This window comes from Telopea speciosissima, chromosome 7 (genome assembly GCF_018873765.1).
Source record: "Telopea speciosissima isolate NSW1024214 ecotype Mountain lineage chromosome 7, Tspe_v1, whole genome shotgun sequence".
Taxonomy (NCBI): Eukaryota; Viridiplantae; Streptophyta; class Magnoliopsida; order Proteales; family Proteaceae; genus Telopea; species Telopea speciosissima.
Genome location: NC_057922.1, coordinates 52,907,702 through 52,979,790, shown reverse-complemented (window position 1 = coordinate 52,979,790; position 72,089 = coordinate 52,907,702). Strand labels below are relative to the sequence as shown.

The 72,089-nt window shown below is 39.7% G+C and overlaps 3 protein-coding genes across 4 annotated transcripts in view; all 3 read right to left on the bottom strand.

Moving 5' to 3' along the window:
* Positions 1 to 10,846, bottom strand: part of LOC122666598 (ATP-dependent DNA helicase Q-like 1) — a 16,563-nt gene extending 5,717 nt beyond the window's left edge. Inside the window, exons 1-3 of the mRNA XM_043862617.1 lie at positions 10,708 to 10,846; positions 9,618 to 10,015; positions 8,005 to 8,265 (exon numbers count right to left, since the gene is read on the bottom strand). Of these exons, the coding sequence (XP_043718552.1) occupies positions 8,005 to 8,265; positions 9,618 to 10,015; positions 10,708 to 10,822 (774 nt within the window). The 5' untranslated portion in view covers positions 10,823 to 10,846. The remainder of the gene's footprint in view (positions 1 to 8,004; positions 8,266 to 9,617; positions 10,016 to 10,707) is intronic.
* Positions 10,847 to 16,466: 5,620 nt separating this feature from the next.
* LOC122668679 lies at positions 16,467 to 16,796 on the bottom strand. Its single transcript, XM_043865215.1, has one exon. It carries the CDS (start codon positions 16,794 to 16,796, stop codon positions 16,467 to 16,469), a length of 330 nt encoding a protein of 109 aa, XP_043721150.1.
* A 6,853-nt stretch (positions 16,797 to 23,649) lies between these two features.
* On the bottom strand, positions 23,650 to 68,097 carry LOC122669456. Of its 2 annotated transcripts, none has more exons than XM_043866223.1 (11): positions 68,003 to 68,097; positions 66,014 to 66,176; positions 55,394 to 56,075; positions 55,177 to 55,261; positions 48,239 to 48,326; positions 38,015 to 38,139; positions 29,058 to 29,190; positions 28,476 to 28,612; positions 28,058 to 28,132; positions 24,133 to 24,252; positions 23,650 to 23,865 (listed from the first exon to the last, which is right to left on the bottom strand). In XM_043866223.1, exons 2-11 carry the CDS (start codon positions 66,159 to 66,161, stop codon positions 23,770 to 23,772), a joined length of 1,689 nt encoding a protein of 562 aa, XP_043722158.1. In that variant the 5' UTR covers positions 66,162 to 66,176; positions 68,003 to 68,097; the 3' UTR covers positions 23,650 to 23,769. The 2 variants fall into 2 exon arrangements, with proteins under 2 accessions (XP_043722158.1, XP_043722157.1); XM_043866222.1 differs by having other exon boundaries at positions 38,015 to 38,199; positions 68,003 to 68,095.
* Between the last annotated feature and the right edge of the window lie 3,992 nt (positions 68,098 to 72,089).

Here is a 72,089-nt window from a genome sequence, read left to right as displayed (position 1 = left end):
TCCTAAACTGATAAAACCTGCCTGCAAGAAACCAAAAACTATCCTAAATAAACTCCTAAACCAACTCGATTAGCCTCAGAAGGACTCCTCAACGCACAGCCCTTTGGTCTTCAATTTAATTTCCAATACAGCTGGCAGTTGGGCCCATAAGATCTGGAAATCATCTCCACGCAAACAGGCGTGTGGCCTGCTAATATATCTTCACGGAAACAATAGCCTAGCCTCTAATGTAGTCCTAGAATAGGAAATAATCCTACTAGGAGCCAAGTAAAAGCAAGGTTTGGTCAAGCCTGCTGTTTGGGGCTGATTAGGGCAAAATTAAGGTTTAGAATGGGAATTTGGGAATGGGGTTTATATGGTTTTATTCTGCAGGTTTAGGGGGTCATTATGATATAAAAATATCTGGATTTGAAACAGTTTTGAATTCCTGAAGAAATTAGGGTTAGGGTTTCGGGTTTTAGAATTAGGAAAAACAACAAAAACTAGGGTTTAAAGTAGGATTCAGGGGCTGGGGTTGAGGCCGAGTGTTAGAGGGATTAAGGGGAAGGTTCGGCTGCAATACGGGGAATTTCTGATGGCTGACTATGCCTAAACAGAAATTAGGGTTTCTTAGGTTTATGGTGATTAATGGGGAATTAGGGTTTAGGGTGATGGGAAGGGGCAGCAGCTTAGATCGAGTATAGGCAGGGGTGTGAGGGGGCTGTGGACTGAATCTGGTTGGATTCTGATGAGGGATGAGTGTTTAAAATAATCTAGATGATCTAGGGTTTCAGAAATTCAACTAGAAAACAAGAGGGATCAAGTGGGGGGAAAGAGGAATGGAACAGAAATTTAAATTTAGACTTACAGCAGATATCCACGGCAGCAAATCTAACACTGAAGGATAGAACCACCTTCACAAGGAAAGCCTCCCAGCCGTCACGGCGTAAAGAGTCGCAGGATTCCACCCACCCTTCCACCTTGATGTACCCACAAGGATGCAAACACTCTTGAAGAGCAAGGAGCAGCAGCAGCAATCGGCCAGCAGCAGAAAACAGTGTTTTAATTCAAATATCAATATGTGGGGGAGCCTCCCACGATCCCTTTATTTATAATAAAGGCCTAAGGCTAAATCCTATTACAACTTAAAGGCCTCTCCTTCACAAAATCGTGGAAGGGAGAGGTTTAAATCTAATTGGACTAATTTAAAACTTAAAATGTCCTAATTACCCCTACTAACTTAAAATAAAAGAATATAACTTAAAAACAACTAATTTAAAGAAGATTCCATAGCAACCAATAGGATATAAGAACCTATTAACCAATAGGAACACTTCACTTAAATTAGACCCATTGAACCAATTGGATGCAACCAATTCTAACCCGGTTCAATCGAAAAACAAGAAAATAAACTAAGTATGGAAAATATAAATCCTAACCTACGGCTCCCTAGTCAAAACCTAGGTTCAGGGTTTCTTCTTCTTCTTCTTCTTCCTTCTTGGAGCTGCATCAACTCTCCCCGTCTTGAAAGCATTCATCCCCGATGAATGGCTGGAGATCACAGAATGGTCTTCCCAATCAGGATCGAGTCTCTTGAGTTCATCTTCAGCGGTTGGCCCAAGCTTGTATGCGGACAGCAGCTCTTTGGAGGATGAAGAAGGTTGCAGTTCTGGCTGGACAGCAGCCTTTTGACATACCACATGAACACCTCGTAACTCATCATCGTCAAGATAATTAGCCACATCATACTCATCATCAGGAGGGAGTGGGTGAATGCAATTTGCGCCTTGGTCGTCGTCTTCACCTTGAACTTCTTCCTTTTCAGCCACGTTGATTGGGCTTCTTCTTATGTGGGCAATCCCTAGCAATGTGTCCTTTGTCTTGACAGTAGTAACAAGTGAAGGGATCATTTCGGCCCATAGGAGCTTTGCCCTTATCATCCACACGTGGGGGAACAGCAGGGCGAGATGTGCTGCCTATGGAGGAACCTTGTTTTGAGGTGCTATTGTTGATGTAGGCCGGCTTGGAAGTAGAACCCGGCTGTTTACTTGAAGCTAATAGCTCCTCTGCTTTCAAGGCCTTCTCAAAACAATCTCGAACGTCCACAACGTCAACCACTCCAATTGTCCTGTTGATCTCACTTGACAGACCCAACCTGAACCTGGAAAGCATTTGGATGCCCTCCTCCCTAATGCCAGTGCGAGAAGAAAGAGCATCGAATTGCCTCATGTACTCAGTTACAGTCATGGTTCCTTGGCGGAGGGAGTTGAACTTATCCTGCAACTGAGACCTGAAGTGCCTTGGTAAGTATTGCTTGCTCAGGTCATATTTCATGTCTTCCCAAGTGCGGGGTGCAGTACCATTAAAGTCCATCTCCCTTTCAGCAGTTATCCACCACTCACAGGCAGGTCTGACAAGTTTAGCACAGACTAACTTCATTTTCCCTTCTTCAGATAGATCATACCAATCGAAATAATCTATTATTGCAGCAAGCCAATCATAAAATACCTGAGGGTCAGAGTTGCCATCGAATTCTTTTAGATCAAGCTTCACTTTTTGGTTGCCTGTATAGCGCCGATTAGTACCCTGGTCTCCAGTGAAGTAGGACCTCATATACTCTTCAAAAGTAGGCTGCCGACCTCTGTCTCTGTAGCCTTGGTGGTGATCTCTGTGTTCCCGAGAAGGTTCACGGGCATATCTAGGTCTGTCCCGACGATCTCTATAATAATCTCTATCATCCCTCTCATCTCGGTCAGTCCTGAATCTGTCTCTATGACCTTTGTGTCCATCTCTGGGGCTCCCATCTCTGTCAGGCAGCCGCTGTACCACTGAGTGGAGTTGGTACTTGTCTTCTTCTATGGGTACATTGTTGTCCCCATTAAGTGTAAGTTGTCTATGCTCAATGGCTTGCAGCCTCTCAGCCATAGCTCTCTGTTCAGCTCTAACGTCTTCAAACACAGTCTTTTGGTCAGTAGTAAATTTCCAAAACATCTCTAACATGGCTGCCATAGGGTCGACTGGTTGTGGCAGTACCGGGCTGCCATGTTCGTCCATGGCTCTGATACCAAAATAATGTAGTCCTAGAATAGGAAATAATCCTACTAGGAGCCAAGTAAAAGCAAGGTCTGGTCAAGCCTGCTGTTTGGGGCTGATTAGGGCAAAATTAGGGTTTAAAATGGGAATTTGGGAATGGGGTTTATATGGCTTTATTCTGCAGGTTTAGGGGGTCATTATGATATAAAAATATCTGGATTTGAAACAGTTTTGAATTCCTGAATAAATTAGGGTTAGGGTTTCGGGTTTTAGAATTAGGAAAAACAACAAAAACTAGGGTTTAAAGTAGGATTCAGGGGCTGGGGTTGAGGCCGAGTGTTAGAGGGATTAAGGGAAAGGTTCGGCTGCAATATGGGGAATTTCTGATGGCTGAATATGCCTAAACAGAAATTAGGGTTTCTTAGGTTTATGGTGATTAATGGGGAATTAGGGTTTAGGGTGACGGGAAGGGGCAACAGCTTAGATCGAGTATAGGCAGGGGTGTGAGGGGGTTGTGGACTGAATCTGGTTGGATTCTGATGAGGGATGAGTGTTTAAAATAACCTAGATGATCTAGGGTTTCAGAAATTCAACTAGAAAACAAGAGGGATCGAATGGGGGGAAAGAGGAATGGAACAGAAATTTAAATTTAGACTTACAGCAGATATCCACGGCAGCAAATCTAACACTGAAGGATAGAACCACCTTCACAAGGAAAACCTCCCAGCCGTCACGGCGTAAGGAGTCGCAGGATTCCACCCACCCTTCCACCTTGATGTACCCACAAGGATGCAAACACTCTTGAAGAGCAAGGAGCAGTAGCAGCAATCGGCCAGCAGCAGAAAACAGTGTTTTAATTCAAATATCAATGTGTGGGGGAGCCTCCCACGATCCCTTTATTTATAATAAAGGCCTAAGGCCAAATCCTATTACAACTTAAAGGCCTCTCCTTCACAAAATCGTGGAAGGGAGAGGTTTAAATCTAATTGGACTAATTTAAAACTTAAAATGTCCTAACTACCCCTACTAACTTAAAATAAAAGAATATAACTTAAAAACAACTAATTTAAAGAAGATTCCATAGCAACCAATAGGATATAAGAACCTATTAACCAATAGGAACACTTCACTTAAATTAGACCCATTGAACCAATTGGATGCAACCAATTCTAACCCGGTTCAATCGAAAAACAAGAAAATAAACTAAGTATGGAAAATATAAATCCTAACCTACGGCTCCCTAGTCAAACCCTAGGTTCAGGGTTTCTTCTTCTTCTTCTTCTTCCTTCTTGGAGCTGCATCAACTCTCCCTGTCTTGAAAGCATTCATCCCCGATGAATGGCTGGAGATCACAGAATGGTCTTCCCAATCAGGATCGAGTCTCTTGAGTTCATCTTCAGCGGTTGGCCCAAGCTTGTATGCGGACAGCAGCTCTTTGGAGGATGAAGAAGGTTGCAGTTCTGGCTGGACAGCAGCCTTTTGACATACCACATGAACACCTCGTAACTCATCATCGTCAAGATAATTAGCCACATCATACTCATCATCAGGAGGGAGTGGGTGAATGCAATTTGCGCCTTGGTCGTCGTCTTCACCTTGAACTTCTTCCTTTTCAGCCACGTTGATTGGGCTTCTTCTTATGTGGGCAATCCCTAGCAATGTGTCCTTTGTCTTGACAGTAGTAACAAGTGAAGGGATCATTTTGGCCCATAGGAGCTTTGCCCTTATCATCCACACGTGGGGGAACAGCAGGGCGAGATGTGCTGCCTATGGAGGAACCTTGTTTTGAGGTGCTATTGTTGATGTAGGCCGGCTTGGAAGTAGAACCCGGCTGTTCACTTGAAGCTAATAGCTCCTCTGCTTTCAAGGCCTTCTCAAAACAATCTCGAACGTCCACAACGTCAACCACTCCAATTGTCCTGTTGATCTCACTGATGCACCCAACTGAACCTCGGAAAGCATTTGGATGCCCTCCTCCCTAATGCCAGTCACGAGAAGAAAGAGCATCGAATTGCCTCATGTACTCGATTCTGATCATGGTTCCTTGCGGAGGGAGTTGAACTTATCCCGCAATCGAGACCTGAAGTGCCTTGGTAAGTATTGCTTGCTCAGTGTCATATTTCATGTCTTCCCAAGTGCGGGTGCAGTACCATTAAAGTCCATCTCCCTTTCAGCAGTTATCCACCACTCACAGGTGTCGACAAGTTTAGCACAGACTAACTTCATTTTCCCTTCTTCGTATAGATCATACCAATCGAAATAATCTATTATTGCAGCAAGCCAATCATAAAATACCTGAGGGTCAGAGTTGCCATCGAATTCTTTTAGATCAAGCTTCACTTTTTGGTTGCCTGTATAGCGCCGATTAGTACCCTGGTCTCCAGTGAAGTAGGACCTCATATACTCTTCAAAAGTAGGCTGCCGACCTCTGTCTCTGTAGCCTTGGTGGTGATCTCTGTGTTCCCGAGAAGGTTCACGGGCATATCTAGGTCTGTCCCGACGATCTCTATAATAATCTCTATCATCCCTGTCATCTCGGTCAGTCCTGAATCTGTCTCTATGACCTTTGTGTCCATCTCTGGGGCTCCCATCTCTGTCAGGCAGCCGCTGTACCACTGAGTGGAGTTGGTACTTGTCTTCTTCTATGGGTACATTGTTGTCCCCATTAAGTGTAAGTTGTCTATGCTCAATGGCTTGCAGCCTCTCAGCCATAGCTCTCTGTTCAGCTCTAACGTCTTCAAACACAGTCTTTTGGTCAGTAGTAAATTTCCAAAACATCTCTAACATGGCTGCCATAGGGTCGACTGGTTGTGGCAGTACCGGGCTGCCATGTTCGTCCATGGCTCTGATACCAAAATAATGTAGTCCTAGAATAGGAAATAATCCTACTAGGAGCCAAGTAAAAGCAAGGTCTGGTCAAGCCTGCTGTTTGGGGCTGATTAGGGCAAAATTAGGGTTTAAAATGGGAATTTGGGAATGGGGTTTATATGGCTTTATTCTGCAGGTTTAGGGGGTCATTATGATATAAAAATATCTGGATTTGAAACAGTTTTGAATTCCTGAAGAAATTAGGGTTAGGGTTTCGGGTTTTAGAATTAGGAAAAACAACAAAAACTAGGGTTTAAAGTAGGATTCAGGGGCTGGGGTTGAGGCCGAGTGTTAGAGGGATTAAGGGAAAGGTTCGGCTGCAATATGGGGAATTTCTGATGGCTGAATATGCCTAAACAGAAATTAGGGTTTCTTAGGTTTATGGTGATTAATGGGGAATTAGGGTTTAGGGTGACGGGAAGGGGCAGCAGCTTACATCGAGTATAGGCAGGGGTGTGAGGGGGCTGTGGACTGAATCTGGTTGGATTCTGATGAGGGATGAGTGTTTAAAATAACCTAGATGATCTAGGGTTTCAGAAATTCAACTAGAAAACAAGAGGGATCGAATGGGGGGAAAGAGGAATGGAACAGAAATTTAAATTTAGACTTACAGCAGATATCCACGGCAGCAAATCTAACACTGAAGGATAGAACCACCTTCACAAGGAAAGCCTCCCAGCCGTCACGGCGTAAGGAGTCGCAGGATTCCACCCACCCTTCCACCTTGATGTACCCACAAGGATGCAAACACTCTTGAAGAGCAAGGAGCAGCAGCAGCAATCGGCCAGCAGCAGAAAACAGTGTTTTAATTCAAATATCAATATGTGGGGGAGCCTCCCATGATCCCTTTATTTATAATAAAGGCCTAAGGCCAAATCCTATTACAACTTAAAGGCCTCTCCTTCACAAAATCGTGGAAGGGAGAGGTTTAAATCTAATTGGACTAATTTAAAACTTAAAATGTCCTAACTACCCCTACTAACTTAAAATAAAATAATATAACTTAAAAACAACTAATTTAAAGAAGATTCCATAGCAGCCAATAGGATATAAGAACCTATTAACCAATAGGAACACTTCACTTAAATTAGACCCATTGAACCAATTGGATGCAACCAATTCTAACCCGGTTCAATCGAAAAACAAGAAAATAAACTAAGTATGGAAAATATAAATCCTAACCTACGGCTCCCTAGTCAAACCCTAGGTTCAGGGTTTCTTCTTCTTCTTCTTCTTCCTTCTTGGAGCTGCATCAGCCTCCTAATATATCTCCACGCAAGGTGGCTATGGGGCCCACCAAACTGGAAGAAAATCTCCCAAATATGTTGGTTCGATGGGCGGATGAACCTGGCCAGGTTCTTGCTGATTTCTCTCAAACTCCTCCCTACAACTCAGCTGGTCGATGTGGCAGAATAAGTGATGATATCCCAAAACTCCCTGCTGGCTCGATCTCTACTTTGGACAAAATCGATGGGCTGAATGTGGTCCAAATCATGGGCCAGGCACATGTTGAAAACCAATGGGCTTAAACAATCCATAATATGGGCCAGGTTTTGGCCTATCTTGCAGCCCCAACGATCTACATCATGAGGTGTCAGCCTCAAAGTGTTTCTGCCTATAAGGCAGGGAATGGTCCCTTCTTCTTGGTCCTCAACTTGAGGCGAGTCTCAAAGCATAAAGCTTGCAAATTTCTGGCACCAGAACACAAGCAGGGCCAAGTACCTCGGTGCTAATTATTCAGAGGTCAGGGTTTTCTTATCTATTTGTGCACCTTTGACACTTTTTATAGTTCATTGGAAAATCTAGTGTTCGTTGCACTAAAACATAACTGCAAGCATTGTGAATTGCAGAAAGACTATTAAGTCACGCGTTGAGCTTTTCTTATGACACCACCACCCACCAAAGGGGCACAGGGAGAGAAAAGAGAAAATAAAATGAAGATGCAGCATTATGCATTCTATGGGATGATCTTGCCATATAGATTGGTTCTAGATATATAAATAAAAGAAAATCAAGTCTAAGAAGAACCAGGGAGCATGCATACTTGCACTGCGATGAGACCATAGCAAGTCTAGGCGCTTGATCATTCATGGAGGAACAGTGTAAACAAAGACAGGGAACTACCTGGTAACAAAGACTTTTACCACCACCTGTGGGCATGAGAATGAAACAATCTCTCTTTGCCATAGTTGCTTTACAAGCTTGATGCTGCAAAGGTCGAAATGTTTTGTTGCCGAATATAACAACATTTGCCAATTCAAAATCATCCAGAGCCTGTAATTCTTCATAGCCTAGAATTTCATTTTCAGCCTTTGATTTGCCATGGCATGTCCTCTTGTTACAAATTTCTGAAGCTGAATCTAGCAAGATGCATCTCCTGCGATCCTTTAAATACCGCCAGGTTGGGGGTGGGGGGAGTGCCAGTAAAGGTTAAGTGATAGAAAAGCAAAACAGTACAAGTATTCAGCTCTCAAAATTAGCCTGGAAAACACCACTGTTTAAAATTGAAAAAAGAATCATCAAGCTCAGATATATTTACAGGTAATATTTATCAATCATTCAGGAGTATCATGAGGAAAGTTTTAAAGTGGGCACATTGTAGTTCTTCAGGTCAGGAGAATTACTATGTGAAACTAGGGTATACATAAAATTCACCGTAGTCCCTAAGATCGTGAAATCCTAGGGGAATTCTTGAAACTTCACAGCTCAGGAGAATTCTTTTCTTAAATTTCATGCTGGATCACTATATGCTGCATTGCAAGAATTGTTGCAATAATTATCACTATCATGGTGAATTTCGTGCATGAGTTTTTCTCTCAACCACGAGGGCTTGTTCAGGGAAGATCAATTTTTGGTAACATTCTCTTTTGCGATGATCAGTTTCATGATTATCACTTTCCCTTCTCCTCCATTTATTCATCAGAAAAATGTTTCTCAGAAAATCAATTTTGTTATAGAACTTATATCATATTTATTTGCCTCTTTTTATATATATATATATATATATATATATATATATATATATATATATATATATATATATATTGTACCATGACAACCAGCATATCTGGGCATGGCTGAGCGAAGAAAAGAACTGAACCAGATCATGGGTGGTGTTCTCCATGTGAGACAATTCCTAGAAAACATTTTCTCTTGAAATAAAAGGAGCCTTAGGGAGCATTGCAATGCATTTAAACTTCAGTGCACTGGGAATCTTCTTTGAGCTGTTAAAAAAAGGGTTGTTCTGCCGAGGGTCATTTGCCGGATTTCCAAATGTTTCTGTAGTTGAAGTTTCCTGGTTTGTCTTAGGGAGCATTGCAATTCATTTAAACTTCAGTGCACTGGGAATCTTCTTTGAGCTGTTAAAAAAAGAGTTGTTCTGCCGAGGGTCATTTGCTGGATTTCCAAATGTTTCTGTAGTTGAAGCTTCCTGGTTTGGTTAATGGTGCACAGATAGGCTGGTTAAAAGGGATGAGAGAACTCCAACAGGAAGATTCTCTTTTCCTCTACATGTTTTTTCTTACAATTAAGATGTTATAGATTTACTTGATGCCTAGATCAGCAAAACTCATAGCAGATTATCAGGATGAATATCAATACTAACCTAGCTCCTCTAATGTTATTCGATCATTGCAGACTTCAGAATTAATGTGCTAAAATAGTAGAACTGAAAGATGATGATGCATCCTCCATACTAGCATCAAAGAAGAATACCAAGTTGCAAAGTTTACACTTACAGTGGATCTCAAGGGGCATTTACTCAAGCTGTGAGAAGATGCATTGCAGCTCTTATCAAGACAAACGGATGGACCAGAACCACTGGTATGTTTGCTTGGAATTCCAAAATCTGCGTAGTCATCATCACTGGAAGATTCCACCCTCATCGCATTTTTCTGAATCAGAGGCTCAGGTGAGTCTTCACTAATAGAGATATAACTTTGCAAAGTATTCTCTTTTTCAGTTTCATAATCATCTTGAATTTCTTTACCCAATATGTTACTTAATGCTCCACATGCTTCAGATTCCATGGCTTGCAAATCATCCCAATCCTCACTGTCCTGCAAATACTCGGCCAGGGCTGCAAGATAATCATCACCACAGTGCTCAACGGTAATAAAATCTCTTCCATCTTCTCCTGCACAAGAAAAGAAAGACGGTGAAGCATAACACTGGTCTGAAAATCATTGGATTGACCCCAATAGGTACCTAGGGAAATTCATTCTCCGTGAATTCATGGCTTTGCTTTTAGTATTTGTTCATGTAAATAGTTCAAGAAATCAATTCCCTATGAGATTTTCGTTTTTTTGTTTTTTTTACTTGACCAGTCTCAATGTCTGCAACTACTAACTAGTAATCTATCATACACAAACAGGAACATCTGTCAGCGTCAAACTTAAACATGGATTCCTGTTATACACAATACCGGAAAAATTGAATTTTCATCCATTTTACGGATTCAACAATGCGTACTGGCATAATGGATGACAGCCAAATCTTAATAATGAGATGGAAAATCCAAACATGTTCACCCTTCTTATACAGACACCGTTAATGTATTGGAAATTGACATATAGTAGGGCTTATGTGGTTTTGACATGACTTGAATCCACTAAAGGGTGTGTTCGTATCAAGCAGCTGAATTCTTAAAAAAAAAAAAAAGAACTTTAAAATGGCAGAACAATCAAGTTCGGGAATTTCTGTCCTGTAGGATAAAATGTTGGTAGAGAAGATCGTAACAAACATATCGAGAGTAATTCCCGCCAATTCTTCGCAAAAACGAGATTTTAGAAGCAGATGAGGAGGGAAAAATCAGGGATTTCTGATTACCGTAAAGATGAACTAGACGATCTAAACATTTCTTGGAAGATTCTTCATCGAAGCCGAAATCAAGGGCTAGGCTAAGCAACCGAGCTCTCTCTAAGTCGAGGTTCTGATCCTCCATCGACCTCTCCCGTCCTCCTCTCTCTGTGTCAATGAGCAGAAAGCGCGAAACCCACATCCCCAAAATTTTGATTTATATTTTGCGTTTGTAAAGTAGAATGACTAAAATAATCCTTATATGTTGGGTGGGACACGCAAGAGAGCGTGTCCAGGTTAACTCCGCACATAGGGACGGGTGGGGACAGATCTCCACCTTCCATGGGTGTGGAACCCATATTCCATGGAGGGTGCAGATCTGCCCCCACTCGTACTCATATGAGGAGCTGACCTGAACCCTGCAAAGAGGCAGTGATCCATCATCAATGGATGTCAAGTGCTAAGACAGTAGACATGTGGTTTTGATTCATGAGAGTGTTATCATAGGCCACACTATTGGATAGAGTTCTTTTTCTTTTTATAACGGTATCAATCAAGCTCAATACCGACACAGTCAATCTGATACTAACTGACTAATACCTTAATCTACTAATGTGGTTGAATCAATGAGAACCGGTTAATAAGTTAATAAGAGGGATAATTTGGCTATTTCAAAGAAATAGGAAGAGAGAAAAGGAGGTAAAAGTTTACTTTTTAGAAGAGTGGCGTGGAATTTCTGACAAGGGAGTTTGAGTAAATAGAATGAAAGTTTAGGGGTGATAGAAAGTTTTCCTTTTATTATTCGAAGGTTTTAAATTGTGGGATTGGGCTTCGATCCAACTGATATCCCCAATGCTCTATCAAATATCTAGGAATGGGCCGGATTGGGCCAGCCATATCCGAATAAATATCTGAATAAAGACATCCTTTACATTTCTCCTGTATATACTAGGCTATTATTAGCCTTTGTTTTTTCGTTTTACTTGATTTAATCATGGTTGGTTATAACAAGTCTATTAACGTTGATGATGTTGCCCATATGTACAAACAAGTGGTTATCGATTTGTACTGGAGGGTTGAGGTATTTTTGGTAATAAAAAATTGGGAAAAAGAACGATGTTTGGTCGCATGACTCCTGTGCTCAGATAGACGAGCACGCAAAATTATCGCCCAGCCTTTTTGAAATAAAAAATTATATTTGTGTTGATGCCCTTACGTGCTCTCATTGGCCCCTACGCCAGTGCAGAGGGCCTACACGACCAAGTAGTGATTTCTTGCTCTTAAAAAAATTGTCTCATAATTATATTTGGGCAAACCACCAACGTGCCGCAAGCTACTTACTGTTCACAGTGTCAATCTCTTTTCCCTTTTGAAATGAGCCCTTGCCCTTAATGTATGATGTCCCATCCTACACCCCCGTTGGTGTCACCCACTATAGTTTGTCACATGTGGGCGGTGTAGCTACCCATCTTCCATTAAATAATTGTTTATACCTTTTTCTAGGAGAGAAAGAATCTCTATGGTAACAGTTCTATTTCCCTTTTTCTTGGGAAAAGAGTGTGTGAGACTAGGAAATTAGGAGGTTTAGGGATGATTAGATCAATTGTTTGTCATAATGTGGCTTTATTGACACGATCTGCTTGGCGTATGTTACTGCATCCCAATAGCATTTGGGTGATTGTTCTAAAATCTAGTTACTTTCCTTCTGGTAATATTTTTTGATAATAGTGTGATGCAAAAGCGGGGTCTTGGGTCTGGAATAGTATTGTTAGAATTCTTGTCCTTTTGAAAAAATTGGTATGTATTCGTATGGGTAATGGGAAGAATACTAACATTTGGGTTGATCCCATGGTTCCTAGTTTAGAGTCCTTCATTCCCATTCTTCTGCCCAGCATATTGATTATACAATTGTTTCTGATTTGATTTGTGGATTGCAATGGAATGTTAATCTTGTGTAGTTTATTTCCTAATTATGTAACTTCTGCTATTCTTAGACTCCCTCTGAAGATTATTGATAGTGATGATTCCCTTTTTTGCCCTTTTTCAAAATCTGGAAATTTAACTACAAAATTAATTGCTCACAAATCTAGGAATGGGTTAAGAAACACTCTCTTGTGATACTAAAAAGTATCAGGTCTTCTTTTGGAAGTTGGGAATTCATACGAAGTTTAAAACCTTTGGTTGGAGATTGTTTCAACAAGGTTATCTACCAAGGGTAGGATGTCTAAATGGTCTTCTGATTTATTGCATGTTTTTATAAGCATAAGGTTGAGTCTGATTGGTATTTGTTTCTATCTTGGCCCTTTAGTAAAAGGCATTTGGGCTAAAGAAGTGCTAGGTATCTGTACTGAATATTGGTCAAATGACTTTCTATAAGCTCTGTTTCAGCCTCTTTTTAACTCGTATTAGGCTAATTTCATTTTCCTTTTGGAATGCAAATTGTTTTGTTAGTGTTGCTTTGATTACGCTATATTTCATCTGAGATCATCAAAATCAAGTTGTGTTTCAAGACATTACTCCTAACTCATTTAAAAAAAATTCTTAATAATGGGCTCACTTAGATTAATGACTTACATATGTTTGGTCTTATATCCTCTCATTCTCCAGATTTTTGCTCTAATCTCTTGCTTTAGTCTGTTCTAAATTGTTTCCATGTCAAGAATTTACTTTCCAAGATCCCAGACAGGGAATGGGCAGTTTTTATTTGTGACTGGTGTTTTTCATCAGTCTGGTCATATTTAGGCATAATCAGGCTGTTTTTGTGGGAATGAATTTTGGTGGTGTATGCGACAGGGTGGAAGCCATTGTAAAGGGACTTTTCCAGGGTCTTCAAGGGGCAATGGCTTTAGGGATCACAACTCTAGAGGTAACGAGTAAGGGCTGACTCAGATCAAGTGATCCAGCTTTTGTCAACTTTTGAGTGTAATCGATGGCCGTAGATTTATGGGAGGCGGATTAAAATCCTCTACAGTTCGGGCATCTGGGGGTGCACTGCAGTGTGGTCCTTAGAGCTCGACATGTGGAAGAAGCTTCATCCAATGGTGCGAGCTCAATGCAAGGCAGGGTTTTTTTTTTTTCTTTTCTTTCTTCTCGAGCTTGGCATCATTGGATGTTGCATCTTCCACGTGTCGAGTTCTCAGGCCCGCACTACTGTGCACCTCCAAATTAGGGCACCGCAGAGGATTTTTTTTCAGTAGATTTATCTTACCACATGAGTTTTCATACTTATCTTCTAACTAAGATAATTGATTTCACTACACAATCATAGGAGTTAATTATAGACTAATTTTAGGTGATTGACCCTTGTAATCTTGTATAAATTGGCACACTTACATCAAATGAAAATGCACGAATTTAAATCTCATCTTCTTTGGGTTATACACTTAATATGGTACAAGTCTAAGTCGATTCTGGGTTTTCCTAAATTTCAACGATGTCTACTGGAGATTCATCTCCTCTTGCTACTCCATCTTCAACCCCATCGATCATCCCACCCCATTCACCATACTTTCTACATTCCTCTGATCCACCAGGAACTGCACTTGTCACTCCCGTCCTTGATGGGGATAACTTCCCCACATGGCATCAAGCCATGATCATGGGACTTGAAGCTAAAAATAAGCTTCACTTTCTTGATGGTTCTTTGCCCAAGCCCACTCCTACTTCTGCCAAACTCCCACATTAGATTCGTTGCAACAATATGGTGAGATCATGGATCGTTCATTCCATTGTTCCCACTATTGCTCATAGCATACTATGGATTGATTCTGCCCCAGATGCATGGCGCGATTCGCAAGATCGATTCTCTCAGAAGAATGCTCCTCAAATCTTCGAAATTCACAGATCCATTTCAACATTGAACCAGGTATCGACTCCATATCAACCTACTATACCCAAATGAAGAACCTTTGTGATGAACTTCTTTGGTATTTGACCTTGCTCGGAAAGCTCAATCTGACAGAATTCGAGGTTTTGTTTTTGAGAATGTAATGAACTTTCTAATTAGTCTTCTCTAATGTATTTTCTTTCTTTCATTAAAAAAAAAAAAACCATTTGCATTTATTAACATAAAGCAAAAGAGGTCAACTCCATTATCACATAGGAGAATAATCAATTTTGTTACCATTTGCAGAAATAAAGCTCAATCAACGGAGTTTGAACTCCATTATTACAAGGGATAACAATTTTGTTATCATTATCGTGAAATGCATATCAATAGAGGAGTTTCATCTCCATATTCACAAAAATCAACTACCATAGACAAATTGAACTGCAGGAAATCAACAACCACAGCCAAATCATGGTAGTTCCATTCCAACTACATGATTTTAGTTACCAACAGCCAGAGACAAATCTTTATAGTTCCAACGCTAATTTGCAAAAATCATCTACCACAGACAATGTGTAAGTTCCAACTCCATTATTGCTTCAATTGAAACCACTAGAGCCAAATTGAGGTGACGTATCACTAGAAGTTTATTCCACGGATGGATGACATGTGGCAAATCTTAGAATCAATTCATAAAGAAACAGGGCTCGTAATTAAATCTTGGAAGCCTTTGGAACCAAAGGTGGCTAGCCTGTTATTCTATATGATGTAAAGTCTATGTCTAACATCACCTGAATATTTTGCGTTTGTTTTCTAAATCGACAGGGTGTACAAGGTGGTTATTGAAAACCTCAGGTTAGTTAATGTTTTAGGCAAAGTGAATGGGGTGTACAAGTTCTTCTCCAAAATTGTTTAAAAATGAAAAAAAAAAAAAAAAAAAAAACCATAAAGGCCTTAAGTTTTTTTGTGTGATTTCTACGTTCTACTTATGACACCATGAACTAAACCAAATCATACAATTTAAAATGTAGTATTTTTTGAATTTTTGGCCAATTTGGATCGATATGTAAACTCCTTTCCATCATTGCTGGAAAAGCCAGATTTTTTGACTCTACTCCTCTTTTAGAAAAATCTGGTGACTCGGTCTTGTCAAACCCAGTCAAGACGAGTCACGTTTTTTAATTTTATAATATAATAAATATATATAAATGAGTAAAAAATCATAAAACTACAGAAAAATATGGGGAAAAAAATCAAGTAATCACTTATCAATGCATTTTGAGTTTATACCATTGAATAAGAGAAGGGAGTCGAGGAGTTGAGGCTTTCTTATTGTTTTAGATCATGGATTTATTATTTACTTAACTCCGTTTTTAAGTGAATTAATTTTATAATTTTTTAAAAAGACTAAACATGCCGATTTTGTCATGACTCGAGTAAAAAATACCGAGTCTTATTTGACTAGGACCATTTATGACCAATCTCATCATTTTTTACCCTGGCTTAATCTACATGATTCTTGACTAGGCTTTCAGAATTTTGACTAGACTCAGGCGATTGCCCTAGTCAAAACCCGATTTTCCAACTATGCTTCCCATATGATAAAAAATGGTTTTTTCTTTTTTGGGAATAGTCGTCCAATTTGGATCGATATGTCTGGTTATCACATCGGTGTCGGCCGTGAGCTAAATTCCTAAATCCTTGCTTCTGGTTTCATGTTAATGCACGGGCCATGCTTAATCAATTTACATTTCCCGGAGAGAAGCTACGAGAAAAGCTCATTTCATTTAAGGTTTATATTTACAGTAAAAAAAAGAAGTAATCATATGATTGGACTAGAGAAGGGTAATAATAAAAAAATCAGGTTTTCGGAAATGAAAGAAAATCAAAAAATAAAAGTTGACCCTTTTCTACTTCCCTCCTGCGCTGTCACATTCTTTCTCTTTCTCTCTCTGTCTCATTAGATACCGTGAACGATCTCGGAGCATTTGTTCTTGAGCCAACGAAAGCCTCTTCTGAAAGAAGATTTGACCTTCCCTTCGACGGTGTAGAGTTTGTATTTAGCTATTCGTTTTCTCCTCTTCATATCGGGATCGTTGAAACTCCACGACTTCTTTGACGAAGACGACGAGCTCTTACTTCCTCTGTTTATGCGCGGCGGAAGCGGTGGCGGATCTGGCGAACTCGGCCGAGACACATAGATTTGGTTGGCGCTGAAAACTTTACCGTTCACTATCTCCAGCTTCCGGTCACCACCGTAGGTTCGGAAAGACGACCGGAAATCTCCCATCACCACCGACGATCCAAGGACGACCGAGGCAGCGAGAGCCCAAACTGGGGACGAGAGACGGAGAGAGAGAGAAAGAGAGCTTAGGCTTTTAGGGTTAAACGGTTGATGAAGTTTAACTTCTTTTTATTTAGTGGTGGAGAGGGGAGAGCGGGAGAGGAGGAGATTAGCAACGTGACCTTTTCTTTCCTCTTCCTGTTGGGGAACGTGAAGATGATACAGCAGATGCTAAGATCCGTTGTTCCTTTCCCATGCTGGCCTTTTTTTTTTTTAATAAAAATTGGCAAAAGGTATCGTGTATAGCGCTGCATGGTGCACGATCGTATCTGCAACCATTGGATGAAGTAAAGGATTATGTATTGTACATGATCATGTCCATCCAACAGTTAAAAACACGACTATGCATCATACACACCTGAAACCTCTCCCCTTTTAAGGCAATATAATTATTCTAAAGATTGGTCTTGAAAGAAAATTTTAATATGTATTTCAAAATATTATTGACTTGTTTTATGAATCATCATGGTGGTTTGAGGTATTGCCGTATTGGTATCGTATCGCCTGTATCGATATGTGTCGATTTTGCAAGTCATCGATCTCGATATTGTGTCAATACCGTATCAGTGATACTGACATGGTACAAACAAGGGGGGAAAATGGTAAAAAAAAAACTCATTTTAATAGGAGAATCAAGATTTAACAAAAAAAAAAGAGGAGAATCAAGGGCAAATTTGTCTTATACAGTCGACTCATGCCAATACTGATCCAATACCGTATCAGAATCTGGGTTGATCGATACCTGTTTCAATACCAAGTACTAAAACCATGATCATCATGTGTTAAATTAGTTTTTCAATTCAATCAAGGGAAAAATAACTCTTGAACGTTACGTGATTGCGTGGCTCTTGCACATAGATATAGGAGCATACAAAAAGTACTACCTTCCCGGCTTCTCTCGTATAAAAACAAAAACTCACATTTATATTGATGCTCTTGCGTGTGTTCTCACCCCCTTATCGGTGTTGGCGCTACATGATCAGACAACTATCTCTTCCCCTTCAATATCAAATACCCATGTATTGATTTGAATTAGCAACACCTAGATGCTGGGATTAGATATCAATTTATGCAAATTGATATTCGGCGTGACCAGTATCGATGCTATTGAGATGGTGTCAACAAAACGGCTAAAATATGAAAACTTGAGGTAAAAATTTTTTTTTCTTTGGAAAATTACATCCCCTCCCCTGTGTTTTCAAAAATTACACTCAAACCCCCTTTAGCTGATGGTGTTAGCATAATGTTTGTTATAGTTCCAAAAAGACCATTTTACCCTTACACTAAAACATCCCAATTAGAATGACTATTCTGTCCTTTTTCTTCATCTTCAACCTATAACATCCCAAATTGTATTGTTGTGTTTTGAGAAATTGTTGTGCAAACCTGACGAGCTCCAAGGAATCTCTTGCAAACTCTAGTGAAAACGAAGGTTTAGATCTTTGGTGAAGGTAAGTTTTACAGTGTTATGTGGCTCGCCCTCTCATCTACTTCATATGCTCGCCCTATCATTTGCAAAGTAAAATTATGACACAATCCCAATGTGTATGTGAAAAACTAAGGCTGTTCAAAAAATTAGGGCACACTCCAATCTTTTAGTGTCTGGAAATATGACTTAGGGTTAATTACATTGCATTCCATCACAACCATGTTCTGGCAAGCTCTGTGGATATGTGATTTAGGGTTAATTACATTGTTGTTGTTGAAATACAGTCGAACATATAGGAGTCAATTTGGCAGTTCAATTTTCTCAATTAAATATGTGATTTAGGGTTATCTTCGAGAGTGGTTTGGTTTCTTCAACTCAAATCAGTGGGAGAAGATGAAGTTGACAGCTGTAGAGTCCAGGTAGGTCTTCAAATGAGGGTCCAAGCTCCTTATTCTCGGCACAGTGATGTTCAGGTCGTCGGAGTTGGTTTCATTGCCGGCGATTGGGGTTTGGAGGAAGAAGAAGAAAGGTAAGTGAGCATCATCGTTTTTATCCCAAGGGTGAACAAGTAATGTTACATGCACCAAACGGGGTGGGTCTGGTTCGGATCGGAACTAAACATATGTCAAAATACGTGTCGATTTGAAGGTTTCGACCCTCAACATCTCATTCACACGTCTCATAAGAGATAAAGACACTTTACAGAAAAGTCCTAACCCAAAAAAGTACAAAAATGCCTCACAATAAGCCCAAACGACCCACCTGGTTTGATTCGGATAAAAACTAGACATATGTCAAAATATGTATCGATTCGAAGGTCTCGACCCTTAACATCTCATCCATATGTCTCATGAGGGATAAGAACACTTTATAGAAAAGCACTAACCCAAAAAAGTATAAAAATGCCCTCAATAAGACCAAACGACCCACCCGGTCTGATTCGGATTTCGATATTTTTTTTTTTTGTTTTCTGATACTTTGTCGCGATGAAGGCACTTGTGTGATTGCAAGGTAACACATGCTTTAATATCATGGAAATACGCTATCTAAAGAGTTTCATCCCATTTTGACTGTGTTTATAGTCACGTATGTGATCGCCTTTTCTCAATAATACTCTAGAGACGATTTCGGGAGATCCGACCATCAGATTTTACATTCCACAAATTGTTGGAAAAATTTTTGGATTCAATGCCCAAGGATGCAAGACCCATTGCAATTATGAGAGACCATTGATATATGTGCTCGAATTTTTATCGATGGTTATTAATACGCGTGTGGTTTACCTGTACATGTGTAGATTCTTAATCAATGGTTGTCGTTAATTCCAACCTGTTAGCACTCATTAACGATTACAAATTAAATAGAACGAATTATGTTGATTCGTACTGGAGCATTAATTTGCTCCTAACTACAGAATGTCTTTTCACGATTCTTGATGAACAAATTCCTCTTGAACCCTATCATGATGATTTTGAGGCACGAGATAATGTAGGATTTCCTTATGAGGGATTCCAAAGCATCACTCTACATCTTAGGATTATTGAAAAATCAGTATTGGACTCAGTCAAGGATATACGTACTTCAGAAGGTAAAATGGAGAAGCTTGTTAAATTGTTTAACAGGTAGCTGATACATGTGCATTGCGACGTAGTGAGTCAAATCCATAATTGTAAAATGGTCCCTTGCAGGGTTTCGAAAGAAGATTTAACTATGTTGTCGGAAACTATTGCGGTGGTATTTACATCCTTGGACAGTAAATCTTAAACTCTTTTCTTATAGTTTGTGGAACGTCAAAATCTAATGGTTGGATCTCTTAAATCGACTCTGGAAAATTATTGAAAAAAGGCGGTCACACAAGTGACTATTTTTTCTTTGTACCTAGTTTAAGGCCCAAACACTGTCAGAATGGGATGAAAATTTTTAGATAGCATATATTCATGATATAAATCATGTGCTACTTTGCGATTACACAAGTGTCTTCCTCGCGATGAACTACCCCAAAATAAAAAACTCCTTTGAAATCCAACATCCGAGCGCAAAGTTATGACCTACAGAAGTTTTTACATCTAAATTCATTTTCATTTTCCTATACAATCCAAATATGCAATCGGTCTGGGAGCCCTTCCTTAGGGTCAGTGAGTGACATGCGAGCGGAGTGGTAAACTAGTTCCACAGTAATGGACGTAGCCCGTCACAAATGCTGCATCAGCTGGGGTTAGAACTGAACATATATCGAAATATGTATCGATTCGAAGGTCTCAACCTTCAACTTCTCTTCAACACTATCAAAAGAGATAATGACACTTTATAGAAAATCCCTAACCCAAAAAAGTACAGAAATGCCCCCCAATAAGCCCAAACGACTCACCCAGTCTGATTTTGGATCAGAACTGAACACATGTCAAAATATGTATCGATTTGAAGGTCTCGACCTCAACATCTTATGCACACGTTTCATAAGAGATAATGGCACTTCATAGAAAAGCCATAATCCAAAGGAAAAATAGTCACTTGTGTGATCGTCTTTTTTCAAAAAATTTACAAAGTCAATTTCAGAGATCCAACCATCAGATTTGGACAATACACAAACTGTCAGAAAAGATTTTTAGATTTACTGTCCAAGGATGCAAAGACCACCGCAATAATTTACGACAACATAGTTAAATCTTTGACTGAAGTTAGCAGGACCCATAAAACATGGGCTTGAGAATGAGGGCAAAATTTTTTTTAGTTTTGCAATAAATCTTAGGACATGCATTAATATCATGAAAAATATGCTATACAAAAAGTTTCAAACTAAAATCGTCACCTAAGTACTTGAATACAAAATTTCGAGAATGTTTAACTACAACTAACAGTTTGAACTTAACGGAAAGGACTTATGTAAGCCCCACAATCGTCCAAGAGAGGTCCATGTAAATGTTGAAATTACAAGGGGTGTTCTGTTATTGTTTCAAACACATGGGGTGCATGTAATTTGCTTTTTTTTATTATCTTAAATCAGCCTGATACGATCTTTTTTGGTAAGAAGCCTAATACGATCGATTCATATAAATATATTATACTTGTTGATACCGATACGAGTCTTGCTACCAATTACTAAATCCCTGCCCAGATGAATCTCATCCATGGTTTAAAAATCAGATGGTCCCTGATTTGGATTGAAATTGGCATTCCATTTGTAGACGTTTTCTAAGGTTTTTAGGAACGGATCACTGGGTTTCAGGTTTGAAGGACAAATCCTAGAGTTTTTTAAACCGATTCCGGCCAAATTCTAGTCCCTGATCTCATGGCCTAACATTTTGGTCTCAATAACACAATTTAAAAAATTAAAAACTAAAAACTAAAAGCTGCCCTAATCTCCGGCTTGTGCATCCAAAACTGGGTAAGTTCTACTCAACTAGAAGAGGATGAACGGCACATACAGGTGGCCACACTTGGCACATTTTAATAAGCAATACTATAGGTTTCTGTCCTGAAACAAATAAAACTCAATTCCCACTATTGTCTGTTACCAAACAAAAAAATTCCCACTATTGTCAGTCAACATGTTAAACGCGAATTTTATATGAACGTCCAGATCCAGATCTGCTACTTGCTCTGCTGAGTCTGACCTGTTTCAATTGATTTGGATCAGAATCCGCATTGACCGATTGGATTCCCGATTCATTCCAATTTTTAAAACCCTGAGTGAGACCTAATCCAAAGTCAAGGCATGCATTAGATTGGCTGAATTTTAAGGACCCTAGGTACACAAATTTCACGGCTACCTTACCTGCCACATGATTGGAAACAAAAATCATGATGATGCAATGATTGATTTATGAATTTTTGCTAGAGAAAAGTTTACTTTGGACGGAAAATAGATGAAACATCATGATCTGGGGCAATAGATGAAAAAATGTAAAACACTCTTCCCAGACCAAAGCTTTAAAACATGGAATCGATCAATGACAATTCCATTCCGATCCCAATCCCGATTGGATCGGAATCGGCCAAAATTGATCCTCAAGAACCCTAGAATTTATCATCAAATCCATTTCTAAGGTTTTTCGGTGTGAATTGGCTATATCAAATCGCTGAAAACCATGATCAGTTACGTCCAATTCTGATCTGAATCACCCAATTTGCCAATCCAATTCCCGATTCTTAAAACCCTGTCCCCGACAGTGTCAAATGCACTCATAAAATGAGACGGGCATAGTAGAAAGGATGCCTACCGGATTACTTTGACAATAAAATCTGATTCCAATGATGATAAATTCATCCTTCATAATTTAGCAAACTGGTTTAGTTAAAATGGGCATTAATAGAAGGCGATGACCATTAAAATGTCAGCGTAAAGTACTCCAAGAAAGATGTCGGTTAAATAGAAAATTTGATTTTACCATTTTAAAAAAAAAAAACAAAATTTGAGTTCTAGTCTCTTGGGTTTCAGGAAAGCCTTGTTCATACATGTATGCAAATAATCCCAGAAAGATCTGTTCAGTGATGAGATCGGGTTCACTCAGAAGTAAGATGCTCAACCCATGCTTCAATGGTAGGTGATGCCATCCAGTAAAGCACACAAGAGATGGAAGAACAGTAAATGTGAGGGAATGAGCAAGGCTAGTGCTAGCGCAAGGGAGTGCGATGAAGATGGATGAGATAGGGGGAAGATAGTTGTAGAGCTTTAATAGTGGTTGAAAGTATTTGGAAAGAGACGTTAAACAAGGAGGTGATGCTAAGAAGAACAAAGAGAATGATTCTACAGGTATTCTAGGTTTTGTTACTCATCAAGTCTCCATAAAGATATTCAAGGTTCGGTAAAACTGTTAGATGAGGCCCAAAACCCAAGCATCTCTTTCTAGGGTTTCTTCAATCTGTAGAACCCCTGGTTGACTTGGAAAGTGGAAGACACTCTCTCAACCATTGAGAATTGCAATCATGTGGCTACCCAGAGAGATCCTAGCAATTAATCATTACCGGCGAGCAGCTGACTAGCAGGCTGAAGGCAGACAATCATGCATATCCCTTCATCACATCGATGCCCGAAGACTTTATCAGTAAAGGAAAATCTAGACAGTGATAAAGGTTGTTGACACTTGATGCCAAGCAGTGGCAAAACTCTCTCCCTGAACTCCAAACCGTTGACTTGCGCAATCCCCCAAAGCAACAAAATGGGTGGTGTCAGTCATTTAAGGAATAAAATTGTTAGCAAGCAGTCCCCAAGCACATAGACCGTTGAGCTGTGCTGAGATTCTTAAGGGTGCAAGTGAAATTGTATTTTGTTCAATTTGAGTAAATCTCTAACTATATGCCCTTTGGCAGGGTCCATCCCCACAAGATGGCTTCCAGTTTTTCAAGTTAATACAAACTACTGAGGTTTGCCAGGCATTCAATTAAATGATCAATATTTATAGAGCTGTAAGAGGTCTATCGTTGTTTTGACAAAGAATATTTACAAAAACATACCTGCTAGCTCAATGTGAGGGAAACATGTAACTAACATTAATTTGATTGTGAAGACACACCAGTCCGGTTGTGGAATTTCTTTTTCTTTTTAGCTGTGTTCTTCGGCTTTTTTGTGTCATCCATGCTAGAAATCTGCAGACAGACAAGAAGACAGTTGAACATTGGATTATAGAATGAACATAACCAAATATGGATTGAGCCCCTCCACACCATAGTTAGATCTACCATCAACTTTTCAGTAGTAAAGATAAACAGGAGAGCTATCATCAAATACAAATTATCTTGGGTTTTGCTATCATTTTCCCCCTTCTCATCTGTAATTTGTTTGAAGGAGCTCAATCCATCAGAGGATACCCTTTGTGAATTGAAGAAACATGCATCCTTTTTCTCTCTACTTACAATGTATGATTTCCATTCAACATTGGATTGCCCCCCTTTGACACTTTCCGGCTGAGAGTGGCTACGGACATGTCGGAATATGTGAACAAGTACAGCAGCATCAAGAGCTGCATATTCCAACTGCAAAAGAAGTTCACTTCAGTCATGTATTTGAAACCGTTTGAAATGAAAGAGAATAAAACTAGCATCAAATTCCCATGTTCCATGATTGCCAATTCTTAACCACAATGGTTATGATGCTTTTGCAGTATCAGTTGACAAGGTCTTTATTGACTTCTTACTGGGAAGTTCATTTTTCTAGCAAATCGTAATTGATTTGCTATACTATGATAAAAGGAGAAATCAGATTTATTTCTAACTACAGAATCTCAAAGCAAATTTGATATATGCCAGTACTTGAGAGGAAGCCATGGATTAGTTTCTTTGATTTGTAGTCATGGCTTATAAGTTGCATTCACTTATATACCAGTATATTGAAATTATCTCTATTACGAGGTTGTTCAGTTTACACTGCTATTTTTCCCCTTTGGATAGGTAATTTGCCATGACTTGATGGGTAAAACTATCACAAATTGTAGCCAACTCAATTTACCATGATAAAATTCTAACAATTTATTACGGAGGTTTCAAACTATAAATTTTCCTTTGAGGAATTTTAATGTTTTAGACCACAAAAGGGCATTCTACATTTCTACCAACATCATCTGGAAGTTAGGGCCTAAATGAAATCGACCTACTGGCCCACCATTTGGACATGATCTCCAAGGACATCCCTTGAAACTCAATCCAATTAGATGAATCAGAAAATAAATATACATACCTCAAACCCTCCACCCTAAAAAGAAACAAACTTTTTTAGCATTTTTTCTGTAACAATTGAAAGCCATTCGATAGATCAGGGGGATTACAGTCCACCAAGTTGGAAGGTCTTCAGAACCAGGGACCTCTTTAATGTAGAAATAGCTAGGCTGCAACTAATTGTACAGGAGGATCGTAAACTCTTCAATGAAGAACAGCATCCACAGAATAATTTGAAGCTTTCTTCAATCGGTTGATCTCAGATTTGCAGGTAACGGAAATAAAAACCAGAATAGAAACAAAGAAGAAAAATAGTAAACAGAGAAGATGGATAGATAGAAGAAGGGGGATAGGGATAGGTGGGGTTGGCTATCTCAGCCCGGGCATCTTACCCTTCTCAGCCTCTCTCAGGACAATGCATTGCAAACAGCAACATAACTTTTTTTCATTAAATTGTGGGCTCTCAAGAGCTGATTACAATGTTTATATAGCCTAATGGGTGAGAAAAAAAAATAGAAACTAGACTCTAACTAGGATTCCCAACAAAAATAGAAACTAGACTATAACTATGGTTCCCAAAAAAAATAGAAACTAAAGTCTAACTAGGATTCCCAACAAAATAGAAACTAGAGTCTAATTAGGATTCCCGATTAGGTGTACAACTCAAACATAACTAAAAAAAATAAATAAAAGTCTGATAAAAATAAGGGAAAATGAACGGTAACCGGTGCTTCAGCGCGGCATGTACCGGCTGCTCCCAGGTACAGCCCATGCGAAAGGACCGGTGCACCCCTGGTCCTTTCTGCCTTTCTAGGGGGGTATGCTGGTCATTTCACACACAGCTGTGCCTGGGTGCAGGTACACGCCGAGGCACAGCACCAGTTAGCGTTCTTTCTCCCTAAAAATGAAACCTAGCATAAGCCCATCAATAACTCGGGTACTGTTCACGTGAACAGTAACTCGGGTACTGTTCAAGTGAATAGTAACTCATGAACAGTATTTTTCCCCGAGTTGCATCATATGCTTCGATCTACATCAACTCTCCCCCACTTAAAAGAAACTCGGCCTCGATTTTTATAGAATATCTAGGGGCGAGTTTGGTGTGGTGCACGTCCAGTTTCACCCCAAAACAATACTCCAGCAGCTCACGGGTGTTTGGAATGTAATCCTCGAGACGGGGAGCTTTCTCTTCAAAAAATTTAGGTGGGATCACGAACTCTATGTGATCAACTTCTATATCATCGGTTGTATTCATTGGGTTGTCAACGAACATGTCTTCAACCTTCTCTTGAGCTCTTTAAGTTCTTCCTTGTCCTTCACAATCTCCTCAATGGTTTCTTCAACCTCCTCGTCAACTGTAGTGCCAAGTTCCACATCATGCTCTACCTCAACTTTGCTTGCTTCAAATTCTTCAATGTAGGCCTCGACATTTGAAACATCAAGGGCTGACTCTTTCTTGGCGACTGAAATTTCTAGAGCTTCTTCAACATTAACCTCAACTTCATGTTCTGGTTCACTGATTGGAGGTTTCTTCTCTTGTAAACTCTTCCATCTTCAAAACTTCAACGACTTCCACGGTAGCATCCCTTGGAGGTGGAAGGTAGAGGGGACCAAACGTGGCTTTAATCGTTTGCCCAAAAGAGGCCATTTGGTCTTTCAATTGTTTCACGCTCTCTTCAAATGTAAATACCTTCTGGAGGTAATCTTGTTGAAAGGAGAGCTTTTCAGCGCATAGGTACTTGTTTTTCAACTCGTACTTCATCTCTTCCCAAGTCCTAGGTTCACATCTTCTAACTCTGAGCCTCTCTTCATGGAGTTTCCACCATTTGCTAGCATAACCAGTCAATCAGGAGTCAACAAACTTAAGCTTCCGCTCCTTTGTTGGGTTGTACCCATTGTTGGCATGGTGTCTAGGCGAACCAAAGTGATCAAGGGGGTAAAAAATTCAAGGCGACACCAACAAGGCGATATGGCATCGCCTAGGTGACCAAGGCGAGAGAAAGGCGCTTTGACACCTAGGCGTCGCCTAGCAGTCAAAATATTCCTCTAGAGAATCCAACCAATCAAGGAAGAAGAATAGATTCCTCAGCGTCTCCAGCAAAGTAACATCAACCCAAGGAGGTGATAGGCTCTGATACTAAATAATGTAGAAATAGCTAGGCTGCAACTAATTCTATAGGAGGATTGTAAACTCTTCAATGAAGAGCAGCATCCACAAAATATTTTGAGGCTTTCTTCAATCAGTTGATCTCAGATTTGCAGGGAATTAAAATAAAAACCAGAATAGAAACACAGAAGAAAAATAGTAAATAGAGAAGATGGAGAGATATAAGAAAGGGGATGGGGATAAGTGGGATTGGCTATCTCAGCCTGGGCATCTCACCCTTCTCAGCCTCTCTCAGGACAACGCATTGCAAACAGCAACATAACTTTTTCATTAAATCATGGGCTCTCAAGAGCTGATTACAATGTTTATATAGCTTAATGGCTGAGACAAAAAAAAAAATAGAAACTAGAATTTAACTAGGATTCCCAACAAAAAATAGAAACTAGACTCTAATGAGGATTCCCAACAAAAACAGAAACTAGTCTAACTAGGATTCCCAACAAAATAGAAACTAGAGTCTAACTAGAATTCCCAATTAGGAGTACAACTCAAACATAACTAGGAAAAATAAATAAAAGTCTAATAAAAATAAAACCTAACATTAGCCCACGTGAACAGTAACTCGGGTACTGTTCACGTGAATAGTAGTAACTCGTGAACGGTATCCTGAGTTGCATCATGCTTCAATCTACGTCACTCTTAGACAGCATACTAAATAATGGGTTGCACTGTGTTTCTGTAGGCAATGTTAAATGTGTAAACCCATTAAGGTGCCCTTTTTTCCCATTACATTTAAATACATCTTTACAAAACTGCATGTAAACAAACACGATAACGCAGAAAAACAACATGTGCCTTGCGTGGAGGGGGGGGGGGGGGTTGTGTATGAATATGTGCATATGCTTGAAATTGGATGGGTCTTGAACCTCAAGATAATTAGTGTTATCATAACTCCCACAAATATTATCCAACATATAAGTGCTTAAGTTTGAAAAAATTCAGGAGGAAGAATGTACGTACTTGGTTCTGACTCAGAGGTCGTTGCTCCCAGTCGCTGTTACGCCTTGTCTTGTTCAAGCCAGCTCCCAATATTTTCTAATTCAATAACAACCATGAATATGAAATTGATATGAAGTGTTCACAAGAAATTCAAAACTTGGCATACATAAATTCCAATTGCTGTCAAGAGCTATACATAGGTCCTATATTGCTGCGAGTTTCTATGGCTTCACAAAGGGTGGAATGGTAACACAGGATTCAAGTAGCTAGCTCCAATTAGTTAGGGTAAGGCATAGATTGAGCTGAATTAAACTGACAATGATTGAGTAGAGATGTAAGAAAGGAAATCACAAGAAAACACCACAATAAGATAATATAATGGGGTTTATGAGAGTTGTGTAGTTGGTTATGCTATTATTACAGTCATCTTTCAGATTACCTGGGCAAGTCCAGATAGACCACCTCGAGCTTCCTTGAACACATTTTGAATGTCCAGCAACATTTCATAGTGCTTGAAACACTCCAGCCCTCCATAGGAATGAGCCAGCTGCTTTAGATCACATTGCAAATTATAGCCTACAAGTTGCACAACAAAGAAACCATTATCTATAACTCATCAATTTATTTATGGGAGAACCATTATGTATTCCTGAGAAAAATAGGAATTCTATCTTCCCTATCGAAGACTGTTGATGCTGTGTTCATTGTGCACTGCCTTGAACCACCTCTGATAGACAGCCCAATCTCCCCATTTCCAATTGAATAGTCACAGAATGCATGTAAGATTATTAAGAAAAAGGTACATGATTAGAAGGTTAAGATGATATCACCATCCAATGAAGCAGGATCTCCATCTAGGAGTCTCACAGTAAACTGTCCCGAGAACGGCTATCTTAAAAACCCCAGAATTTTTGCATACGTATGGAATTTTATAGGGACAAAAGCCAAAATCCATCTCTCAAGAATGCCCAATATTTCCTCTTGAAGATAAATATAATCAAGGAGTGATTCATTTTGATACCTAGCTTCAGAATGTTTGGGGAGTGTAAAATGCGTTTTAGGCAGCTGTCTAAGGCCTTGGGCTCATCTTTAAATAACCTTATCAAGTCAATAATGAAAACTGTCTTTTCAGAAGCAATTTGCATGATAGAGACCTGCGACACAAAAGGCAAAATGTAAAAAGAAACTGGAAGGAGAAAGAGATAGCAATAATCAAGCATTGGTGAACATGACAACCCCAAAAAATCTATAAACATGGCGGCAGACAACGTCCTCCCCCCAAAACACACTTCCAGATAGGAAAAATTACACTTGTCATACAGCTGAGTATGTCCAGGATAAGACATGCCAGGTTCCTGCTCAAAGGTAAATTCAAAAGAAATAAAGAACAGAAAGAAAGCATAAAAAGCGGGACATGTTAAGCATGGTGTCAAAGAAGATGTTAGTTAAGAAGCTTACGTGCCAGAGAGACATGACCATGTCAAAAACATGTGTAAGATATGACATGCATGAGAATTTAATAAGGGAGAAGTGGCTAACAAGTATTAACAGGGTAGTCATCTTACTATATGGATCATGCCAACAAAGGTATCACGAAAGTAGAATAATTCGTTCACTTGGACAAAATTATAAGTTTCAAAAACTTGGAAAAAAAGAAAGAACATAAAAGTAGAAAAGGATGGAAGGCAAAAACTGAAATTAAAAGGGGGAAGTAAATTTCAGGAAATAATGAGGGGCCCGGTGTAGTACATCGATTGCCATACTTTCTAACTGCCAAAGGATTTGATAAATTGAATGATTTGGACTATCAAATGGTATCCATTTCACGTCTAGGAGACCTGATAGATGAGTCCTATCAACCAGCCACATGCATAGAAACCAGACCATTGGTGCAGCTTGGCTATTAGCACACATCCTTATTGTCAGAACATAGAATTTGGAGTGCGTATTCATGTAGATCCTTTTTCTTCATCTAAAAGAGGGGAATATTTTGCTGAATGGAGTTGAATGTTTAAGGTCCCTCCCCCCTCAAGCCCAATATCTTGAAGAGTATGCTGAGTGATGATATAGACATCTCTTTTTTTTTTTGGGGTGAATGATGATATAGACATCTTGATTCTCTCTCTCAAAAAAAAAAAAAAGAAAAAAAAAAGAGAGAGAAAAGATGGCATGAAAAGGGAGGAGAGAGAGAGCATAAATTTTAAAGTTCAATCTCAATGAAGGATATTTCTCTAGCCCAATAAGATCTTCATTTCCTTCCAAAACTGGAAATTAAAAATGGCAAAGTTAGCATGTACGTGAGTGCACAGAGAAACCAGACCACCTGTATCACCCTCAATCACTGGGTATAAAAAAGAATCTGAAGGTTTCTCAGCAAATACAACAGTGGGTGCCGTGTATTTCCCAACATTCCCTTGAGATTCTTTTTCTCACCTAGAAATTGAGGCGCCATATATAATGACACACAAAGGTTTGCCGAATGGTCAGGCTCATAGTACTAAATTTCGCCGAAATTTTGGTAAATTCGGTGAGGTAGAGATGAAATGCACCATCGAATTGAAAAAAGAGCATATTTCGGTCGAAATTTCGACCAGTTGTGACATTTCGCCGAAATATCAGTTGAAACTCAAAGGTAGATCGAATCTGGTAAGAGAAGAGTATACAGCAAGAAGAAGAAGAAGGAGAGAAGAGATGAGAAGAAGAGAAGAGAATGGGAGAATCGATTGTGTGTGTTGAGAGTGATTCTCAACACACATATTAGCTTCATTCATTAAGTCTTCCAAATTACACAAGCCTCCCTAGGGAGGTAAGGAGAAATAAGACAATAAAGTAAAAATACAACTTAGTCATGTCTTATAACTAGACAATGACAGAACTACCCCTATACAAGATATTCTAACAACTCTAACACTCCCCCTCAAGCTGGAGAATAAATGTCATACATTCCCAGCTTGCACAATAGAGTACTAAATAGACTAGAAGAGAGACCCTTGGTGAAGATATCTGCTACTTGATCACCTGTTTTCACAAAGGGAGTACAAATGCACCCAGAATCCAACTTCTCTTTGATGAAGTGACGATCGACCTCAATATGCTTGGTTCGATCATGTTGAACCGGATTATGGGCAATGCTTATGGCAGCTTTGTTGTCACAATAAAGTCTCATTGGCCCTTGGCTTTCAAAGCTCAAATCGTGAAGAAGTCGTTTTAGCCATATAAGCTCACATACTCCATGGGCCATGGCCCTAAACTCGGCCTCAGCACTAGATCGAGCAACAACTGGTTGTTTCTTGCTCCTCCAGGTAACTAGATTACCACCCAAGAAGGTACAATACCCAGAAGTAGATCTCCTGTCAGAGACTGAACCAGCCCAATCAGCATCTGTGTAGCCTTCAATCTGTAAATGGTCATGCCTGGCAAATAAAAGGCCCTTTCCTGGACAGGATTTCAAGTATTTGATGATGCGATATACTGCATCCAGATGTCCACCCCTGGGAGCATGCATGAACTGACTCACCACTCCAACTGCATAAGAGATGTCTGGTCGAGTTAGGGAGAGATAGATTAGTTTCCCAACTAACCTCTGGTACTTGCTTGCATCTATAAGAGAAGAACCACATTCATCACCAAGTTTATGATTTGGATCAATGGGGGAAGTAGCTGGTTTGCACCCCATCATCCCTGTCTCTTTCAGAAGATCCAAGACAAATTTCCTTTGGCAAATGTTGATCCCTTTCCTTGATCTAGATACCTCAATACCCAAGAAGTATTTTAAGATTCCAAGGTCTTTGATCTCAAACTGTTTAGCCGTATAAGACTTCAATCTATCTATCTCAAAGAACATCATTCCCAAATACCACAATGTCATCAACATAGACAATGAGAGCTGTACCTGTACCATTACCTCTCCTGATAAACAAGGTGTGGTCAGCTTGACTCTGGGAATACCCATTCTTCAGAATGGCTTGTCTAAATCTCTCAAACCAGGCCTTAGGAGACTGCTTTAGGCCATAAAGAGCTTTCTTCAACAAACACACTTTCCCTTCAAATTGAGGGACACTTAAAACCAGGTGGAGGCTGCATGTACACAACCTCTAAATCTCCATGAAGAAATGCATTCTTCACATCTAATTGGTACATAGGCCAATCTTTATTGGCTGCTCTGAAAGAAGAACCCGATGGAGTTATGCTTGGCTACAGGGCAAAAGTCTCCTGGTAGTCAATGCCATACACCGACTATACCCTTTAGCAACCAGCCGAGCTTTGTACCTTTCCACTGTACCATCGGATCTATACTTGATTGTATAAACCCATCTACATCCAATCGGAGTTCTCCCTGGGAAGATCAACAAGTGTCCAAGTATTGTTCTTCTCTAGAGCCACCATTTCCTCGTCATTGCTTGCATCCATTTTGGATTAGATAAGGCCTCTGTGACATTTTTGGGAATAGAAGAAGACTCAAGAGCAAAGTGGAAAAAGCAACACTGTAGGAGAAATGGAGTTATAGGAAACAAATCAAGCTATGGGATTAGTACGGGTTCTCTTCCCCTTTCTAATAGCAATGGGAAGATCTAATTCGAAGGAGAGGAATTACCTGATCAAGAGGATGAGACGAGGATGTGGATCCAAAGAGGGGTTTTGGCAGGTCGCTTGTACCATGGTTGCTTCCCTTTTTCCTTCAACAAGCATTCACCTCTTGTGAATACACCATCTTCTTTAAATCTTATCCCCTCAGATTCCTTTTGTCTCGCTAGCATCACCATCACCAATACCATCAACATCGGATCATCCACAACATCCACTTCTTTATACTTTCCAATATCAAATAGAAATGGGGAAGTAGAGGTAGGTAAAGGAGATAGGAAGGGAATGACACCGCATTCTGCTCATCAAATACTCTCCCCCAACGTAATGGCGAGGGGAAGAAGAAAAAAAGGAATAGACTCAAAGAAGGTGACATCTTTGGAGAGAAATCGCCTTCGGGAAGAAGGATGGTAGCACTTATACCCTTTAGTGGAATCAGAGTAGCCTAAGAAGATGCACTTGAGAGCTTTGGGATCAAGCTTGGTGCGGGCTGATTTGTTGACATGTACATAACAAACACAACCAAAGACGCGTGGAGACAAGGAAAAAACTGAGGATTGAGGAGAAAGAAGAGCCAAGGGGGATTTGGAGCCAAGGAGTGGACTTGGCATCCGGTTAATAAGAAATGCAGCGGTAAGAAGGGCATCAGACCAGAAGGTCTTAGGCACGTGCATACCAAAGAGAAGACCCCTAGTAATTTCCAGCAAATGGCGGTTTTTGCGTTCACCCACCCCATTTTGCTGTGGGGTGTCAACACAAGCCAGTTGATGGATGATGCCCTTATCAGAAAAGAATTGTTGGAGCCCCCCATACATGTACTCACCCCCTTATCGAGATCTAACAATTTTGATGTGAGTACCAAACCGAGTACGATAAAGTGATAAAACTCCTTAAAAGCATCACAAACATCACTCTTTTGTTTTAACAAAATAGTCCAAGTAGACCGAGAATAGTCATCCACAAATGAAACAAAATAACGAAAACCAGATAAGGAAGTAGTAGGAGAAGGCCCCCAAACATCAGTATGAACAAGGGAAAAAGGTGCAGTAGATCTATTACCACGATAAGGATAAGATGTGCGACAATGTTTAGCAAAAATACAAGATTCACACTGAAAAACATAAGATGCAGGAAAGGAAGTAAACAAGTGGGGTAAGTGTCTCCTCATAACAACAAAAGAGGGATGACCCAAACGTTGATGCCAAAGCATAACAGACTCCAAAGCACTCCGGTCGTGCTGACCACAAACATAAGCTGCAGCAGTAGATTGAGCAGGTGACTGTGGCTCAAGAAGATAGAGTCCTCCTTTCTCAGTCCCACTGCCAATAACCCTCTTTGTCTCCAAATCCTGAAAGACACAATAAGAAGGAAAGAAAGTGACACAACAATGTAAGGATTTGGTTAGGTGACTCACTGATAATAGGTTAGTAGCAAAGTCGGGAACATAAAGGACAGACTCAAGGGAAATAGAAGGAGTAACCCGCACATTACCCTTACCAGAGACAGAGGAAAGGGAACCATCAGCAACCCTTACCTTGTCCTGGCCAGAACAAATGGAATAGGAATCATAGAACTGGGACATACCAGTCATGTGATCGGAAGCTCCAGAGTTAATGATCCAAGTGGATGCAGTAGGGGTAGCAGATGAGACCTGCAGAGCTGAGGCAGAAGTAGTCAACCCTCCAGAGCTAGAACCAGTAGCTGACCCTCCAAGGTGAGACATCAACCGACGTAGGGCTGCAATATCATCCTGTGAGAGGGAATCGGGAGCAGGTCGTGGTCCAGGTGGCTCGACTCGGATGTCACGAACGAGCCTTAGCTCCCCTCGCTTGCCTCCACGGGCATGAGATGAACTACCACGCATACCAGGGGCTGCCCATGAAGATCCCAAGACCGGTCCTTGGTATGTCCAAGCTTGCCACAATGGTCACATTTGTATCTCTCACGGCCTTTCCCCCACTTTTCCGTCTTTTGGGAACTGGAAACAAGAGCAGACCTCTCTATTGATGGTACAATATCCATAGTGGTCCTCCGGGTTTCCTCACTTTGCAAATAATCGCACACATCATCCGAGAGATGGAAATGGAGACCTCCCTAAGATTTGCTGCGAAGGGCTCATATTCGAGTTAAGACCACCAAGCAAAATAAGGATCCTTTCCTTTTCTTGGCTCCTGTAGACTTTGCCGATCCTCGCAGATTGGACAACTGGAGATTGGTATAATGATCATACTCCTCCCACAAGCTAATAACAGAGTTGTAGTACTCAGATATACTCCTATCACCCTGTTTCATATGAATGATTTTTTGGAGAATTTGATACACTTTCGTGGAATCTCCAACTCTATCAAAAATTCTGGATACACCATCCCAAATATCTTTAGCAGTCTCCTTACTCATAAATCTCCGACCTATCTCAGGTTTCATGGAAAAGATCAGCCAAGTCATGACAGTGGAGTTTTCAGCCTCCCACTGAGATAACCTCGCATCGCAGTAGCAGGAGCCGTGATAGACCCATAATGTACCCCAACTTCCCCTACTACGTAGGGACAACTTCACAGAACGGGACCAATCCAAATAGTTGGTATTGTCCAACTTCACAACCGAGATCTGGGTGTTGGGGTTATCAAAGGAAGCCATGGTTGGGAAACCACCACTTGGGCTGCCGGCTGTAATTGGTCCACTGACCTCAGAATCTTGTCCAGACACAATGGACATAATAGGCAAATACTTCAACAATCAATATAAATTGTTTGCGCAAGTGGGGAGTATACTCAACCCAAAACAAGGAGACAGACCAATACAAAATATGGTCCCAAATCAACCAAACCACAAGGCTGAGGCCAAGCCTAAAAAACAGCAAGCATATGAAGAGCAAAAACTTGTATAACTCAAACCAAATTCTACTAGTAGCCAAGAACCTTTAGTCCATAATACCCAATAAGTGTATCAAGATGTAATACTATCACATTCAGCCATCCAATACAGCAGACCTCGGAGAAGACAAAAACAGAGCAGCCGATACACTGTGTAGCAAGAGAAAAACAAGAGCAGTCCTCCGACCCTCCACCTTCAAGGGCGAGGCTCTTAGGGCTTCAAAAAGCACTCCCATACGACACAAATGGGACAAGTTCCAAGGTCATCCAAGCTGCCAAAGGCAGAATCGAAACCGAGACACTCCTAGGCTGGCGGAAAAACAGAGCCTGGTTTCAAGTCTTCAAAAACATCTAGCAAGAAGGCAGCATTTCTTTTCAACAACCAAGAGCTTTGGGGTCTCAAACAACACCCCTAGGCGATGCAACTCCAATAGGTCTCATGCCAAGATGTGGAGAAGAGAAGGAGAACCAAGAAGAAGCTTCACAAGTCGGCGGTAACTTGCCGCTTCCTCCATTGCTTCAAGTCACCTTCAGCAGACTCAAACTCTCTCCAACTTAGGGAATACCACTCCCAAGACTGTAAGGAGTATAGGTTTCACATATACAGCCTCCAATGGAACCCCCTTTACATTTACAGGGTTCCAAAGAGAGGAGAAGATGAGGACTGAGCTCAGCCGACTCTCAAACCAGAGATGTTGGCTTTGATACTAAGTTGAAACTCAAAGGTAGATCGAATCTGGTAAGAGAAGAGTATACAGCAAGAAGAAGAAGAAGGAGAGAAGAGATGAGAAGAAGAGAAGAGAATGGGAGAATCGATTGTGTGTGTTGAGAGTGATTCTCAACACACATATTAGCTTCATTCATTAAGTCTTCCAAATTACACAAGCCTCCCTAGGGAGGTAAGGAGAAATAAGACAATAAAGTAAAAATACAACTTAGTCATGTCTTATAACTAGACAATGACAGAACTACCCCTATACAAGATATTCTAACAACTCTAACAATATCGGCCTAATGTTACAAAGCCCAGTTATAGAAGGGCAGAAACTTGTGGGTCTCAGTCGAACTTTCGACCTCGACCTCGACCTCACTAGGGTGTTCCTTTTGCTCCCATTTCGACTCCAAAGGCTGGTTTTTGCTATTTTGAAGTTCATTCTTCCAATTTTTGTCGCATCAACGCCGGAAATACTTGGAAAACACTGCATTGAAGCTTCCTAGCACATATTTGAAGCCTTCTCCACTGTTCAAGGTAAAAGTTTTTTCTCCAAAAGTGTGTTTTTGAAAAAAATGTGATCAATACATGTTGGTTGGTGATGAATTTGTTATATATTAGACACCGGAGTCCGATCTACAACCTCACGGTGTCGAATTTTTTTTCTCTATATATATATTATTTTTTTAATTTCCTGCTTCAAACAATTGATTTTCCTACAACAAAAATAGGAAAAATTAGGGGTTATGTAAACTGGATGGGGATCAATTAAATATTAGGATGGGGTTACTAGTAGACATTTGTATTAGGATTTACGAAAGTATATGTGTATTGACTATTGTAATCTTGGCTATGTACTTAATTCTATGATTATCACTTTATGAGTTTAATGGCTACCATTGACTTTATCTTTGTATGATTTACTTGTTTAAATTGCTTATTATGTCTTCTAGTACTTAGACAATGTGTATTAACTATTTATACAACTGGATCCGACCGTATACTGTCAATCGAGGGCGCAAATCCAAAACACCACTTTGAGTGACTATTTTTGCAATATAAATGTTTAAATATGTTTATATAGCTTAAAATAGCGTTTCCATGAAGTATCAAGCCTTAATTTGGCCTAAAACCCACCGAAATGACCTACCGAAATTGGGCCTAAAAAATACCAAATTTCGGCGAAATTTTGGTATCTCGGCCATTGGCCTGACCGAAATGGCCTGCCGAGACGAGATTTTAAACTATGGTCAGGCTCACTGGTACATGTTCACATATTCTATATGTAAACCCTATCAATCTGAAGGCATCACATTAAGTGGAAATATATATTTGGTAAATGCATATACTGTTAGATCATAGATGCCAAGAAATTATGGCACAATGCTAATTCTGTCATTGGTAAAGTTCATGCAATTAGATTTTGTTACGAGTGGATTTTGATTCAACACATTTTCCAATTCTTCATGAACTGCAAGAATGTTTCTCATATTAAACTTTTTAAACGAGGGGGGGGGGGGGGGAGGAGGAATCCAATGTTATCTTATTTTCTGAATAGAGCCAATATAACAAACTCTATCAAAAAAGACATCAATGGGGAAGATTTTTCTGAACCTACAACATTTCCTACACCCTCTCACAGTTTTATTCTTCTTTTTTTTTAGAGAGAAAAATGATAAAAAAAAAAAAATTTAAAAAAAAATCTATGTGAGGGGCATAGGAAACACCTTGGGCTCAGAAACACTTTCCCTAAATCAATAAATAGATAAACAAATGAAATAAAATAAGCAAAGACTAATCTAAGAATACCTTGTTAGGCGGGCTTCCCTTTTCATAGTTAGGCTTCCATTCACAATCTATGCCAACAACTTTGCAACCCTCAATGTGTGATGTAGCACTACGAAGACCCTCAACTTCATCAACCCATATAATATTGTCCACAACCAATTCATTAAGATGCAAGTAACGAGTCTGTGAAGGCATTGTTTCAGGATCTGCAAAAACATGGAAAGTAATCAAAAGAATGTATGCATCTGTAACCACCCATGAAACAAATATACAGTTTCATCTTATAGACTTATACCAGATTAGAGGAAATAAAATGATAGGACATTGCATATTGTAGCGAATACATCTCATGCTCCAAGTTTAAACGAATAATAACATGAAAAGAACACGTGGACTGAAAATGGTATCACGATGGTATTAATCAACAAGTAGTTAAAAAATGGAATAGTTGTATCAAAATTGTTTGAAGAGACGAGTAACTCAGGAAGGTTGGCTCTGGTCAAGTGGGAGAGGAGCCCAAACACCAGACCGATTGGTTGAATGTTCAAACTGTAACTTGATCCAAATTGTAAAGCCTACTTGAATTGCTCAAGTTGAGGCCAAACACTGAACAATCAGCTTGATTTGATTGGTTTAGGTACATCAGGCTATGCTCCCTGTTCCTATAGTTTATTTTGATGAACTAGAAGGAAAAGTCAGAGGACTGAGGATCAAAACGTATTTGGTGGAGGGCCAGTTAGAAAAGAGGGAGAAATCTGAGAAGGAACTCAGAGTTGCAGAGGGGGGGGGGGGGCGAGGAATCACACATTCACAATCACGTTGAGCAATTTCCAATCATCTTTCTATTAAATTTTGTTCTTCCATCGATGGATTGCAATGTATAAATAAACAAAAACCAAAAGACTCCTAACTAGAATGTAAAACTGAAACTAACTTGCACCCAAACTCTATCTCCTAATCCAACTTTAAAACTAAAATAGCATCCAAAATTAACTACCGTATCTCCTATGTGGCTACGTATCCTAACCAAAGCAAACATAAGAAGATAAAAGATATAAAGATTAACTATATCACTACCAGCCCTTATTAGACCAAAACCCGGATTGGGCCAGTTCCATTTGGGTTTGGGTTTCCAAACCCAGTCGTACTGGTCCAACCAATCAAGTGCTACTGCATCAATTTTCCTCCTCGGAAAAGAACTAGACTCCGTCGAGTTTGGATAAGGACCGAGGAGACCATTCGAGTCAACACGCTGGAAGATGAATGATCCCACTACCTTCTTGAGCTAAAAGTCTGGGAGATCTTTAGCGGGAAGAAACTTCATTTCTTTATTGCCATGCTTAAAAGAGTAGATATTCATAGACCCACAATGTTGTGTCTTCTTATCAAAGAGCCATAGTCGACCAAGAAGAATCTGAGTATATGACACACCTTCAGAGGGAGGACGTCACATTGTACTGTATCCACAAATCCACCAATAGAGTATGTGAGCAAAAACCCATCAGTAATCTTGAGATCAGTATTGCTCACGCATGCAACTTTGTAGGGATTTGGATGTGGCTCCGTCTACAATCCTAGCTTACGAACAGCGTATTCAAAGCCATCATTGGTGCATGTTTGATCACCATGATACACAATTGGTCATTACACTTCGTGGGTTTGGAAGGTACAACTGTTGTGTCAAGCTTCATCCTCAGAGACCTTGTGAGTGGTCAAAATAGGACGAAGAACATAACAAGGGCGCTCCTCATCATTATCATTGCCATTGACTTCACTTGGCCCATGCCCTGTCTCCAAATTAACTATAAAAGAATCTTTATCAATATAAGCTACAAAGCGCTTGGGACTTGGGACACTGAGCACTAATATGTTCGTACCTTTTGCACGTAAAACACTAAATGATAGCCTTTGGTTTATGTGCGACCTGTTGCCTACGCCTCCTATTTGTTCAGGGTGGATGGTGTGAACTCTGATTCGATCCGGGTATTCAATCCCGCTGCTGAGATGCTCAGTTGACTCCTTAACCTTGATAGGTGGTAGAAAGGTTCATATATTTCTTTCTACCACACTATCGGATCTCATAGACTACTGATTCTAGTCTGCACATTTCATTTAACATGGGGAATTCATTGGGTCCTTTAGAAAGTGCCTTTTCAGAAAGATTACCCTTGTCTCTGTTTATGTCTCGGATTGGAACAAATTACTATAATTCGTCCCCGCCTACGGATCAGTCGACATTTTTCACAAATTTTACGAACAGAAGCCCTTATCAGGAGGTTTGTTAGAACCACACCGAGGTAGAGAATATGAGCGATTAGGCAACGAAGATGCCATAGAGGAACCACTAGCCTATGATTTACTGAATGACTTTTCCTGGGGAGAAGACTGTTGACGACTGGAACTATCACCCCTAGGAAAAGTATCTGTAAAAATCTTCTGAATGTATGAGCGCTTCAGACTTTCTTTTTCTTGATATGTCACTTGTACAACATCCTCTATTGTAGGCAGTTGAATGGTTGCTAGCTTAGTAAATTCATGTATAATATATGTATTATACATGTATGCATACATATAATTGAAATTTGAAAAAATGGATTTTACGGAATAATACCATAAATACACTGAAATTCATGTATTTTACAAAGGCTCACATCAAACGGTTATTATACGTGAAAAACGTATAATACGTTTTAAAACTCGTGTCTTTATTTAAAAAAAATAGCAAAAGTCTTTAGTATAACTATTTATAAACCCCAAATCCCTGATTCCTTTGCCCTTCTTCCTTCGGTGAAGCTTGTGATTGGCACCTGGCGGGAGAAGTTCAGTAGCAATGCACACCATCACCATGTCTCCTGACTGAAAAGATGCTGATGTAGATCACAAGTCCATATGTACCCACAGGAACAAGCCCCAAAACCAGCCCAGCAAGGTTGTGGGATTCGACTGCTATGAGAGGCAGCCTGGTCTGATGATGCGGCTAGTTTTTTGTTGGTTCAATGGAGCATCACCTAAGGCAACCCCACCCCAGAGAGAAGCATTAAGAAGATAAGAGACCAAGACAGAAATTAAAAAAAAAAAGTTACAATTCACATGAACAGTACTCGAGTTACTGTTCACGTGAACAGCAATTTGGGGGCTGATATGGACAGCTAGTGTGAAGATTAGCTGTTGGATCTTGGTGGAATATTCTATTAGAAGCTGCTATTAACTTAGTTTCTATTTTTGTAATAGCTTTTTAGTTATTAAGTCTAGGTATCTAGTAGTTTCTAATTTTGTTTCTTTATTTTTAGTAGTTACTATATTTACTAGTTTCTAATTTTGTAAGCTGACCTATTCCATTAAATAGGCATCCCCTCTTGTAATAGAAACAGATTTCGGAGAAAAGAATTTTCAGGCCATGTTGCCATCGTTTATGGGAGAATATCCTTGTTTCAACAGCTGGGAAAGCTATGGGAGAGACCCAGGTTGAGAAAGCCATCCCCTACCCCCTTCTTCTTCTATCTTCTCTTCTTTTTCTTCTTATCCTTTTCTATGCTCTTCTCTCACATGTAAACAGAGAAAAAAAAAAAAAGGGGCAATAAAAGTTTCAGTTATTCAATTTTTTCATCCTTATTGTATTGATCCTGGTTGCAATCGATCTCCCGCTGGTTTCCTTGGTTCAAGGTTGATTTTGCATTAGATGCACAGGATAAAACACCTAGAGGTGGATAGACACTTCATCAAGGAGAAGATTGACTCTGGCTACATATATACCCCTTTTGTAAGGACTGGTGATCAGTTGGCAAATATCTTCACAAAGGGGCTCTCATTCATCATCAATTTAGTACCCTGTTATGTAAGCTGGGAATGTATGACATTTACTCTCCAGCTTGAGGGGGAGTGTTAGAGTTATGTATTAAGTGTTAGATATCTTCACAAAGGGGCTCATTCATCATCAGTTTAGTACCCTGTTGCACAAGCTGGGAATGTATGACATTTACTCTCCAGCTTGAAAGGGAGTGTTAGAGTTATGTATTAAGGGTACTTTGGGAACTAATCTAATTACTTATTTTCTTACATTGTAATTGTCCTTTTTTACTTTTCACATCCCTAGGGAGTTGTATGTAATTCCATACATTATGTTAGTGAAGTAATATAGGTGTGGAAGGGAACATTCTCTAACACAACATTCTGCCACAATTTCTTTTTATTCTTTCTCTTCTTCAACCTTCTACCCACATCTTTCTCTCTTGCTCTCTTGTTCTCTTGTAATCTTTAGATTCCAACTATGAGCAAGTTGGAATCTAAAGATTACAAGAGAACAAGAGAGCAAGAGAGAAAGACGTTGGTAGAAGGTTAAAGAAGAGAAAGAAAACAGAAGAAATTGTGATAAAATGTTGTGTGTTAGAGAATGTTCTCTTCCACACCTATATTACTTCACCAACATAATATATGGAATTACATACAACTCCCTGGGGACATGAAAAAAAAAATGACAATTACAATGTAAGACAATAAGTAACTAGACTAGTTCCCAAAGTACCCTTGATACATAACTCTAACAACATGGCCCCCCCTAGAAGGAGGGGAAAAGAGATGCAAACAGAAAAAGAAGAAATACAACAAAACAAAGCCACACCCGAGCCAGAACTAGTGGGAGCACCCCCAAGAGGCAATAATGAGCCTAATTCTAGGAGAGTCAACACACATCTTGAGCAGGTCACAAACAACTTGCTTTCGACATCAAAGAGGATAGAGTCCCAAATCTGTTGGGAATATCTGGATTTAGAAGTCCATCTTCTAAGGTTGCACTCTATCCAAATGTGATATATACCGGCAGCAAAAGCAACCTTACCCGCATGATCATAGATTGAGGTACCACCAAAAGTCATGTCCATCCAGATCCATTCATGCTGAAAGGGCAAGGGCCTTCTCCTCTGGGGCCAACATCTAGAAAGGAGGCCAATCCAAATCCTAGTGGAAAGGGGGCAGTTAAAGAAGAGGTTGGCAATATCTTCTGAAGCATTGCAACAAAGGCAGCAAGGAGGAGCGGGGATCATAGTTGTCAAGGTGGTAAGGCGACCTAAGGCGGTGGAGGGGTGCCTAAGCGCTTAAGTGACAAGGCGCCCGCCTAGGTGTTGTCTAGGCGCCCAAGTATTATTTTTTATTTCTCCTCTTTTCTAACATTATTTAGTATGCTACAATATGTAGCTTCTATCATAAAAAGTCAACATTAAGCCATATCAAGTCATAAAAAATCAATATTAAGCAACATCGAGCCATCAAAAATCAACATTAAGTAACATTAAGTAATCAAAAATCAATATTAAGCCACATAAAATCATCAAAAATCAACATAGAACTAGAAGACAGCAGAACTGAAGAAGCAAGCAATTGGAAGTTTGAAACAATCAAAACATGCATTTGGTTTATATTGTTCTTAGAAAATATGATCTTATCAGTAAGTAATTAAATTGCTCTCGATTTAGAGAAATGTTCTTGTTCTCTAAGAAGTTTGACTGATCCAATGATTTTATTTTTACATGAGACTTTTTGTATTAGGTAGAACACAAAACCAGCTTTCCAACAAATCCAAGATTGCTTAAATCTAATTTATATTGAAGGAGTTATGTTTCAATCAAACCTTATTTGGTGTGCGCGAATGCAGTCAAAATTGCTCTGAATGAAAATATATTTTTTTAAATATCAAAACAAACGAATATTTTACCGTACTTTGGGTTTTTAGCAATGTTTTACCATATTAAGATTTATGGAATTTTTATATTTGAGAAAAAACTCATTATTAGAAAGTTGAAAATTTCTCCTACCGCCAAAAATCCAGTTTTTGTTCTTGAATTGGGGGGATCGAATTTTTATCCTTTTGGAATTTTATTTTTTACCTATCTTTATTGGATTCAAATAGGGGGGTATTTGCTTATTTATGAATAATATCTTAAGTAAATGAAATACAAATATAAAAACAATTACTTAAATGATATTTGGCATAAATAACTGCCAGAACCTGGTCCGATACCAATTAAACTAGTGCAAGTCGCCTTGCACTATGGCGGTAGTCGCCTAGGCCCCTACAGATCCGCCTGGACGCCTTGGTGACGCCTTGACAACCATGGCGGGGATGTATCTTAGAATAGGGAAAGACTGTGTGGGGAGGCAGTGAGAAAGGGCTTGCCATGTAGTGAAGCTATGGTGGGGAATATGGTGTTTGAACCAAACCAGATTACGCCAGGGAGTAACAGGGCCTCGAGCTCGGAGAAGATCCCAGGCCGACTTGGAGTTGAAGAACCCCGAGGAAGAGGCAGACCAAGAAACAATGTTATCACTTCCAAAGGGTCTTCTGGGGATATCCGGCAGCGCAAACCAAATGGAGGAGATCTGGAGGGGGGATGGAGAGGGTAATCATCATGCTGGATAATGTCTAAAACCTTGGCCAACCTATCAGAACCCAAGCTGTAGATGGCTCTATCACCAATTAAAAACTCCTTAGGAGTGCCAGTGGTCAAGCCATAAACTAGTGGAGACGTCATCATCAATCAAGGAGTTGATAACTCCATCAGCAAGGGGTCTAAGCTTAAGAATCTTTCTCCAGACCCAAGAAGCACCAGAGATAATAGGAGCCTAAAAATAGAATCATTTCACAGGAGTCTAAAGTAGACTGAGTCAACCCAAATGCTTTTCTTCTTAGCCTCAATCTTCCAAATCAACTCGAGGATAGCAGAAAAGTTGACACCTCTTATGTGTCTTAAGCCAAGAACCCCCCCCCCCTCTCAATCTTTGGGGAGACAAACAGAGGCCCAACTGATGTGTCCAAATAGAGTCATCTCCTTCCTTATTTTTCTCCTACCTTTTCTCTCTTTTCCTCCTAGATTGATATCTGGTTTCAAATCCTATCTTTCAGGAAAGATATTATCTTCTCTGTCTCACCTCCAACACCCATCCACCACTTATCTTCTCTCTCCTTCACTCAACTTCACCTCATTGATCACAACTATTCAGATTATTTATTTCTGATATTTTTATCCTGGAAAATAATTGAAAGCTGGTAGTTATTCTTTTAAAATCTGACTGTAAGATCAGAGATCAGATTATATTGAAATATTATAATCAAACCTAATAATCAGATTGGATTCCTCTTTCCTAAAATATTTTTCAGATTTTTCTTTATTCCCTCATTTGTGTCCATCACCCACAGGCTGATATAATCGGCATGCATCACATTATCTGTCAATGTAGCTAATTCCAACACCCAATCCTTATCCTCTGCAACATTTTTTCTGTTTCTTGGTGATGGTCAAAGCTAAAATAAATTTATTAATAATTACATCACTTAATCTCAAGCTCTTAATACATATTTCAGTACTTCTAACACTGAAGCCTTCATCCTCACTCTATTCTTCGTTCCTCTTTTTTGTTTGGGTAGTTGTGTACTTGTGTCTGTATGTGACAGGAAAAGAACTAGAAAGAATCCAGTGATAAAAATGTAACTATAAATCTTTGTATCAACACCAGTTAGAAGAAAAGAAAAGCATGGGGAAGGGAGGGGGGGAAACAACCCATACACTCCACACTATCCAATCGTCGGCTACTCAAAAACACCCTCCAATACACTAGCTGATTTCAAGATTCCATCTAGGAACTGAACTCGTCAAAATTTACAGAAACCAAACCTCCCCTAACCATCCACCATAGATTAAATTATAGACTCACCTCCAAAATCTAAGATCAGTACCCACCTTAAATTACCAAAAGATCCTATACTTCCAACCATACAATTAACTCTAGAACTCGATCAAAACCGAATTCTTTCACATCATAATATCTAGTTGAGTGACTGATTGTTTTCCCTCCATCAGAACAACAATGGTTGCATAGTTGTCATGGCGGTTAGGCGACCCAAGGCGTTGGAGAGGGTAAAAAAGCAAGGCTACACCAAGTAGGCGGCCAAGGCGCCCAAGTCGACCAAAGCCCCTGGATGCCTAGACAACTATGAATGGTTGCATGCTCATCATATCAAGATCCTGCAAACTTCAGTTAACTTTTAAGGTAACACAAAAGATCTTTCTTCTACAGCAAGACCTGTGGAGAGATCAAAGTTTTACCAATAACAGGAGGTTCAAATTTATAATCCATATTACAGAACTTCAGAAGAGAGTGATTGATAATAGATGAAGGCATGACACTAGAGTATCTAAAAATTAAGGGAAAATTACTTGTACACCCCCTGTACTATGGCCCGAATGTTTGATACACCCAACTTTTCAAACAATTACTTGAAGCCCCATGAAACCTGACACTGTTAGTCTGCTGTTAGTAGTTGAATGGAAAAGTCCAGTTTACCCTTATGAGTAATTCAATTGAAACTTGTGAAGTTAAAATGACCAACTCACTCTTTAAAGGTTTTAACCTAAAAAAAACCAAATCGATTCAATCCATCGCCGGCAAAGGTGAAGGTGAAGAAGACGACTGAAATTTCCAGCAAGGTGATAGCTAGAGAAGAATCCCAACTTTCCAGATGAAGATAAGCTTTTCCATTAATGTCTTTCACAGAGAAAATTCTGGGTACTTGGGAGTTTGGAGTTAATGATTCCTTAAAGTACCTAGGCAAACCAAGTTCTGATTCAATGAATTCAATCTTCTCTACTGGTATCCTACATTCCATTGACATCATTAACAGCTTCCTCAGGTTCTTCACCAAAAAGGGTTTCATCAGTTCTCCAGCATGAGCTTCTTCTGAAGCAATCTTTTCTGTCTTTTCTGTGAGCCTGAATGAAATGGGTGTCTGTTTCCACCATCAACACTGAAGATCGTGGGGCATTTTTCAATCAGACATAAAGTTCCATTTTTTAACAAACCCAACTTGGATGAGAGGAGAGTATTTTTTTTTTTTTGGTCTTTGGATAATGGCTTTGAGTTCTAGAATGAGGGATGGCTTCTTCTGAAGCTCGATAACTCTGACCAGATCATAGACTCTCTGATAGATCTTCTTGTTTGGTCTTCCTCCACTAGACTTACACATGATTTGTATGGAGCAGCAAAGATGTGGCCGGCGTTAGGATCACAAAGGTTGACGATTCCATTCTAGACTTGCTTCATCTTCTCCGGCGACTGAAAATCACCACAGTAGCAGCAGCAGAGTGGAGGGTGGAGGGTTGAGGGCTTGTTTAACGATGAAAAGGAAGGTACCCTTTACTATGGCCAAAGGGTAAATGGGTCACTTCACTACCCTTAACAGGTAGTTTGGGCATTTAGAATTTTTTTAACCAATGACAACATTACTAAATGGCGACTGACTAACGGACGGTGGCTACTTGTAAGAAATCGTAAAATGCAGGGGGTGTTCAAATAATTGTTTGAAAAGTTGGGTGTATCAAGCAAAGTTCAGGGGGTGTACAAGTAATTTTCCTAAAAATTAATAAGGATTATGCCAGGAAGATTCATGTTGAAACTAGTTACTTAGGCACTTAAAGAAGAGTTTAGAGAGAATAAGAAAGATGCACAAATAGTTTTGTATTTGAAAAAGAATTCGATAGGATACTTAGAGAAGACCATATAGTGAGAAATGGAAGGAAGAAAGGCTTCAAGCAGATATTTTGTCAATTAGTTAATTAAGAACATGCATGATAAAGTTGTCAATACTCATTAGCGTTGAAACTATTGGAAGAGCAATATGCATTTTCACTATCACAGTGAGTCTAAACCAAAATTAGAGCTGCAGAAAAAGTTGATAGGAGCTTCTAGAGTATAGTGTGATAGATATATTCCATTAAAACTAAAGAAATGAAAGGGATAGATATAAGGAAATTCAAAATTCTTTCTTACCTTTCCTTCACCCCGCCCCCAAACTATTTGCTTCTTTTACAATATATCCCATATTTCTAAATATTTAAAATTTGATTATGATATTAGCATGACATCACATTTTGGACAAGGCAAACGGACCATTGAACTGTTTGACCACTAGTCCAGATGGTTCAACATCTGTCTAGTGTTACAAACGCTGATGAACTTGGCACTAGTTGCAACAGAAAAATACCATCCGTGGTTCATTGCCTACCTAATATATTTTGTCATTCATCTTGCAATCTTTAGAAACCCTACCAATGCAAAAGCATCAACAAACTCCACTACTGCTTCCTTAAGCCCATTTCTAGTACAAGTGTGGCAATATTACAAGCAATGACAAAAGACTTAGATGAATCATAAGCTTAAATAGAACCTACCGGGGGAGGGGAGGGAGCATCGGCATACCTATAGTTTTCATGAACCCTTCAAGGGAGTACCGCTGACATAATTCATCAACCTTCTCAAAGTAGCCCGCTTCCATAGCCAAATACACCTTTATTAAGTAGTAAGTACACAAGAAAAAAAAAATCAGTTTTCTTTTTTTTTGGTTCAACTCACACCTATCCCTAGGATGTCCAATCAATCAAAGTTTTGTAAATCCTATATTTCCAAGCAAAACTGATATGAAGTTCTTTTTTTTCCCTTTTATCACAACAAAGCCTTCTCTGATTTATCTTTCCTGAAAATACATTTGGTGCTAAATGACATTGCACAGCTAAATGTACCAAGAAGTTCCACTTGCTACATTTCATTCTATTCTTACCTCGTCCTAAATCATAGGCATCTATTGACAAGCAAAACAGGGGAGGTAAAAGAAAACTCGAGATAATATATTGAGGAAAATCCTTTATGTATTCTTTATTCACAAGTTTCAAACATGTAATTAATAAATGGGTAATTTACACATACCACCCCTGAGGTTTGCCGAAAGGATAATTTTACCCCCCAGTTTTGAAAAATTCTGTGTATCCCCCTGAGGTTTGCAAACAATAACAAATAAGTCCATTCCGTCAGTTCATGACTAACACTGTTACAAATAAGAGGTGAACTGACAAAATTACCCTTGCTAAAAAAGAAAAAAAAAAAAAAACCTGCAACTCATCTTCCCTAAATCGATTGGGGAAGATGAGTTGCAGGTTTCAAAACCCTTTCAACCCTTAAGGAATTTAGGGTTTCAAATTGGGAAAAAATCCCAAATAAAAACCCTTTTGCGCACCTGAGATACTCACTGCCATTGAATCCTCCCTCAGCAACGCAGGCTCACCAGCCCTGCTATCGACTTCCCCCGCCTTCTCGGCTGCAAAACCCCCCACCGCTACGCAAGGATTAGGGTCAATAGGATCGCTAGTATTCTGTTCAGCAGTAGGGACAACTTAGATATGGATGAAATTATGGTTGAATGGTCTATTTGTAAAGGAGAACTAATGTAGATCGAAGCACTACGAAGAAAAGTACCAAAAACACAGTTCATTGAAGCTGCTGACCATTAGAAACTGTTCTGCTGAATGTTCCATCAAGTACAGTTGAATACTCAAGAGCATTCCCTGCGGTTACTTGTGTTGATATTTTCTGCAAAATACTTCAAGCTCAGGAAATTCCAGATCCAACCATTAGATTCAGTCCTTATTTTAACAGCAAAGCATCCTACCCAGGCCCTTCCTTCGATGATGAAATTGGACTGATCCAATGGCTGAAAGTTTATTTTTTTTGGTAAAATGGCTGAAAGTTGTTACAGGCTGTAAGTTACTATTTTCAATTTTACTTTCTAATTTTGTAGCCCTGTTGTAACTCCTAATCCAACCATCAGAACTGACCGAGACTCTGAAGAAACACTCCCTCCCAAGAACCCTACACTCGACTGGATTGGTTTCCCCAACAAAGGAGTCTTGTTACAAATTTGAGCCTTGCTTTTTAATTCTGAGAACCACTAATATCATAATCTGACCATCAGATTTAATTGTCATTTGGGAATGTTATTCTGTATCTAATTCCTAGTTCTTACCATCGATTGAAAAGATTTGTCCATCTGAGATGTTTGTTTTCTATTTTGAGGTCTAACATAGTAATACATTCTGAGGCTGCTAGTTCTGTTGACTGAAGAGGATATTCTGCTGTTGTATTCCTTGTGACCCTACTGCTGAACAGAATACTAGCGATCCTATTGACCCTAATCCATGTGTAGCGGTGGGGGTTTTTGCAACCGAGAAGGCGGGGGAAGTCAATAGCAGGGCTGGTGAGCCTGCGTTGCTGAGGGAGGAATCAATGGCAGTAAGTATGTCAGGTGCACAAAAGGGTTTTGATTTGGGATTTTTTCCCAATTTGAAACCCTAAATTCCTTAAGGGTTGAAAGGGTTTTGAAATCTGCAACTCATCTTCCCCAATTGATTTGGGGAAGATGAGTTGCAGGTTTTTTTTGCAAGGGTAATTTTGTCAGTTCACCTCTTATTTTTAACAGTGTTAGTCATGAACTGATGGAATGGGCTTATTTGTTACTGTTTGCAAACCTCAGGGGTGGTATGTGTAAATTACCCTTAATAAATTGTAGATTTTGGATCCAATCAATCAAGATTATATATTTCCTTCAAATTATTATGCTCAAAGTATTCCTCATTGTCCTCCAAATCATGGAAGAACCTATTCTGCTTCATCACTTAATTATGGGTTCGATGAGAATTTGTTAGCCTTGGCAATATTTTGTCATTTTAAGGTTTGATTGTTGGTATGGGACCATTTTAGTTTCCTAATTTTTGCATTTCAGATATCTTACATTAAATCCCTTTTAAAGGTTTAGAAAGGAATTTGAGACAGATTAATAAAAAAAGATATTCTACTAGAAACAGAAATTATCAAGGATAAGATTAAAGGTTCTTGAAATAAAATTGCATAGAGATAGAAAGAATCATATATTTAAAGATTGGCAAACCCAGATCATTCCTGGGCGATACAGATTCAGATCAGTACGGATTGGACAATCCAGACAAAAGATTCACCAATCCACTGTTTAATAGATCAGAGCGCTCCCATCTGCTATCATCCTGAACAGGCAATCTTGAACAGTATCACCTGATCCTTGAAACCATGGAAATGATAAAAACAAAAAGGAACGGGAAGGGAAGACTCATATATATATTTTTTTAACCCAAACTTACCCGGGACCCGGGCCAGCCCCAAAACTTTATTGAATCATCAAAGAATAAAGAATACAGGGGGGGGGGCATTCCACCTTACCCCAAACCCACGAAAACAACATTAGACTCTAAAGACCGGCAGGCCCTCCCTAACCTCCCTGATGATCTCTTGGAAGGTTCCTGAGGGCAAATTATCCTGCAGGAAAGTGACTGAAGACCCTGTCTCACAAGCCTGCTTGGCCAAAAAATCAGCAGCCCTGTTGCTTTCTCTATACACAAAATCCACTGTCGCCTGAGTAGCCTGAATCAGCGCTAAAATCTCATTGAACCAATACCATCCTTTCCATAGACTGCACCTCCGAAGGATCACCATTCTCACAGTGTTGGCTGAATCTGAATTCACCACTACCTCTTTGAACCCCAGCTCCTGGCACAATCTAAGACCATCTCTCATAGCTCTAAGTTCAGCTTGAGAGTTTATGCACAGACAGTAGTGGTTAGAGAACGCTGCCAGGACAGCACCACCCGTGTTCCTGATCACTCCTCCTCCCCCCCCCCCACCAGGGTTGCCTCGACACGCCCCATCCACATTCAGCTTAACTGAATGACAAGGGGGAAACCAGTAAACCAGGAGGGGGCGAGGAATTTTAGCTGGAACAGCCTCAAGCCCAAAACATTGCAAGATTAACCTATCTCTAGCAGACCCCCCCTTCCTCACCTTCACCGGCATTGGGAGCTCTTTTACCCAGGCTTTGATGCATGCCATAATTGTGACCGCCGTGCGCCTGTGTTCATCATGCCTCCTGTTATTTCTTCCCTCCATAGCTCCCACATAATCAAGGAAGGGAGTAAACCTGTAATAAAACCACTGAGACAGCGTCCACTAGCCAATGCATGCCACTGGGTAATCTGACTCCTTACATCTTGAGTTGGCAGCACCTTAATGTCAAGCAGCCGAGAGAAAAAGGCCCATACCTCTGTGGCAGTTCCACCTGAAATCAAGCAGTGGTCTGATGTCTCCACCCTAGGCTCACCACAGCAGAGACTTGGAAGCCATCGGAATCCCTACCGACATTAAGGCGTCATCGGTTGGGATTTTCCCATTCAACAGTTGCCAAGTGAAGAAAGCCACTTTCACAGGGAGGGACTGGTTCCAGATCCAGCTAGCATATGGGACAGCCGGTGAGGCGCTCCTTATTACATTCGAGGCTGATTTTACCGAAAAGACCCCATCACTTGCGGGTGTCCACACCAATACATCCTCCCTAGCTGAAAGGCAAAAATCTCCTGAAGTAATGTCATTCCTGATGGTCACCTCATCGATTTGGTTCAGTAAGCCCTGCTTCCATGATCCATCCTCCTCCAAAGCATCTTTAAGGCGCAGTTCCACATCAACTTGCAGGCCATTATCTACTGCATCAATCAACGGACCAGCCCCAGACCAGTTGTCCAACCAAAAGAAGACTTCCCCCGACCCAAGAAGCCAACGAGATCTATCCATCAACAGCCTTTTGTAGGCCAAGGCATTCCTCCAAGATCTTGACCTTACCCCCTTCGAATCAACTAGAGAGATATGAAGGCCTTTAAAGAACTTGGCCCTAAAAAACTCACTCCAAAGAGAGTGGTCTGTCAAGACCCTCCAAAGACCCTTGAGCCTCAGCGCCAGCCCCACATCCTCCAGTAACCTCACTCCAAGGCCTCCCTCATCCGCTGGCCTGCACACCTTCTGCCAGCTGACCCAGTGCTTCCGCCTTCCCCACTCCGAGCTTCCCCAAAGAAAGTCTGCAAAGATGCCATAAATTTTCCGCAACACCGCCTTAGGGGGGTCCAACGTGGCCAAAACATGGATGGGAATAGAGGAGAGGACATGCTTCAAGAGGGTGAGCCGACCCCCTACAGAGAGCAGCTTCCCCTTCCAACCCGCCACCCTGCTGCTGATCCTATCAACCAGCTTATCAAAGAAATTAATCTTCAGCCTTCTACAGTAGAGAGGAGCCCCAAGATAGGTGATAGGCAACATCCTCTGCGAAAAACCCGAGACCGAAGCCACCATTCTGGTTTGAGACTACGTAGCTCTGACTCCTATCACGAAACAGCTCTTTTGCTTATTGACCAGCTGACCCGAGAACCCTTCGTACCAACCAAGAAACCCCATAATCTGCTTTAACGAGCTTTTCAACCCCCTGGTAAAGATTATTGTGTCCTCTGCAAATAGGCTATGAGAAATCCCAGGACATCCTCTAGGGAGTCTAAAAAAAGAAGCATGCCCCTCAGCGAACAACCCCTTCAGACCTCTACTTAACACCTCCTCTGCCAGTATAAACAGAGCCGGCGATAGCGGATCCCCCTGTGGCACACCTCTGGAAGACTTGAAAAAACCTGACTGTCTGCCTCCAAGAATATCAGAGAACCAACAATTCTCAACAGTCTTTTTTATCAGAGCGATCCAGCTGCCACCAAACCCAAATTTTGCAAGGACCTTCCATAAAAAACTCCACTCCAACCGGTTATACGCCTTGGCCATGTCTAGCTTGAGAATCACATTACCACCCCTTGTTCTCCTATTCAACTCCTGGGATACCTCTTGCATAATGGAAATGTTATCATGGATACACCTTCCCTGGACAAATGCCCCCTGCTCCTCCGATACCAATAGAGGCAGAACCCTTGCCAGCTTGGTAGAAATGAGCTTTGCAATCATTTTATATGAAAAGTTGCACAGGCTGATTGGTCTCATGTCCGCCATCCCCTCCGGGTTGTCTTTCTTCGGAACCAAAACCAAGTTGGTAGAAGTAAAGCTTCTCGGCAAGTCCCCCCCTTCAAAGAACTCCTTGACCGCAGCCCACACATCATTACCCACCACCTCCCAACAAGAAGTAGAGAAGTGCTCCATGAAGCCGTCTGGGCCTGGCGCGCCATCACAGGATAAAGCAAAGACCGCCCCTTTCACCTCCTCCACTGAGGGAGTCTCCAACAGCAAGGCATTATCAACATCAGATACTAGCAGAGGGATCAAAGAGATCAGGTCCTCGTCCACCATATTGCCCTGAGTGGTAAAAATCTCAGAAAAATGGCGCACTGCCTCCTCTTGCACCCCCTCCACACGAGAAATCCACTCTCCATCAGAACCTCTAATCCTCTGCACACCTGTCATACTCCTCCTGGACATTGACCATAGCATGAAGAATTTCGTGTTCTGATCCCCCTCCAGAAGCCAAGTGACCCTGGACTTCTGCCTCCAAAAAATCTCCTCCTGCAATAAGACCTCCTGCTGATCTGCCTTGGCTGCCCCAAGCGTATCTCTAGAAGTGTCATCAGCCCTCAAGTCAAACTCCGTTTCAGCCCTGCAAACAGCATCCTCTGCATCCCTAACTCGTTGGTGTATGTTTCCAAACACCTCTCTATTCCAACCACGAAGGGCTATACGAAGTCTCTTGAGCTTCAAATACAAAACTCCCAGAGGCAAGGCAACCAACGGCCTTTCCCACTAACCCTTGACAAAGTCTTTGAAACCTGGGTGTCTGAGCCACATTTGCTGAAATTTAAAACCAGCCCCGGTGCAGGGGGCATCCACCCCAAAGGAGAGGCCAATCGGAGCATGATCAGAGCAGGTCCTGCTGAAATGAGTCACCGAAAACCTGCTAAAAGAATTCGCCCAAGTCGCATTCACCAGAAACCTGTCCAGCCTAGCCATGACCCTACTTGCACCTGCCTGGTTATTGAACCAGGTAAACATACTACCACTGTAGCCGGCATCAATAAGAGCTGCTCTGTTACAGAAACTACCAAACTCCTCCATAGACAAGGAGCACACAGGTCTTCTGCCCATTTTCTCCATCGAAGCCACTACCGCGTTGAAGTCCCCCCCAACCGCCCAAGGTAAAGTGACCGATAGAGAAAAAGCTTCCAGCCTCTCCCACAGTTCCCTTCTCTCCACCCTCGAGCATAAACCATGTACAAAGGTAAGGACATAGGAGCCTGCCCCACCCCCTCCACATTCAACCATGATGTACTGCCCATGCTCCTCAACCACCCTAACTTGCACTGACGACCTCCAGAAAATCCAAGGAAGACTCATATATATATATATATATATATATATATATATATATATAGAGAGAGAGAGAGAGAGAGCAAAATGCAAAAAAAATCCTCATTTCAAACAAGAATAATAAGTAACCAGTAGTCCATAGAAATTGCAATTGTTGGAAGTACCAGGTATTGAAGAAGTTGCCTATCATTGTTAGTCCTTTTCTCTGCAACCTCCCAGCATCCTTTTTCAGCTAGCTTCTTAAGAGAACTGCAATTTGATGAAAGAGTTTTCATAACAGTGAGAAACAAACATCACAAGCAAATAAATATTCCCAGAGAATATATCCAAAGAAAAGATTATGGAAAAAGACTAAGAATAAAAATGATGATGATAAAAGACCTTTCTTTGCATATATGGTACACATATGTAAACTCCTGTCGCAGATTGTTTGTCTTTATAATCTCATAAGCATTCTTCAGCATCTTCATGTCAATAAATTTTTGGACAAGTACACATAACATCTGCTTTCCCATAAATGTTGCCCATTTTTCTGCTGCTTTGAATTCCTTGTCCTCTATCATTTTAACAAGAAAAGCCTGACCAGACTGGCGAATAGAGAAGTGCTCGAAGAGAGTGACTGCTGTCATGTACGACTGGGATTCTATCAATCTAAAGATGTAATGTTCAAGGAAAGCCTTTGCTGTGTCTACACTACCACTTTTCATTTCTGACCTGCATAAAGCATTTTCAATATCTTGTACCCCAACATCAAAAACTTCAAGCAGCTTAATGAGAATCCGCTCTTGATGGATGACATAGCCAGCAACCACATCGAGAAATAACTGGGCAGCTATTTTCCTTGCTTCAGACGAATCTGTTGTGATACTTCGTATGGTTTGCCAACGGCGAAGAGACGATATTACTAAGTGACTGAAGCCTTCAGTATATGCAGGTCCTAATAAAGGTAAGATATAGAGACTCTGTACAACAAAAGTTGCAGGAGCAGACGGGAGACTATTATGCAGCGCTAGCAGGACTTGTTGCTGAAGAGCGCGAAACTTTGCAGTTGCCTTACGTGTGCCTAGGAGAAAAGGAAAAAGGTATTCTATGAGAAGAACAACATGAATATGCAGCACAAGTGGTCCATCATAACATCCTTAAGTAGTTACTATCCAAGTTTTTTACTGCATTCCACAATTTAAGAGCCTGAAACACAAAGTCATGGAAGCGGTTGAAGGGCTTTGATTGGATTAATAATCAAATGCAAAATTTGAATTTTTATGAGAGGATTAGTCCCTAAAGGGTGGGAGGTTGGGAGTGTTCATGTTTTCATTGCACTGCAGCCTAAGGGGAACCTTAGGTTCAGCCTCCAATAACATTTTTACAGGATAAATTTTAATTCTCATCCAATATTGCTTTACAGTCTCAGACCAAGGATTCCTCGGGCTGTTATTGATGCAGATCAACTAGGAGAGACTAAGAAGTACCAAAGAAGGAAGAAGAATCAGAATCAACTCAGTCACTCAGCTGAGTTTACTCAGTCATGAACTCAGTTGCAGTTCTTGTTCACCCACTTCTGGTTCAGAATTGAACCAGAAGCAGTCCCCCATTGTGGGACACTATTTTAGTAGTTCATTTGAGTAGTTATTGCTTTTAAATAGTTACATGTATTAGTAGTAATGGAATTCTTCCAACTTACTAGAACTCCATTTTATCCTTCATCTTATCTTGTTTGTTAGAATTAGAGTCTAATAAATCTTTCTTTAAGGCCTCTGGTGCTGATTTCTTTGGTCATCCCAACCCTCGTCTCCTATCTCTTTCTTTGCTTTATCGTTGCTGAAATTCAGATCAGTACTGTGCTTTAGTTCCTGCATACTGATTCTGATCTCTTTTGCATTTATGCCTCTATGGTATGGATCTAATGTCCTGTTATTCATCAGTTTTCTTGCTATCAATATGAACCATATTCAGTGCTTGTCTGAGGTACTGTTTCTGCAATTAATAGTTGGTTATGTCTTGTCCTATACCTACTAGTATTCTTCAGTAACTAATGATCTAACCATTAGATTGGTCTCATATACTGATATTTTTTTTCTCTTAAGTATTTTAAGCCTTCGACCAACCCTAGACCTATTTCTGATCTTGGGTTGTTAAGTTATTTAATTTCTCTTTAATGTAAGCCTAGAACCAGAATAGGTCTAATCCCAGGCAGGATCAAATAGACAATCCTCCAATAAACAAGAAATCATATGAGGGAATCAAGAGAACAATGGGAACCAAAATCATATGAGGGAATCAAGAGAACAATGGGAACTAAAATCATACAAGGGAACCAAGAGAACGATGGGAACTAAAATCATATGAGGGATGGGAACTAAAATCATATGAGGGAACCAAGAGAACAATGGGAACACAAATGAGGGAACAATTTCTTTGGTTGAAATAACAAATAAAAATCCACAAATTTGTAACCTGTTGAAGCAGCAATCAAGAATAAATAATCTCCTGAATAAAGAGAAGCCGCAACAATCGAACCAGTGGTGTTGAATGACTCTTGGATCTCAAAACCTTGATGCAAACTCCAGAATGCACACCCGATGGCTCGGTTGCAGGTTTTAAAACAAAACAGAAAATAGAAGAAGAATGGGGATCGAGTACGGAAGAATAAGGGGGAATGGAAGGGTTGGCTATCTCAGCCTGGGCATCTAACCCATCCTATCTCGGGATTTTCACAAAGGCTCAAGCCAATATTTCATTAATCAAATTCGTGTCCAATAATAAAGAAAACAGACTCAAAATAGGACTCTAACTAAACTAATGAAGCAAATCCCATTTCCTAATTTCTACCCATATTTTTGGCTCATTAAATTGGCCAATTACAAAATAAACCCATCGGATCAAAAGACCCAACACCTACATTACCCAACCCAAAGCTTATTTTTAATAGAATAAACCCTTTAGGTGACTTATCTACATCAATTCTCCCCTGTTAGAAAAAAATTCGTCCTCGAATTTTGCAAAATGGAGGAACCAACTTTGTGTGATGACTGATGAACATCTGTCTTCAACCCATAATAGTACTCAGGCAGCTCGTGGATGTTAGGAATGTAATCTTCAAGGCAAGGAACTTTCTCTTCAAAGAACTCTGGTGGCATGACGAACTCTATGTGCTCAACTTCGAAATCAGCAGTCATGCCCATGGGGTCTTCTACAGTTGTGTCTGCAGCCTTCTCTATTTCAAACTCTTCAATGTACACCTCGACTTTCGAAACATCAAGGACTGGCTCTTCCATGACAACAGAAATTGTTGGCACTTCAACATTAATCTCATAGATGTCATTGTTATTATCAAGGGTGTCTTCACACTCTTCTCCTTCAAGGGCAGCATCAAGAGTCCATTTACCTCCAAGCTGTGGTTCACATACCAACATCTCCGGAATGGATTCAATGGCTGTGATCACTGAGTCTGCCTCCCCTTTTTGCCGGCAGAATTTTGCATAATAGTGACCATCACCTAACTGTGGAGTGAATCTTTTTGCACTACCCTGCTGAGACATTGTATTTATTTGTTGCTTCATTGCTTTCATCTCTTCAAATAAACCTTTGACTAGATCAGCCAGTTGTTGAAGAGTGATTTGGTCACTTGTACTTGGTGTACCCATAGCTCTGATACGAAATAATGTAAGACTAGAACCTGAATAGGTCTAATCCCAAGTAGGATCAAATAGAAAACCCTCTAATAAATAAGAAATTATATGAGGAAACCAAGAGAACAATGGGAACTCAAATGATAAAAAAAAATTCCAAAGAACAAGAAAGAGAGCAATGGGATCCCAAAGAGAATAATGGGATCTCAAAATTTGTTGGAGAAGAATGATGAGATCTCAATCCATTTACCCCTCTCCCAAGACGAGACCTCTTCTCCCACAGAGAGGGTCGGATCCTAGGTCAGGGAAGAGATCCCTTAGGGTCAGGGTGCATTATTCCCTCGTTGCATCTACACCAGGTCGCGAGGAACACCTTGAAAATTGCGTTGCAAGTTGCAGTATGTGCAAAAAGAGTATTCTGGTCACTCTGCACACCATTCACATTCGAGATCAATACTCATTCGATCAGACTCAGACTGAGCCAATTCTTGATAGATATAAAAATAGACTTGAAGCTCTCCAACTTTCATGATTTAAGCTTTCAATCAAGGAGAAGAGGAAGAGCTTGAAAAACATGCCATAAAGTCGGAAAACAAACCTAGATTTCCCCGGGCCTTTGACAGAACCCGATAGTAACAAAACCTTCAACATTAACCGATGTATGTCCATGCAAACCTTCATATCTCTCTCATTTGATCTCCAATTGACCCGGTTCTTTTTTCTACATAAAGCTGACTCGAAGGGTTGCATTTATTATGATATGACCTTCAACTCAGGTGCAGTGCACGGATTCCAATTTTGATCTTGAAACCATGGAAGAACTCGACCGAAACCTAACGAAACCACCGAGTTAACTCGGTTTCGTAGGTTTCCGAGACGAGTTGAAGGGTGATTTTAAAAAATCCAAGGTTTCGACCGAAATTCGATGGTTTCGACCAGTTTCGACCAAGATGTTGGTAATTTCGCAAGTTTTGACACTTATGCCCATCGAAACTTGGGGAAACCTAGGTCGAAACCAGTATAGATACTTAAGTATGTCTAAAACAGGCCATAAACCACGACAGACACTTAAGTATGCCAGTTACCAGGCTAGAAACCACGACAGACACTTATTTATGCCTAATATCATTTAAGTAAAAGTCAACCCCCCAGTTCAAGAACAAAAACTGAATTTTTGGCGGTTGGTGCAATTTTCAACTTTCTAATGCTGCGATTTTTCTCAAATCTAAAAATTCCATAAATCTTAATATGGTAAAACATTACTAAAACCCAAAAGTACGGTAAAATATTCATTTGTTTTAGTGTCCAAAAAAATATTTTCATTCAAAGCGATTTTGACAGCATTTGCGCACACCAAATTAAGTTTGACCAGTACATAACTCCTTCAATATAAACCAGATTCAAGCAATCTTGTACTTGTTGGAAAGCTGTCAAAACGAAGCTCTCTAACAAATCCAAGATTGCTTAAATCTGATTTATATTGAAGGTGTTATATTCTGGTCAAATCTTATTCGATACCATGTCCAAGAACAATATATAGTATCAAACTTGGATCAAAACCACAAGTATTATTTTTAGTGTTCTCTATGTGAAACTAATGCATGGATTAGATTTAAAATGTTAAAAATAGGCAGCACAACAAGAATCAGGGCAAAAAAACAACTTCTGGGCCTCGAAACCATGGTTCGAGTTAGCCTGGAGAAAGTTCCAGGTTTCAACCGAGATATGGTCGAAACCGAGACGAACTCGGTTTCTGGCTGGTCGAAACCCGAGTTTTAGAACCTTGCTTGAAACTGATGCAGATGCTGAAACTGCTACCTCAAGCATACGCACAATGCCTGAAGAACAAGTCATAACTTTCCACTCCAATATCGGATTGCTATTGCTAAGAGATATGAAACACGATAGGGGAAGTCCAGCTATCGTGGTTTCCTTTATTAGTTTATGTCTTTAATTGTTAGTTTCCTAGTCTAAGTAAGTTTCTTGTTTTAGACTTTAGGCTTAATTAAGTAAGAGTTATATTCATTTTGTAATTCTGTTTTGGTTTAATATAAATATATGTTGGCTGGTATGGTAGAATACAGATTCTATCGCACAACCCTTTTCTCCCATTGTTCTCTCTTCTCTCTTCTCTTTGCCAGGCGCTGGTTACAGGTTCTGGGATTCTTTACATGGTATCAGAGCTATAACCAGTTGCCGGTTTGAGAGTCGTTTTTAGATTCGTTTGGTTTCAATGAAGATTCTTGTATGATGAAGCATGTGCCTATCGATTTGCTGCTGCTACTGCTATTGAGAGTGATCAAGCATTTCTACTGTTCCTGAACAAGGGTTTCTTATATTGAGACGATTGCAGATATACTCATATCGTTTGTAGACTGAAGGTTGTTCTGCTGCTAGGTTTTGCTAAGTGTTTCTTCGATCTGATTCGATAGCAACACCACTAATCTGGTTGCTAAGTGTTTCAATATGTGCTATGATTGAATTAATTTGCTGATCTTGAATCGATTTTGCTGCCATACTTTTGCTGCTTCGTGCTTGGATGGAGAATTTGTGGGTTACCGTCTAGGGGTTTTTGGAATCGAGCTTGCATCTGGAAAGGTATTAGTTCTCGATAGCGAGGCTGTCGGTTGTGGTTGAAGATAGTTATTTCTGTGGTTGCTTCTAAATCCTTTTTCGATTTGCTTCTGGTCTCGCCGGGATTGCGATTGAGATTGATTGTTGTGTGCTTCGATTGGTTGTTGTTTGCTTGGATTCTTAGTTCGATTTGACCTACCAGAGCCTTCTGAAGTGATATTGGTATGATGAATTCCCAGGTTCCGCCTCTGGTTCAAGCTGAAGATGGGAGACCACTGCTAGTCTTCGATTTTCAGGTTTTCTATTACGAATGGGTTTCTTTCTTTGAGTTTGGTTTCTTGCCATTTGTTTGCTTTGGTGATTGTGTGACTACTGTCAAGGAGAAGAAGACAGTCACGTTACCTTCTTGTCTCCTGTCCATATCTTTTTTTTAAGTTAGTTTTCCTCTTTTGCCCCTCACTTTTTTACTTATCTCCTTATGTCCATATTTTACCATGCCTTCCAAGTATGTCCCTCATCTATAAATACTAATTCGTTCTATGTCCTTTGCTTTTATTTATCATTTGACGCTCCACTATTTGGTTAATTACAGCTATGCGATTCCTTCTTTTTTTTCAACTTTGAGTTATTGACCATTCTGCCATTCCCCTATTTATCTACCCAAGAGCCACTTGAAAATTCTGGTTAATTACCAGATTGCCACTACTTCCTTGTATTTGTGTTTTACCTATCTTGCGTGGATCAATAGTTGGATTTTAAGATTGGGATTATATTGGGATTGATAGATTAATTACAAATTTGCCGTTATCTTGCTTTGGTGGACCCCAGATCGCATTGGTTTGAGATTTTAGTTATTATCGTGAGGGGTGTTTCTTTTATTGGCGATTATCTGTAGCTGCTCTTGATTGAACATTAATTTATTGGGATCTTATTTGCTGGTGGTCTTGCTTATAAGATTTGTTGAGATGTTATTGGTCGTTCTCTGTTAACGTGTAATGCTACACGTGAGGGGGAGATTGAAGATGTCTACTGTCTGTGAAGGTGTCTACTGCAAGCAATTTTATCTGAGACTTTTTTAGTTCGGGACTCAAGAGTGAGTCTGATTGTTGTTGGAATGCCTTCCTCGAGATGGATTTTTGTGTAGCTATTAGAGCTGCATTTTTGTGGACTTTTGTGTAGCCACTGAAGCTGCACTTTTACAGGCTTTTGTGTAGTCATCAGAGCTGCACTTTTATGTCACCATTGGAGTTGCACTTTTGTTTGTCTTTGTTGGAGCAGGTTACTACTTGCATTTTATTGCCTTCATTGGGAAGGACGTTTGGTGTAGCTGTTGAGTGTTGCATTTTGTTGACTTCCTTGGGAAGAGCTTTTGGTGTTGGCGTGTTGCTGTTATTGATTGGATTTGTTTGGACTGCTATTGTTGATGGATTTATTGATTGGAGTGCTGCTTTGAACTCGCTGGCATCTATGGCTACATGTGTTCAAGACTGGTGCTGCCTTTCATTTTTGATCTTGTTGGTCCAAGCTGGAGCTTTCTCCTGATATGTCTATACTCCAGCTTGAGGGGGAGTGTTAAGAGATATGTAACACGATAGGGGGAGTCCCCCTATCGTGGTTTCCTTTATTAGTTTATGTCTTTAATTGTTAGTTTCCTAGTCTAAGTAAGTTTCTTGTTTTAGGCTTTAGGCTTAATTAGGTAAGAGTTATATTCCTGTTGTAATTCTGTTTTGGTTTAATATAAATATATGTTGGCTGGTACGGTAGAATACAGATTCTATCGCACAACCCTTTTCTCCCATTGTTCTCTCTTCTTCTCCATCTCGTTCTCTCTTCTCTCTTCTCTTTGCCAGGCGCTGGTTACAGATTCTGGGATTCTTTACAGCTATTATTCAAATTTTCTTGGAAAGCTAACTCAAAGATCTTCCCTTCTCATGTATTGAGATCCTACAAATTCTCAATGTATGACAACTCAAAAATCCGTGAAGTTACTCACCTTGTGCACTGGGTACGTCCCTTACTGCTACAACATAAACATACATTCTTCCTCACACAACAGCAACATTACCTTATGCACTCTAGGACTTGAACCCGCACTCTCATCATGCCAACACATCTATCAACTTCAAACTCATGATGATGCCAATTGTACCAGTCCTACTGCCAAGTGCCAACTGCTAGCTATACCAACTAAGCCATCCATCTCACTTACACTGACAATTGTACATGATGTTTTGATGACTGTACCAGCTCAATCAAGATTAACAACCAAATTTCCGGCTATGCCAACTAACACATCTCTTCTGACACTACCATTGCACTGATACTGGGTATTGTCATACTGTTTGCTTAAAACTCTCCTAAAAGTACTGCTCACGCCAAGTGCAACTGCAAGCTACTACACTATATTTCAACCCTTGCGACCAGCCCATGCAGCTGTCAGCTGCTCAAACTGACCATAGACAACCCTACAACTGAGCTAACTTTGTTTGTCTCCCATCCATAATAGGGGTGCAAGTTTGGCCCTGTCGGCCCGAACCCGCCCTGGCCCGTCCTGAGCCCGAACAGGGCCTGGGTTGAGATAATTGGCCTTGAGGGCGGGTTAGGGCTGGAAATTTCTGGCCCTGAGTCAGGGTCTGGTCGGGCCAGGGTTGAGGCCTCGGACTAAGCTTGGCCCGGCCCGGCCTAACCTAAATTTTAAACATCACACACATTTTGTTATATAATATATTATATATGAAGATAATAAGTGATATAATACATTTTATTATAGTGTTATTTTACGTAAAATTGTTAATTTTCTCCCTGGCCCATACCAGCCCATGCATTTCCTTCCCCCTCCCCATGATCAAGGCCAATAAGGGTCATCCCAGCCCGACCCTGAGGGCGGGTCAAGGTTGGATTTTTTAACCCCTGAGTTAGGGTCGGGTTGGGCTTGGGCCTAGCTAAGGGGACTCAGGGTTGGCTAAGGGATTTATAAAGCCCGGCCCAAACCGACCCTGTTGCAGCTCTAATCCATATGCCTGCATCTCATCTCAACTGAGTGTTTTGACCATCAAGAATACCAACACAATCTCACTGCTCAACGAATCTTCCTGGCTGATAGTGCCGACAACAATGACAACAGCAGCGCAATACAAGCTGTGGTCAACACTTACCCCTGGAAAAGCCACCAGATCAATCCATCGATTCTTCTTTTAGTGGCAGATTATTGCTCTCCTTTGTGTCCTACAGCAGCAACATACCTGTCCTAGTTTTTATTTCTGTTACTTTCTATTTTTTGCACCCCCTTCTTAGTTTGTTTCCTTAGTTACTAATTTCATACCCCACTTTCAATTTTGGTTCCTACTTGCTATTTTCAGTTAGTTATTAAATCTGGTCTCTCTTTTGGTGACTTGCTATTTTCGAGACTACCCCATATCTTCAAATCTGACCATTAGATCAACATAAGATTTTACAGACTTGTTCTCCTTAACAACTAGACCATTCAACCATAATTTCATGCATATATGAGTTGTCCCTACACTTGCGAGCCTTTCGCAACCTGATCTCCCACTGGACTTCACTGGTTCAAGGTTAGCACAACATTTTTATCCTCCTATCTCTGCTTAATTTCTGTTCAAAATTTCACACACATCTGAGTGGTTGATCCCTTGGTATTGAATTCTTATTGAATCTGGCACATATTCTTTGTCTACGATTCTAGTTTACTCTGAGATTATGAAACCTAATCTTTGGGTGGACTTAACCATATTAGTTATGGTCAGCAACCAGGTACTTCCAGTCCCTGGGAACCTGACCTGACTCGAAGCAATCTGCTAAATGCATGCTGTTGAGGAGGAGCTTCACTTTTAACTGACAGTAACTATTGATTCTTCACAAAGTTACTGATGAAAAAATAGATAAGCTTGATCTTCTAAATTATACAATCCCCAACAAAGCAGGATGGATGTAGGTTTTCAACCCCATAGAATTGATAAACATAAAATAGAAGATGGACATAGAGCAGACCCCCTCCCCCCCTAAAACTGAGATCTACAAAATTTCTAAGGACTGTGTGATAAGCACCATAAAAATACAATCATGATGATGTCAAATACATGTTACAGTTCAACTGCATGTATTCGAAATCCTAAGTAGTGAGCTATCCAGAATCTACATTTGGTAATTAGGATCTAGCATTGAAACCACTTCCCCCCTCCCCCCCCCCCCTCCTCAAAAAAAAAAAAAAAAAGAGTAAAAAATAAAAACAAAAAATAATTTGCATATTCACTTGATTACATTTTATTCAGTCACACAAGAAGAGAAAACAAAATAATAAATGCAAATGTCCCGGTTAGATAAAAACCCAATCTAAATGAACTAATAGCAACTACTGTTGACAAGCTCATCTTCATCTTAAATAACTTTCTTACAGTTAAAAACTTAAAATTAGAATGAAAACAAGAAATACTTCAGGAAATCATGAATGCAACAAGGAAAGCACATTTGTTTAAATTATGCAACAAAATACATTTCTACTCCACATAGATGCCCACGACAATGGATCCTTTGGCTCAGAGCACACCTGATAACAAACTGTACTGTATCAGGAACAACGGAAACACGCACAAAATACTATCATGATCATGATTCACTTACAAATAACAGTAACACCATGAATACTTAATGATCCATAACATTATGACCCAATAAAGAAATTTATAAAGCACTGGCATGTATTGTGTATAACATCTCATTAATGGGTTATAGTTCTGGCAGTTCTTGGTACTTTAAAAAAAATACTGGGAAGGAACAATACCACACGCATAACATTCTTTCAAAAGGTAAACAAATATTGCAGGTGAAAGGTGGGACAAATCTGAGAATGCATGCAAACAGAGGGTCTGCGTTTGAGAAGCTTCCTCTTTGCTCTTGTGTGCATCATCATCTCCTTCCTTGAAGCCCATGCTAGAAATAAAACCCTAAAAAAACAGCATAAAGATAACCACTAAGCATGACATGTTAAGAGGACATTTGCAAGAAACTGTAAGATTATGTCAAGACCCAGTTTCTTTTCACCCAATTAAACATATCAAAAGCTGCTCAACATAATAGCCACCTAAGTTCCTTCATGTTGAAGTTATAATTTATCATAATCTGGAAATACGGCATCAATCTCAAATCTAACAGAAGAAATTAAAGAAGGGTTGTTGCACCACTTTTTTATTAACTACATCATAACCACAACAAATCCCCACCAATTCAGGCATTCCAAATTCAGGAAATTGGCTAATAATTTGTTTTGATTTAGGTTTTGTGCCGTCACAAGAAAATGTGGGTACCAGGTTTCTTTGCACTCGACTAAACACATCAAATGCTACTTAACATTATAACTCCATAAGTTCCTTCACAAATCAAGTTACTAATTTCTCATAAGAAAGTAAAGAGAGGCACTTTCACCACTTTTTATTGAATACGTCATGACCACAACAAATCTCTGCCAGTTTAGATATTCCACATTCTCAATACTGGCTAATACTTCTTTTTTTTTTTTGTAAGAATACTGGCTAATACTTGGCTTTGGTTTTGTGTCATCACAATTGGAATGTGGGCATCAGGTTTTGTTCCAAACACACGCACACACACGCTTTTTATTGTTGTTATCTTCCTTTTTCAAGTAGACATTATTGGTCACTAAATGCTCACCTTTTTATATGCTTTCAAGAAATGTAATTTATTTTTTGTTAAATATTTGTTTTTTTTTATATATCTCTTATCACAATAATTTGGATAATGTGAACATGATCAACCATAGAAGAAAAGACTGGCCCTTTTCCAATTCAAATCTAACAATTGTAGACTTTTTCATATTTGAGGCCATAGTCCGTCCAGCTCTGCAACATGCATCTTACATTTTGTTCTTAAAAGGTGCTGCAGGAGGGGGTTTTATCCATGTACTACTTCTTTTACTTATCTTAAAGAAACAAGTAGCAGTAACTCAACTACTTCCAGTTTTCTCTTCTCCCTTCTTTTTCTTCAACCCAACTACTTTCATTTTTCTCTTCTTCCTTCTTTTTCTTCATTTTCCCTTTTTTCCTTTATTGCATCTGACCTGTATTCTAACGTGATATTTTTCTCTTCATTTTTCTTTTTCTACCATCTTATTCCTATTGTTCCTTAAACTACCCGTCTGGTTTCCGATGCTTCATTAAAGCTTCTCCAGATTTATCATCAACACAAGGTACCTCAGGAAGTCAAGGTATTGCCCTCTGTTTGGTCTTCTTTTGCAAGAGTTCTCCTACTCTTTCATCAAATTTTGATGTTCCTGCTGCTGTTTACAGAGGCATTTGATCTTACACTTGATGTTCAAATATTATCACTTAACAAGTTGCGTCACCATAAAATTTACCCAAGTAATCATGTAGGATATTTGACAACAGAAGATCCAACAGATGCCAGTCATTTCAACCTTCTTTCACATGTTATTTTGCCAAGCATAACTTGACATGCATATACATGGTTCCAACTCCACATCTGCTACAAGACTTCAAGGCTATTAAATAACAGGATAGGTAAGCTTAACACTGACATGCAACCGTTTTCTTGCTCATACCTCATTTGAAGAAGGGAAAAAGGCCACCTTTTAAGGTAGACTTGATTCCCGTTAGACGTTGAGACAAATTCATCGACAAAAGGAAAGCAAAAACAACAAATGAGGTAACAATTTTTGGGAGATAAACATTACATAACTGAAAGACTTCATTCCTGTGATGGTTGAGCGAACAGTTGGCATTCATAGAATATTTACATGGATTGTCGAAGAAAATGTAATGTACTTACAAGAAATATAAGAATCGACGTTCTAAGCCATGAACTTCTAATTTCAATTTATACAGATCAAAGTAAAGCTAAAACCAATAGAAACAATAATTAGGAACAAGGAAGAAGGAATCGAAAAGTAACCTAGCTCCGTTTTGTTGGAGCGGAGAGATCGAACCAGGAAATCTCGCGGAGCTACTCTCGTATCTCTGTTTTCTTTGTGCTACATTGAACCAATAGGATAGACTCTGGCTTTCCTTTGAGATAGGAGAGCAATACTGCGCAATGGTACTACGCCTCACGCGTGTACTGCTCTGTCCTAAAGATATAATTTGAACCCTAAAACAAGAAAAAAACAGACGCTTTTTCGTCCCATAGATCTTTTCCAAAAACAGAAAGCTCTGTCGCGGCCCCTTTCCTGGCCTTTTGGATTTTCTCCGTGGCATCTATACGGTGGACTTTGCTATATTGCGCCTTTAAAAGCAGCAGTTGCGGCGGCTAATGGGTGCTTTAGAGTACTAGGTATAAGGTTAGGTAAAATTTTCTTGTCCTTTTCAATTTATTTTTAAGGAGTCCAATGTTCTAAAAGACTCTTTTGTGTACCACAGTTTCAGTTTGGCCGAATTCCTCTCACCACCACTCCTAAAAAGAACAATAGGTACAATTGGGACGAATCAAAATTCAGACCAACCCGATTGAACCATTGAAACTGATTAATCGAACTCTTTACCTGTTTTGGATAAAGATCAAAATTGCACATGGCAGCAATAGGGCACAGGGTGGGGGTATGATACAGGAGGGTGAGAGATCATTTCAAAGATCATTTCAAAGTAATGAAGAGAGAGAGAGAGAGACAAACTGGGATGCTAGCTTACAATACACCAGCATTGTGCCTAGCTTTTTTCCTTGAAATAATAGTAAAAAAATTTAAGAAATCGAAGATAGATTGATGATTGATCAATGACCGATGGGAGAACATTAGAAGAAACTATTACCTATTTGTTTCGATCTATTTGTAAATCGAACAGTTTATTGGTTTGATTTCAATTTAACCTAGTAGATGCCACAAAAAAAACAAACAAAAAAAAAAAAAAAACCCAATAACCAAACAAATCGAACTGTTTAATGGGACTCTCCTATCTGACTTGGGTTAATCGTGTGATTGGAATTTTCATCTTAGAGACTTTAGCATCCAACATCCCATCTACCATTGCACTATGGTACTTTGATATGTGCTCAAATTTCACTTCCCTTCCTTTAAATTCCCTTGCAACCAAACTAAGCCTGTGTAATTTCTTTAGATGATTTTGATTTTCTATGTAAAGTTTTCTTTTGTTTTTTCAAAGGGAAGGTTCTCTGAACCTGGCTACGATGTTTCCCATGCCATGGAATTTTTATTCATTTGTTATGAGAGAGAAATAATAACATAAAAAAACTCCCATGTGAGGATGCATAATAAACACAATAGGTTTGAATGACACTGTAAATTTTAAAATGGACCGAGTTTTTCTTCAACCACTTTGAATGAGAATCTATTTGGCATAGATTGAAGGATGGGCACGAGTAAATATCTGGAGGATACTTTGGAAATTGTATTAAAACCCAATAGGATTCCTAAACCTTAAGATGGGTTGGTGAACACATGAAGATGAAGGAAAATTTTCTCCATTTAACAACAGTTGTCCAGCACAGTTGGTGGGCTGCGATGTGTTTCATGCCCATGATACATGATCATGAGGAGGTCTCAAGTTCGAATGTCCTGAGTGTTACCTTCCCTCTCCCAATGCCCCTGTAAAAACAAATATATAAAAAGCTCTCAATTCCAACCCACAACCCCAACCCCAACCCCAAAAATATATATATATATATATATCTTTTGAGTGTTAATGATGAAAACCATCAGAAGTAGAAAAAAAAGGTCATCAACCAACTTTAGTTTAAAAGTTGACAAAAAAAAACTTTAGTTGAAAAGGTCAATGAAATTTGACACGTGATGCATGGATCTTCCATCCATCCTACTGTCAGCAAATGAAAAGATTGAGTTAGCATCCCTAGACCATCAAGTGGTCGTAGTATAAAAAGCATTAAGTCAAAATCCATAAATTCAACCTTCACGAATAAGTTAAAAAAACAAAAAAGAATGAAATGGACTTTAATCATTGACAATCAAAATTCAAAATTGACAGATTAGCTCACAATGATTTTCCCCTTATTTGAATGTGACATTAAGAGGTACACAACTTTTCACGATTAAAACCCTAAACCTTTAAAAACCCCACTTTGTACATAAAAGATATCAACTATCGAGGGCGGTAAATGTGCAAAAAACTTTAATCCATCTAAACCAATAGATCAATTAGAAATTGTTGGAACCAGAACAAATTTATATCCTAATCATTTATATTATATAATTCTTAAAAGTTAATGTCATGAGAACTAAAGGTAAAGGTAAAGGTCCATTTGAAAATTCTAACTCAAGAGTATGTCTTAAAATAATCATAATTTATGAGGGTGGTAGCATTCCTACATATTAATTGAATATAAAATAAGAGGTACTATACTATAGACTAATTCCATGATTTGAGAGAAAAAAAATGATGGTAAATTAGATTGCATATCTCAAGTGATTGAAAATAATGTCTTATTATAATATTATTGAATAAATATAGCATGTGTTAAGAGAATTTTTTTAAAGAAAAATTTTTGACTATTTGGAATAGATTATGAATCGGAACTGGCCCATCAATTAGTTAATCGTCATGGATCCCAGGTTTGGAACTGATTAACTTATAGGTCTAATTCTATTTCTAACGGCTTAGGGTCGAGATCATTAAGAAACCGAACCAACAGTCCAGAACTGAACCAATTGACACCCTTATAGTCAAGGTTGGCTAAATTTTATCTTGTCATGGTCGAAAATAGGGTGACTTCAAGTAAATCTATGATTCCATTTTGAACCAGAACATATGGTTTAAATGAACCAAACCTGAGAGTGGTAATTGCATCAAGCTTGGTTAAATGCTTAGGTGCATCTCTTTTCCCCCTTCCCCCAAAAAACTAATATAGTCAATTTAACTAGAGGATAAAAAGGTGAGTTTTAAACTTTTACATTCATAACATATCTAATTTGGTGGTCTAACTCAAAGTGTATAGCTAGTTATTGTAGGAAATATATGTCACAATATTGAGAGATTAAACTTAATTATTGCCTTTATATTAGGAGATCTTCAAAACTAGATCTTGCATTAATTTTCTTAAACACATATTATAAACCGTAGAAAAACTGATAGAAGGATTCGTGTCTCTTGACATAGTCCTTAAAACCATAGACACCCCTTATGATGCAACTGGATGTATTGTGAATCAGTCTCCAAGATAAATCAACTTACTGGCTCCCTTAATAATTATGCACTCGACTACTAATCTACTAGATCCCTTTGAATGCTATATGGTTGTGCTCAAACTAAAACGAAATATTTACAAATATAAACTTGAAAAACTTAACAAAAATCAAAAAAAGCAAGAACAACAACGCATACACCCAGATGGCTCAAGAGGGACTTGATTGATGCTCAAAAAACTAAAAAACCCCTTTATTTATATAGGTAAGAAGACACTTTGAGGTGATAAATTAAGAGGGTAAATTAAGAAGATACTTTAAAAATTGAAGAAAACTATGAGAATACGTAAATATTCTCAAGCACCTAAAGGGATTAAGAAGCATTAATAGGGAGAAATAAAGAGTCTCCAAAACTGAAAGAAAAAATTTTAAATCTTTGATCTTTCCAATAGTTGCTTAACCTTATAAATGAAAAACTAACCTTTTTATTTTCTTCAAACTTTTATTTCCGCTACTAATTGTGAATGAAGGCCAAAGAAATTATCAATGAAAAGAAAATTAATTGTCCAACCTAAGCCACGAATTGGATGGTCCACCAACATAACCGAAAATTTAGGGGTGCAAGTCTACCCGGCAAGCCTGAATCTGCCCTGAGCCCGAAAGGGCCTAGGCTGGGCTTTTTAGCACGTGGGTTGGGCCAGGGCTGATTTTAAGGCTTGGGGTCGGGCTAGGCCGG

What these genes read in the sequence shown, in the direction of transcription:
- LOC122669456 (XM_043866222.1), bottom strand. Translation starts at nt 66,161, where the DNA reads ATGGGCTTCAAGGAAGGAGATGATGATGCACACAAGAGCAAAGAGGAA. An exon ending in TACCATATATGCAAAGAAAG is followed by an intron (nt 55,262 to 55,393) that starts GTCTTTTATCAT and finishes ATCAAATTGCAG; the next exon opens with TTCTCTTAAGAAGCTAGCTG. An exon ending in AGGGAAGCCCGCCTAACAAG is followed by an intron (nt 29,191 to 38,014) that starts GTATTCTTAGAT and finishes TTTGTGTCGCAG; the next exon opens with GTCTCTATCATGCAAATTGC.
- LOC122668679 (XM_043865215.1), bottom strand. Translation starts at nt 16,796, where the DNA reads ATGGGAGATTTCCGGTCGTCTTTCCGAACCTACGGTGGTGACCGGAAG.